This window comes from Astyanax mexicanus, chromosome 6, assembly GCF_023375975.1.
Source record: "Astyanax mexicanus isolate ESR-SI-001 chromosome 6, AstMex3_surface, whole genome shotgun sequence".
NCBI classification, from domain to species: Eukaryota; Metazoa; Chordata; class Actinopteri; order Characiformes; family Acestrorhamphidae; genus Astyanax; species Astyanax mexicanus.
In genome coordinates this window covers 36,803,092-36,875,180 of record NC_064413.1, presented here as the reverse complement: position 1 = coordinate 36,875,180, position 72,089 = coordinate 36,803,092, and the positions used below count along the sequence as shown (strand labels likewise).

General features: G+C 37.7%; 2 protein-coding genes across 3 annotated transcripts; both read right to left on the bottom strand.

Annotated features, from left to right (window-relative positions):
• Positions 1-36,373: 36,373 nt before the first annotated feature.
• LOC103025288 (holocytochrome c-type synthase) lies at positions 36,374-42,324 on the bottom strand. Its single transcript, XM_049480438.1, has 7 exons — positions 42,218-42,324; positions 40,032-40,166; positions 39,613-39,764; positions 39,367-39,515; positions 37,829-37,948; positions 37,584-37,670; positions 36,374-37,433 (listed from the first exon to the last, which is right to left on the bottom strand). Exons 2-7 carry the CDS (start codon positions 40,150-40,152, stop codon positions 37,235-37,237), a joined length of 828 nt encoding a protein of 275 aa, XP_049336395.1. The 5' UTR covers positions 40,153-40,166; positions 42,218-42,324; the 3' UTR covers positions 36,374-37,234.
• Positions 42,325-43,746: 1,422 nt separating this feature from the next.
• On the bottom strand, positions 43,747-69,815 carry tlcd4a (TLC domain containing 4a). 2 transcript variants are annotated; one of them, XM_007250391.4, is made up of 7 exons: positions 69,492-69,815; positions 58,461-58,630; positions 55,470-55,559; positions 55,250-55,308; positions 54,593-54,687; positions 47,892-47,965; positions 43,747-47,675 (listed from the first exon to the last, which is right to left on the bottom strand). In XM_007250391.4, the coding sequence occupies exons 2-7, from the start codon at positions 58,613-58,615 to the stop codon at positions 47,360-47,362; spliced, it is 789 nt and encodes a 262-aa protein (XP_007250453.1). In that variant the 5' UTR covers positions 58,616-58,630; positions 69,492-69,815; the 3' UTR covers positions 43,747-47,359. The 2 variants fall into 2 exon arrangements, with proteins under 2 accessions (XP_007250453.1, XP_022529361.1); XM_022673640.2 differs by lacking the exon at positions 69,492-69,815 and adding an exon at positions 69,311-69,406.
• Positions 69,816-72,089: the final 2,274 nt, after the last annotated feature.

The following is a 72,089-nucleotide window of genomic DNA, read 5'->3' as shown; positions in this document are numbered from 1 at the left end:
AAACGCACACACACATATATATATATAGAGCCTCTCTCTCGAAAAAAGACACACATTCACACCTCTCACACACAGAGCTATGCACAACTAAGAAAAGGATTATACTCAGATTTAATCCAGCCTCCCCAATTCCTCCTCCCCCCGATTGGTGGTTGAAGTCTCAAACTGTTTAGAGATCTCTGTGCCAGATGACCAGTTAGAGAGCGAGGGAAGGAAATTGCTTACTACCTCAGCTCAGGGACTAAACAGATCCATCTGTGTTCTTTCTTTACTCTTCTAATTCCTCTCTTGCTCTCTTTCTCTCTTTCTTTAGCCTCTTTTTACACACACTCCAGAAAATATCCAGACAGTCAGGTGTGGACTACACTACATTGGGAAATGTTCCACAGAATCTGAATTCTGCGTAACTGACGTTGATTTGTTTACAGAACAATGTAGATAGCAAACAACGCTACACATTCATCAGTAATTAGGGGTGGGTTTAAAAACAACTTTTTGATTAAAATCTATCTTCATTTAAATGACCAGATACAAATTTATATAAACCCAAAACTGATCTTTATTTTTTTCCCCATTATTCCTCTGTAGAGCCAGAGAGTCAGCTGCAGCTATAGGCCCAAAGTTTAGATCAGCAGTTCCAAGACTTGCCATCCAAGTTCATCTAAGACTTATCTTTAATGTTTCTAAAGCCAGCATCAAATTAACTAAAGCCTGCTAGACTAGCTAAACAAGATGTGTCTCATTTTTTGTACATTTATGTGTCACTTTTTTGCATTTGGTTAAAAAGTTACCATTTTTAAGGCCTTTCTGCTCCAACTTAAATTAAAGATGGTGCTGGTTACATTCAAAGTAAAAAATATATCCAAACTTTTTTTTTTATATACATGTGTGTTTATATGACATGTACCCTGTTGTTGTGTTATGAAATGTTTTAATAAAAATACAAAAGAAGTTATGTAACTGTCTTGGGTTTATTTTTCATGTCAACACTAATATATTTAGTAATGGTGTGTTGAGTGTTCCTTGTGCAAATACAACATTAGTTCTCTAAAAATATCAAACTCAAATATAATTGTAACTAAAATATTCCTAAATTGAATATTCCTAAATACAGAATTAAATAGATTCTGTAAATCAGTGGTGATATTTAGCCCTATTAGTAATCTCATCAGTAATTTCTTGCTGTCCAATGCATTTGTTTTACCATTTATTACTTGATCTGCCCTCAAGTAATAAACTAGCTCATGGATCTTCTTGTCTCTCAGTTATCCATTTCATTTTGTGTTTCTTTGTTGTTATAGTGATCTTCAGCCGACTGGCAGACTCAACCTCCCTATCTTGTACCCTCATGGTTACAAAAATGTTGCAAAAGTACCCTCTGAAGTGGCCAAAACAAGACAAAGTGCCCTATTTGCTTCCCTTTACATGGGTAAAGCAAACAAAGCAAAAAAGCTCGAGTGCCCTCCAGAGTGCCCTTTCTTGCAATAAATGATAATAGAACAAGAAAATTAAATAATGTGTCTTAATAAGCACCCTTAAATGGTTGCCTTTCCAACAGAAAGGGTATGATTATTAATGGTGTGATTATTACCAATAATTACTGGTACTTTTGTATCAGTGGCATCATTTTATCTTTTTGCTCTTTAAACAGACTGTTTCAGGACTGCAGGACTGACACGAACATCATCAACATGCTCCCTAGTGAGTTTTCTGGAATATTCCCTGCTGTATTCACATGAGCTCACTCAGATATTATCCACACTTCTAACTAGGGAGCTAACGGGAGGAAATCCGAGGGATGCCCTATGTAGTTTAAGTGGATTTTTAAAAGGGATTTAAAAGGGATTTTTAAAAACTTTTCTTTCTGTCTCCTTCTCTATCATTCTCATCTTCTTTCACTATTTCTCTATTTGTCCAGTCTGTATTTTTCTCCCTACCATCTCCTTTTTCTCACGTTCCCTTTATCTTGTCTCTCCCCTCCCCTCTCTGTTTGGTAGTCTTCATAATCAGGCGGTGGGAGGGCAGTGTCAGTTCCAGCTTTTAGACCTGGGGTGCTAGCTCTAACACTAATCCGTGTGGATGTACCTATTTAGCTGGAGCTCTGCCGTGAGCTCAGGCGGGACACCAGACCCCCTCCCCTCTCTAATTCTCCCCGCTCGCCATATTAAACGCTGACAAATTACATTTGTTAAGAATTCAAACAGCTCATTTCTCCACAGTATCAAGTTGGACTGGGGTACTGCATGCCTCATTCTAATGACACGAGCTTGTGCTTGCCTGTGAACTCGCTCCGTGTTTTTAATTAGAAAGCCACACAGAGCTAATCTGAATGCAGAGATATACAGTAGAGTTTACTATACTTTAATTTATGCGTCTTATAGATGTGGATGCCTAATAGTTCATACTTGGAATTCATGTGTATGAAATACAGTATATGTTGCTTTTGAGGATGTGTACAGAATGCACAAATTAGCTTTCATATGCAGGAGCATGCAAAATGCAATATACCAATTTTCTAAAAGAATACACTCCTGCACATAATTCAATTAATGTATATTTGCCCAATTTCACCTTTTGAACCTTTTTTTTATTCATTTTAATGCAGATACTACTATGAATTATTTGATAATAGTTATTAGATTTTGTGGAATCCCACAAGGTTCCATTTTAAGGTCTATAAAACTAATCTCTGGAATATAATCAAGAGGAAGATGAATGATCACAAACTATTAAACCAGGCTAAATTACTTGATTTTTTTGCACCAGGAGTGGCATAAAGTTATCCTAAAGCAGTGTGTAAGACTGGTGGAGGAGAACATGCCAAGATACATGGAAACTGTGAATAAAAACCAGGGTTTTTCCACCAAATATTGATCTCTGAACTCTTAAAACTCTATGAATATGAACTTATTTCTTTGCATTATTTGAGATCTGAAAGCTCTGCATTTTTTTGTTATTTCAGCCATTTCTCATTTTCTGCAAATAAATTATCTAAATGACAATATTTTTATTTGGAATTTGGGAGAAATACTATCTGTAGTTTATACAATAAAACAAAACATATATAAAAAAACATATAGAATAAAACATGTTCATTTAACTGATTCAGAAACTGAAGTGGTCTCTCAATTTTTTCCAGAGCTGTATGAATATTTTTCAATGGATTTGCTGACAAACTGGAGATCCTCTGGCCAACTTTTGCTTCTCAGAGTCAATTTATTTATTTATTTATTTTTTAATACAGCTTCATACATCATTTCAATTTAATTCATGATGGCAATCACTTGTTGACATGAAATTACATTATTATTTCGTTTTTTTACCTCATTTTCAGCCGTGGCTTGTGTCGTTTTGACCTTTTTCTAATGTGTTGCATGCCTGATTTTTTTTTTTATACAAATTGCATAATTGTAGTAGTGACAAATTAAACTGAAGCTGACCAGGCAAAACATGAAATATATTTTTTTATTCATGAATGCATCACACATCACATGCATACATCTACTACTAACATCTATCACAAACTACATATATCACAATGTTTTATCAATAATAATAATAATCTATTTTTAAACTAAAAAAAAATAGAAAATAGATTCCAGATGATAGTAGAAGCGTATTTTTCTCCCCCGCCACCAGCTCCAGCTCCACAGTGAGAAAAAAAAATTTATGCAAATAATTGCGCTTCATGGGAGACGCGTTTCCATGAATATTCAGTTCAATCTTGTGGCTTTTGTTTTGGGTGAGGGAATCCATCCATGCATATCCTAAAGTCATATAGCTGCCTTCCACAGCACATACATCTCCTGTCAGGGCTGAATGGGGAAGGTCAAGTTTTCATTTGTTAGATCAGTGAGGACTGCCGATCGGCCTCCTCTCACACATGTCACAGTGCGGTGAGAGAGCTTCATTCTGCACCAGTCTCACCCAATCATAATCAAAATCCATCATCTTTACATGCAGTGGAGGAGAGGAGGGGGAAATGGCTACGGTACTGCACAGCTGACACATCCTACTCTCTCTCTCTCTCTCTCTCTCTCTCTCTCTCTCTCTATCTCCCTCTCCCACTCTCCCTCCTCTACAGTACATTTTTTATTCATGTCTGCTGAACACAGACAGGAAGCATTTCTTTTTTTTTTGAGAAAAAAATGTAAAGGTGGAAAAAAAATAAAAAACAGAATACAGTGCATGGTGTGTGTACGGTAAACCCATTACACCATGTGCATCTGTGTGTGTGGTGTGTGTCTGTCTGTTACTGTGTCTGTATGTATTATAGAAGTGGCGTTCCTATTTAAATCAGGGCTGTATGTAGAAAGCAGCCTCTTGGCTCAACAAACGCTGAAAAGATGTATGAACAGAAAACACATAAATACATATGGTGAGTATTGAGCTCATCTCCGTGCTGGAATAGAGTGCATAATGAACCCGCCGTGCTGGACAGGCAGCAGTCCTGCACTTGAGGATGTGGAAAGTATTCGGCGGGCTTGGTTCTCTGGACTGTTGTCGTGAGGGGATTTCTTTTCCTCAATTCTCCAGAAGCTTCCTTTCACTGACTGGGTAAACCTGCAGTGTCTGTGCGGACCCCTGTTTAAGGGCCAGGACACTAAATAATGAGGCCCACCACCATCAGCTCTGGCAGTACATAGGCCTGTTGACAGGAAGAAGAGGAGCAGGCCACAGATGCACAGGACAGACATCCAGAAACAATGTATCTAAGGGCCATGCACCACATTTCACATTCACAGATCTACTCAGGTCCAGGTGTACCAGCACTCTATATCTCCAAAATTTAGCATATTTTTTCCTTCAATCATTGACTTTGAGCTAAAAAATTATTAAACCCTAATAAACAATTAATTTCAGTGTGTGTGTTATTTTTTATTTTTTATTTTTTTCTTACTTAAATCAGTTTTGGGCATAGAAAACACATCATCTGCCACTATAATCAAGAGATTTTCCAGCACACAACGAGGCAAACAGGACAGACGCCAGCATGCCATTAAGCAGGTGGGTGTAAAGTGCCATTATTTCTTTTTACGCCAATTAAACACGGCACATCTTGAAGAGCTCTGCCAAAAATAAGCACTCAGTAAATATGCTCAGGCAGAAAACTTTTGGTTTGGTGGCGTCTATCTGAGGTGGGGGATGAGTAATTAAGGAAATGAATAATAGCTTCCATCCAGAGCTTGCCTCATGAGTAAGCAAAGCTGCAAGCATGCCATATTTCAGGCTTTTGAGAACTCAACAAATGCTCAAAGGTACAAAAGAACACTGAGCAAGAAAAAGGAGTAAATCTTTTGCTCAATGTTTACAAATTATGAATGTAAGTATAGGAAGAACTATGACGAAACCCCCACAAATTTCTGAAAAAAGGGGACATAATTAAAAAAGTTTGGGATGAAAAAAAAACAATAGGCCTTATTTATCAACCATTTTATGAAGAAACCTATTTTCTTATTTTTCTTTTGTGCTACCATTTTTCACTGTCCAACAATGTGCAGTATATAATTATATCAATACAATACAACTGATTTACTGATTACTGCTTTACTGCACTACTATGTGCAGTATCCCTACTCACACTATCTGCTTAATGTCACTATGCACAACAAAAACTATATATTTTTTTTATAAATGAATATGTACAGTCACTTGCTGCTTACCACAACACATCCACAAAGAAGTTTCACTAATGCATTTTTAGATTTAACTTTTTTGTTTCTATTTTTTTGTATTTTTGTATATTTAGACAAATGTATACTTACTGTTTATAATACAGAAAAAATATATGATTAATACAAGATTATCTTATTGTATCTTAACTTTTCCTGATATTTTATTCTTCTTTCTTCTACACAGACCTGATGACAGGAAGAAAATGAACAACGTTTCCTATTTAGTATTTGTTAAATTTACGGTGACGATGTAATCGATAATTATGAAAGCTAAGAACAATTCTACTTAATTCGCCAAATTTAACCTCTTGAACCCTTTAAACTTTATATAAGCCTATAATACATTACTTTCACAATTTATATCAATTTCATAGGCCCTAACCTAGAACCCTGCGGGACTCCACAAAATCTTATTGGAAAAAACATAGATATATAGTAGTTTTTTACGTTGGGATTAAAAACTGGGTAGTTAATATAAGATTTAAGATGTCAAAAACACAACATGAATCTAATGTATTTTTACTTTGTAAACTGGGTTATTTCATGTGACTAGTATCACATATTGTTTCTGAACAGATTTTAAATGCATGAATTTACATTTTGTAATGAAATGTGATGTTGATAGTTCTTTATAGGTATCATTTTGTTTTTTCATTAATGTTGTGATGCTTTCTGGTATGAATGTCAGTTTTTGTGAAAAAGTGCTCCGGTGCTCCTGTTTCAGGCTGTTTTAGTTCAGTGTAGGAGTGGGCGAGGAAGAAGGACAGGATTTTGGCTTTAACTATTCTAATATTCATGAAATGACAACATCTTCTCTCTGATTGGCTAACAGAACTGGGACGCTCCCTCCACTATTTTCTTTTATTGGCTAATGCGGGTAATGGGGGTTTAAGAACAGTTTCATGTGAAATGTGCATAAGAAACTTAGAGTAATCTATTGTATTTTTAAATGAGCAAATACTAAATGCTTTATAGATTTTTTTTAAGAACATTTAAGAACTGTTTTTACAAATGACGTGTGAAAGGTGGCACAGTGGTACTTTAAGTTGTGTGCATCATACAGCTACAGGGGTCTAGAGATGTGGGGTCAATCCTCACTCCAGTCACTAAGTCTCTAAGATGTTTTGTGTTGGCTGCAGGGGCTTAATCTGGGTTTTGTCCCACCTACCAAAACATAGCATAACCAGTTCTTCTCCGATATGTTGCCCGTAGGGAGTGTTTATGAATTGCAATAGACTGACACTGTGTCTAGGTGGAATTCTTGCTTTGCGTCCAATGATTCTGTACAAAATTTCTGCTCACTCACCATGACCAAGATAAAGCCTTTAAGAAGACGGAAGTGGGATTTAAATCCCTTTTAAAAGTTTAAAGCACATACAGAAACCTTCATTCTTAACCTTCCTGTCGTGTTTGGATCAAATCTGACCAATTTACATAAATATTGTGTTTTATTATAAGGTCTTAAGATATCCTCCACTCTATGCATTTGAACATATAAAAGTGATGATCACCTCTTTTTTTAATCAACTTTGTTTTATACCTGTGGTGTTCCCAGTCAAAAGTGACCACAACAGAAAAAAAAAAACTATATTTACCCATCAGACAGAAAACATCCCCATAAACACCACCCCAACTCACCTAGTCATTCTTTAGACCAAACAATGTATTTTGAGAGTTCACATCTCTTACCCATGCTTATGTACCAATCCTCCTACGTGAATACACCTTTCAATGGTCCAGGTTTTTGGACATGATGAAGTAGGCACTGAAACTGAACCAGAGATTGAGGAGGCTGTAGTGGAAGTGGAAGACAACACAGATTTTGACCAGTCAACATACAGGAGACATTCCAATCCAGGAGAGGACACTTGCTCTGGTCTTAATCCCCCCAGGAAGGTGACAAAAAATATCAGAAAGATGACGCCAGGGCCAATACGGTATGCACCATCTCATGTGGATGACATCAAGTCTAGCTTCCAACTCCTCTTTTTACCAGCTTTACAATGAAGTCCATTAAGGGAATTATACTGGAGATGACACACCTGCAGGGGAAGTGTGTGTTTGGGGACACCTGAAAAGAAATCGACCTGGTAGACCTCCAAGCCTACATAGGTGTGCTGATTTTAGCAGGAGCATGTGACTTCATGTTGACTTTGGTCTTTGGTTTTTAATCTATTTTTCACATTATATGTTTAATTTGTAATACATGTTCAGTGCCTATTTGTATTTTCACTGCAGCTATTTAATGTCTAGTCCTTTAAATTCTTTAAAATGTTAAACACTACTTTGAGACAGTGTTCACAGCTAAAGAACGTTGAATTAAAAATTGGTGGGGAACCACCAAACTATTACTAGTCTTCTGGCAACACTTTATACTCTCTTGTTCCTTAAAACAGTGCCAGTTTCTCCCGCTCACCTCTTGGATTCCGTGGATTGGCCTTGCACAGTCGGAGTATGAACAGAGCCGAGGGCTAAACTGGTGAACCAAACACCAGCCTGAGGTGGCACCAGAGGTTGAAAACACAGAAAAAAGAAAAGAAAAAAACACACGCATGCACACACACATACAGAAAGTCGACAACGAGATGTGTTATTCATTCTGGAATTAACGATGTGCTATTCAGAATAAGCTTGTTAGCCAGATAATGTAGAGCCAAGGAAATAAAGCGGCGAGGTCTGGGAGGGTGCAGCCAGAGCAGAGCGGAGCGGCAGGATAATGGGAGCTCTTACAATCTGCTGGCTGATTAATCAAGCTCTGCGGTAGCGCTCCTGAAACGCAGCACACATACACATACACACACACACACACATATACACACGTTCGCACTTAGCACACACACTCTCTCACTTTGTTCAAGCAGCCACAGGCACGCTCCACTATAAACCACGCTGCCGGGGTTACAAAGCCGCACGCACCCTGCACTTTACCTCTATGCAGGGACAAGTAATGAATCTAGAGCTGAAAAATAAACAACTTGTATATCTGAAGGCTGTGGAAAGAAAAAGCAAGGGTGCGCAGACGGGAAAGGGTTTGGGCAAGTGTGCAATTCAGACAGAGCAATAATTCTTTGGAGGTCTCGCATTTGTTTGGGAGAACACACATCTTTGTTCTTGGAATAAATTTCTCACTGGTCAGACTGTCTTGGATAATGATATAAAGTTGGTAGACTCTTAAAACTAAAGACGCTTTGGAGCAAAGCCACAGAAACACTGCAAAAAAAATCCCTAAACAAGCCTGCAGTAAAATAAAAAACAAAAACAAGCAAATTAAACGTGAAAGTGAGAACGACTTTAAAAGTGTTAAACAACCTTCACATAATGGTTCTACACTAGTTTAACCAATTAACCTCTTATATCATATTAAAAATGGTGCTGAACTGAGCTTAACCTGATCGTACAATCTCTATCAATCAGCAGAGGTATGTTCGGCTTATAAAGTCCAAAATGGTATGCTTTTTCAGTTCTTGTCAATTAAAATCAATTTACACATGTTAAATAATTTGGGGAAAAATTCAGAGGTAAACATATTATATTGGTAACACTTCATATGAACCATGTATGTATTTATAATTCATTACAATTGCTTGTAAAATACATTATATAGCATTTAAAATGCCTTATAATGATTGACATATTATAATGATTGTCGGTTAGAACATCCCTATTTTTGTTGTCCAAGCTGCTTTTTTATTATTTATTATTTTTAATTATTGCACTTCTTCACCTGTCAGACCTCTAAAAACTAGTCCAATATTAAGCTGAGCTAAAGGAGTTGCCATGTACGTCAGCATCCTGTACCAGTTTTCTGTACAGTACCATGACATCATCACACTCTGGCTTATCTGTATTTTTTTTTTAAGAAAAGAGTTATCAGGTAATTGACATTTTCTTTAAATCCATTTCCAAAGCTCAGTTTATTTTCATTGCTACTTACTAGCTATACTCTCTTCAGCAATGAACTCCTTGCTAAAAAAAAACACTTCTTTAAATACTAAAATAATAACTTTCCAATTTAATTCATTAGCCCCTTGTTTCACTGCACAATTTTGTATAATGTATTTCATACCATTTACATTTACATTAAAGGTTATTTCTATTACAATGGTAGTCTTAGGAGTCTTACCCAAGGACTCTTATTGGTGTAGCGCAGCACCCATTCATCCAGACTGGAAATTAAACCAGCTCATTGGCAGGGGGTGGTGTTACCCACTGCGCCACACCAACAATTTCCAGTTACTGAATGGTACTGATTAAATGAAATTGGAAAAATAAAGCACAAGTATCTGATCTTATAAAGAGAGGTTTCATCATTATAATATATGGTCATAAAATACTGATATAAGGCATTTAAAACTTGTCTTTATGACATCACATATGTGCATGGTATACTGTGTTAAGCAGGTTCTCATAATTCTCAGGACATCATAGTTTTAGAGGTCTTGATGAATGGAATTACGTAGAATAATATTAGTATTATTCAGTATTTGTGGTTTATGTTCTGGTCTTACTAAAAAGTGTAATTTTGTATTTTCTATATACAGCTGTACATTTTAAACATTATGGTGACTATGACTCTATATATATGTATTTTTTATAATACTATGCCCTTTTTCTTGGTGAGAACATTAACCAGGTTAAAGCTTTTTCTAGAACTATACAGTCTAGACTCATTGAGAAAGCTTTATTGTGAGGAGTGTTTGGGAGGGGTTTGCCTGAGCCAGTGTAGAAAAGGCAAAATGCCAGTAAGATAGCCAAATGAAGCAGGCCTGATTGGATTGTCATTGATTATTTCAGCAGTCTGGTGGCTGATGCATGATGGGAAGGGTGCTGACCTCACAAGCTGGGACCATCAGTCTGGGCAGGCAGAAAAGGGCAAAATGCCTCGTTTAGACCTGTAAGTGTTTCAGTGAGCTGAACTGTTTTCAGACAAATCTCACAATGGAGATTTAGTATCCTCACTGTACTCCCCAGTCATCGAGTGTCACAATCTTATACACATTATTATAAATGAAGACTTCTGAAATACATGGTCTTAGAAACAGTATCTGATTGTTGCTTTCATTAATATAGAAACTTTATCATCACATGAAAAAAAAAAACATGGACACAAATAAAACAAGAAATGGGAAGGGTTCTTTATAGCATCTTAAAGGGTCACACGATTGCTTCAAGTCTGTTTTTGCTTTGACTGTATGGAAAATCAAGAACAATAATATTACAAGACATCTAGACGATCTTATATGAGCTTTACAGTACAATCAGACAGATGGCATACTATTGTTTCTTTTATAAGTTTTCTTTTTTTAAGTTTTTTTTTTTAGAATTTACTATAAAAAAAGTAATGAGGAAAAATGTAATTGTAACTGTAAATATCTTTAGAAACAGAAAATTCTATTTATTTACTGAATACTGTTGAATGTACATTTTAAAATATGCTACATTTTAGTTTTTGTCATTGTTGTTCTGTTATTTTCTATTTCGCATTTCCAGAAAAATACCACAAAAAATATATGTACAAGTAAATAAAGAGTCATTGTGCACTGACATGGGATAACAGAATCTAATAAATCCACATATGTCATATGTGTATTGGAAATACGTCATATGCAGGAGGCCACACACATATCCCACAGGTCAGTAAAGCATTCTTTAGCTTCTAAGAAACATGTACAAATCGTGGTATCCACTTACTAGTTACTAGTTAATCCAGTTATCCCATAACATTTAAGTGTGCACTGTAATGTGCAGAAATGTGTTGTATGTATGTCATTTACCCAGGGTTGCCAAAACCTTTCCATACAACTGGTGGAAATTTGGTGAAATTTGTGATGGCCTTAAAAAGGATAACTATTCTATGGTTCTTTTACTAAAAGAACTGGTTTTATTTAGAACCAGTCTCTTAAATCTCTTGTAGCTAGTTCCATAAACATCATGTACTACTGTGGCTACTTAGTCTAAGATAAATATAATAGTATTCTATAAATAGAATAGTTTTTACTTTTAAAGTGACAGTCCGCAAGAATGTGTAATTCTCAAAATAATTTTAATACATGCATTGTGGTACAATCTCTTTTTAGAATGAATAAATGTGGTGAAAATTAGCAGCACCATAGTTGCTCAGGTAATCAGCTAATGCTGTCATAGCCAGAAAAAGTTCCCAGGACCTACCAGACACCCTGTTTTTTTTTTTTCCAATAAATGTGGCTTTGCAGGAATGGTAGCAGAAGCACACTGATGCTATTTATTAAAATATTTTCCATCTCCCCATTTAAGAAATCTACCACTTTCAATTTAAGAGAAAAAATCTTCAGCACTGATGCTTTAAAATATAATGTAAGTTTTAATACTACTACTAACATCACTTGTAGATGGCTTTCACATGTATTTAAAAATATATATATATATTTATTATAAATAAACAGATATTATAGAATTATTAATTGTACACTCTAGTCTCTGCATTATCCGGTGATCTCCAAATGTACAAACAAACTAATGTTAGACACACCAATTATCTACAAATCATCCAATGTGTACTATACATACAGTATACAGTGTCACTGAAATATATTACAGGCTATTACAGAAAGTAAAGCAGTACCATAGATCAGTTCTGTATAGCAGAACTTTAAAAAGGTTAGGTTCAGAATCCCACATCTCATTTACTAAAATGGTTCTTTAAAGAACCAATCCACTGATACTGTTTGTTCAGTTTGTTCTATTACGGCACCTCTCTAAAGAACACTATCTTTACTTTTCCCAGATTTAAAATATCAGTTTGAGTTTTTTTACGGAAAAATAATCTCATATTAGCTGCTGTTAGTGCTGGACACATTTGGAGCCTGTTTCTCAGTGTTCTGCATTCTGTTGAATATAAATCAGAACAATGATGTGATTATGCATCTCCCTTTTCCCCTGTAGTGATTTCCAAAAGCCTCTCTCTAGCTTCTGCACCCTCACACACAGACCCCCCTCCTCACACAAACACACACACACACACACACAGCTACAGAGGCCCAGATGAACTAAAGCAGCACCCGTCTGCCCATCCGCCCAGAGATGAACCAGGCTGACGCAGAAGCAGCAGCAGCAGCAGCAGCAGATGCAGCAGCAGGAAGAAAAGCTTTAGGACAGGCTGGCTTTTTACTGGGAGAGCCGCTCCAGTCATGCCTGCAGGCTATGGGCTTTCACAGGCCGCCTCGAATGCAACAGAGCCAGATCCAGTCCAGAGCAGGAGAGAGGGCACTGTGCCAACCAACCAGAGGCCATCACCCATATAAGCCAAGAGAGGGTAGAAAGAAAGGAGGAGTGAGATTGAAAAGCACAGGGAGGGAGGGAGGGTGTATATACTGGTCATGTAAATGAGGGGTGCTGGAAGTCCATTACAACACCAGGAGGGTGAAGACCAGGACATGTGAAGTCAGACACCTCTTTTTTCATAATGCCACTGATGCAGCATCACCGGGTAGCCACGACGCCCGGAGGAAAGAGCAGTGACTCAGCTCTGATACATCAGCTAACAGACACCTGCGCTGACCAACATCACACTAGAAGTAGTAAATTCAATGTTTTTTCATTATTTTTATATTTTCTGCATTTTATTTTAATAATAAAGTCAAGCAAACAATGAAGAAAAATGTATGAATAAATAATTTACTAAACATACCAGAATATATATCATATTTTAGATTATTCAAAGTGGCATCTCTTGCTTTGGTTGGATTTTCTGTGCTGAACTTCTCAAGAGTTAATTACTTGAATTTCTTGTTCTCTTAATGAGTTTAAGAGCGTCATTTGTAAGCAAGTTGTAAAGAGGTAGAGTTTTTTACAGTGAATAGAGCTATTTGAGTAATGTTATAATTTATATTATGGCTACTCAATTAAGTAAAGAAAAAAAATACTTAAAAAAAATGAAGGTCGGACAATCCGAAAAATTTTAAGAACTTTGAAAGTGTCCTCGAGTGCAGTCGCAAACGAGGTTGTGATGAAACTGGCTCTAATCAGGACCACCCCAGGAAAAGAAACCAAGAGTTACCTCTGTTGCACAGGATAAGTTCATCAGAGTTACCAGCGTCAGAAACCACAAGATTACAGCTTAACCCCAGATAAGAGCCACCTAAATGCTGAACAGCATTCATTTTTATTTTTCTAAGAATAGCAAGCATCATCCTTCAAACTGACAAGCAGCTTTCATCCTGAACTACAGTGCAGGCCAAACGTTTAGACACACCTTCTCTTTTTCAATGCGTTTTCTTTATTTTCATGACTATTTACATTGTAGATTCTCACTGAAGGCATCAAAACTATGAATGAACACATGTGGAGTTAGGTCTCTTCACAGAAACACAAACCTATTGAAATATCCTCCAGCAGGTTAAATATGTAAATATGAACAATTTTGATTATTCCATATTCCAAAATTGCATTAAAACAGTGATTCACTTTAATGAATCCTACGCTTAAATTCTGGGTGGGCAGGAAATGTAGATCTAGATCTGATCTGATCTCAGACTAAACTAGTGAAAAACCAAACAAATGAAGCATGAAGCGAATCCCCTGGGCTTTAGGAAAGAAAGTTGTGAAAGCTAATACATCTCAGAAAAAGTGGTAAGTTGTAAGCAGTAATGTGTCAGCATGGTTAGCACCCTGTGGTGAAGTTATGGTTTGATGCAAGGGCAAAAAATAAAGTACAAGCTTTCTCTCTTTCACTATTTCTCTTTCACTCTCTCTCCTTCCTTACTTCCCTAGTGCTCACTCTCTTTAAATACACTCTGACAGTAAGTGTTATTTAAAGAAGTCCAATTATGATAATTCTCAACATAATCTGTCTATCTACTTTCATTAACGCGAGTTTATATTTAAAGGAACTTGGGATGAGGAGTGACAACACTTCTGCTGCACGCACCGCCGCGTGTTTTTGAGCAGGGCAACAGCGCTCTCTGGTGTCTGACCGCTCTGCCCACAGAAAGATAAAAAAAACAGAAAAAAGAAAAGAGTGCCAGCACTGCTTCTTCCATTCAAGGTGGTGAATAAATGCTTTGTAGTGGCAAAATTGCTTTGTGTCGCCTTTCTTCCACACAGCTAAACAGATGAACGAAATCCAGCCCACATGCAAATTGCATTTTCCTGGCCTTTTAAAAAAATGCCTGTTGCTGTGAAGCGCTCGCCTCTGGCAGAGCTGAGAAGAGAGGACATGTTTGTTTTGGTAAACGGGGTGTATCTATAGAAAGCCTGCTCTTTCTCTCTCTTTCTGCGTCTCTTTTAAGCAGATATCAGACAGGATTTCAAACATGAGAAAAAGGGCAATGGTGGTTTCAGTAGGCATAAGCACTATGTGTGCTGATTAGCAACTGGAGGATGTACCTGGTAGATAATGGGCAGGGATTCAAATACCAGAACAGACTGTTTTTTTTTTTTTCCAAGACTGCTGACTGGGAGAATGCAGGCTTTTACAGAACAGAACATTTATTTTAGAAATGGCCTTTATCTTTAGCTCTGTAATGCCATTCCAGGGACATAAATGGGTTATGACAGAGACTGATGAGCCACATGTCATGGGACTGGAACTAGTATTGTGTTCCATGACTTCCAGCACATGGAAGTTAAGGAACTTCACTGCACGTCACTTGTCTGATTGCCCAGACCATTTCAGACAGATACTGCAGTGGCTGGTAAAGCCTTTTATGGCATAACTCTGGCAAACACATGAAACTATTGATCAAGGAGTGCGAAAAATGCCTAAAAAACTTCGGACAAAGAACATTAGCTGGTTGGTCTTCAAACAACTCATGACATGCATCTGCTTGGCTGGAATAAAAACAGACACACTGGCCCAGTGGCAACAGGTTTGACACCCCTGGGCTAGTGGGCCAACAAATGTATTTCTGATATTTGGACAGGAAATTTTAGATTATATTCCTGGTGCACACATGACACTGTGGATCGAGGAGTGCAGAAATGCCTGCAAAACTTCATGGAAACTAAACGTCTCATCTGTCTAACTTTGCTCAAACTCTGATAATTGACGTTGCCTTGCCATCAGCATGCTGGTCAGTGTTCCAACTCACAATCTATACAGTTGTAAGGGTTCCCAAGTTAATGCTACTTTATGATGAACTTACATACTGCTATCCCATGACTTCTGGCATGGCAGTGCATATAAGCGAATGACAAATTTAAGCTTGAGTTAAGCTTGAGGCACAACTAAAGGACACTCATGTCTGGACATGCTCAGAGATACAGAGCCATCACTGAAAGTGAAAGAAGCACATGGACTGATGTAGTAGATTAATATAATAACAAGATTTTACAAATATAAGTGCTATCAAATAACTGCTATCAAACATTCTCTGAGTGTTGTGGGGGTTCTTTTAAAATACACTTCAGATGTTTTAATATTTTGAAAAACTTTGTCAAGGATTTGCTTTGTTTTAGGTGTTTTACCTGGAGATTCTAACTTGTTTAAGGAGATTATCTCTCGTGTTTGAGTGAGGGTTAGTTTGGGTAATTTATCAGTACACTCTAAACCTTAGTTTTACAGGAGATTGTCTCTTTATTCAGAATAAGTTTAATGAGTCGTGTGATCTGCAGTGATTGCATAGTAAGTGGGTTTTTTTCAGGGATAGTAGTAAATGAAACATACGATTAAAAAATATCTGTTTCTGTATAATGTATAAATCATTATACCACAGTGACGTATATTGGCCAATGTTTTTCTTATAGAACACTTAAAGAAGTGTATTTTCTGTGTAGTGATATGAAACATTAAATGATTTGCAAAAACAAAGAAATGGTTTGATTTTAAAACTACAAAAAAAACTTTTGTGAGAGTGTGGCAATGTTATTCACTATGTTGACAACATTCACAGTCAGCATTCCGGAATATACTTTTTAAACTGTCATTTAGAAGATTTTTTAAAGCCAAAATATTTGTTAACTTTGGCCAAATGTACCAAAATGCAGAAAATATATATTTTTAATTAAACTTTTTTCATTTTGATACTGACTTTGAAACAATGGGTTTAAAACTTTGAGTTAAAAAAAAACTGTTGAGTTTCAAACTTTGCTTTGAAGATTTTAATATTTGGCCAGGATATTTTAGAGTAATTTAATTTATTTGACTTATTTCTCCAGCTAAGTACATGTAGATTCAGTGTATGGAAGTGTGGTTTTGTTCTTTTCTTTGGTGCCTCTAATACTTATATAATGTCTGTTTTGTTGATAGAAGTGTTTTCTGTTGACTTGTTTTTTTCAGGTGTGGTGGTTGTTTAACATAGTCTATATTGGTAAGCTAGTTGGTTACCCAGCTCTTTCTTATATATCTTTATAGTGCTACTATTTCCAATCCAGTAATCAGATTAAAGTTACTTATCTAAGTCACTGGGCGTTACTTTTTTGTCATCTTCAGATATAACTTCAGATATATTTTTGCATTCTTGCTGCATCTTGGTGAGTGACATCTAAAGTCATGTTTTCAGCATAATAACAACAAGCTGGAAATAAAGTCACTATTTTGAGTTTTGAGTTTCAGCTAAAAATAACTTAGTTACTTTTAAAATCAAGTAAACCATACATTAACTAAGTTACTGTTTAAAGGAGTAATCAGTAATCAGATTACATTTTCAAAGTAACTATGCCATCACTGTTCCAGCTTGGTCATGCTTGTCAACTACTGTGGTTGGTCAACCAGATTAGCCAACTGGATTGGTTCCTTTGGTGGTTTATCTTGGTTTGGTTGATCATGCTTGTACATCAGATAAAACTACAACAAAAACATGCCCTATGTTATACAGAAGACTCAACCAGCTTGAGTTGACCATGTTGTTTTTTTTTCAGCAGGGATAATTTGAAGAATTAAGTGCAACTCAAAATAAAACAGTCCTATGAAGTTCCATTTCTATATCAAACTATATAATCAGTGTTATTTAAAGATTTTTATTCATATACTTAAAGGTATCAATGCTCCACTGAGGACTGAGAAATAAGTGATTATGACATGACATCCTTCTAGCCAGACTTTTCCACTGTCAAACTGGGTATTTAACCAGCTGCTTCTGTCATCTGTTAGGCAAGTGTAGTTAAAATAACCCATGATAACACAAGTTGGGACGTTTTCTTTCCTGCTGCATAATTGGATCCGGCAGCTGCAGGTGTTTGCGTGTTTATCTCAGTAAGAATGACACTGGAGAGAACAGAACGCTCTATGGCCTGGCAACTGTCTTTATTTGGCCCTTCCAAATTCAGACATATCTCTCGCATTAAAACCTGCTATTCCTGTGCAATTAAAGTACAAACTGCATACTTCTAATACATAATTCAACAGCATGTGAGCACGCATGCTAATGAGTTAATGCATTATTGCTGCTGTTGCAATTAAGAGAGTACACTCAGTAATGGAGGACAGAGTGTGAATGCCAGGCTGTTTCCAAAGGGGTGGTTGGAACTGTCACTCCACAAAACCACCCCTCATCACCACTATTTAGATTTTAGAGAGAAAACGCAATGCTGGAAGCATTTGTGAAAATAACAGGCTTGGTGGTTCAGAAGAACATTTTCTGGTAATGCTTTATTTATAATAACACTGAGACTGGCTTGCTGATGTGGTTTAGGGTGAGCATTAAGTGCATTATGCGTAAGTCATTTAAATAAGTATGATGACACTAGAAGTTGTACTACAACTTGCTGTGATGTGGTAAAATCATTCACTGTAATATTTTATATATTCATGTCATGTTAGATACGTCTCTTTGTATTAACTTATCTGAGTGTTCCTTTTTAATCAGATTATCTAACATTGTGGCTATAATAAACTTTGTATCTTTGTATTTTATTGTGGTTATCTGTTCCTCATTCATTTCTCCTGACTTAATGGTTCCAAACATTTGAAGCAACCTTACATAGTATTTTTTTCTATTTATACTATACACTATAATGTTTGTATCTAGGTATCAGCACTGACTCTGAATGAACCAATAGAAAGGTCAGAAGGAACTTTAATAAGATCTTAAAGCAATTACAAGCATGTCTTTGAAATTCTATTTATCAAACTCATACAAGTTAATAATCAGCAAAGTAAAATCTTATTTTTGTGGCTGCCAAAATTCTATTTAAAAGCCTTGGACATATATATGGCATTTGGCCGATACTCTTATCAAGAGTGCCTTTTTTTTTAATCTTCTCTCATATGTAGGTGAATATAGCATTAGGAGTTTTTTTGCGTATAGGCTTTTAGGCTTTGTTCACACAGCAGATAATAGTGGCTTAAATCTGATATTTAGTTTGTTCACACTATCGTTTTTATGTGACCCGTCTTTCATGTGATCGGTCTGAATGGTGCATGCATTATATTTCCTTGTGAGAATCTAAACAGCTATAAAGGAGTTCAGGCTGGAGCTGGGCTTATCACAGAGAAAAAGATCACGCTATTCAAACATGGCGTTTTTTTTTTTTTTTTGGATAATTCATTAGAAACGCTGCATGGCTGCAACCTTCTTATATTATAGGAAGAGATGCATCAGATCAAATATTTATCAGGTCTGTTATCTCTTTATTGTGCTGTCCATTTCTCTGTCTACCCACAGTCATTTTTTCGTTCTTTTTTCTTACTGCCTTTTTTTCCTCTTTGAGCTGCCATTCCGACAGATGAGCATTGCCTCAAATCAGATATCGGGTTTCAGTACCACACATTGCAGTGTCCCAAATCAGAAATTTTCTGTTCAGAGACTCACACAAATGACACACTTGGGTCAGAAATGATGTTAAAGGTCGTTTGGGTCTCATTTACCTGCTGTGTTAACGTAGCCTTATTAATGTTGTGTGGTTCTGGTGTCCAGCCCAGGAATGGAAGCCTAATCTTCCACAAGCAGGGCAGTGTTACCCAATGCACTACACAAAGTCTCACAGCACATTGGATTGCACATGGCTGTCAGTTTATCTGAGAACTGAAGCTTCAGCAAAAATGTTTGGGTTTGAAACCTCCTGGCACACAGCATCCATTTTGCATGCCACAAGCTCACATGCCGGCCTGCCGCAAGGAGTCCATTTATCTACTGTATCTTGTGATTACTATCATTTATACCCAGCCTTCCTCACACACTCACACACACACACACACAAACTGTTATTATTAGAAACTTGCTGTGATGATCACAGGCATGCTAAGAAATCACTGTCTGTGCATTGGTTTTCCCTCTGGGAAACAGCGATTCCTCACTCGGGGAAAGAAATGGGCGACAGGGGATCAGTAGACGGACGAGAGGGAGTGTCTCTGCTCACGTTTGTTTGGTGTTTGTATGTTAGTGGCTTAGAATCAATCTGTCCCTGTGGTTTATTCCCCATCAGATCAGTGCATGGCCTCCTTCACCTGCCACCATCTATCACAAGCCCCCAGCAGCTAACACGTGTGGGGTCAATCTCACGTTCTCCTGGCTGTCATCGCAGTGAGCCAACACCTTCATGCCCCAAATCCAGCCCAATCCAAAAGGCCAGGAGAGGGTTTAGCCCACTAATGAATCCAGGCTGAGCTCACAGACACAGGTAGGCCTCCCAGGTCACCCGCCCATAATTGGATAAAAGATAATCCTCAAAAGCCATTACCACACATGGCCTGATATGAAAAATCACGGCCAAGTCATCACCATGAGATGTGCATAATTAAGCTGCGGCACTCTTCAGATGCCCAAAAGAGCTCATTTTAATTCAACATTAAGAATTAATTTCCACTAAAACACTTGTGGAGCAGGAAAGCAAAGCTCACTGTGATTAGATTTATGGCCAGGCATGGAGACAAATGGAAGGGAAACTTTTATAGGCATTTTCCCTCTGCGCTCTATACTGAAACTACCCCCTCCTCCTCTCAGTTTAATCAGAACACTAAATGTTAGCGGTAAAATTCCTGATTACACACAGCATCACAGTGTTCTTATCAAACATAAATTTGTATTAGAGAAAGCCAAGGCTGACTGAGCTCATTATCAGGATTATGTTGGAACATACACTGCGGTGCCAAAAGTCACGGAATAGCAATATGTAAAAAAAAAAAAAAGGTTTATTAGGTTTACTGTTATGTAAGTCTTGTGAGTAAGTCTGAGCACTGGCCAATGTGCTCACTGCCAGGCGGTACCCCTTTTGTTACATTGCTTTACTTTTTTTTAATTATTTTGTTAAGTGCCCTCATATACAAAGAAATAATAGTCTATAATAAACAAAAATTTCAAAAATAGAAAGAATAAATGATTCATTTCAAAATGGAGAAATGGTTGATAGGTGGTGTTATTTGTTGGAAGGACCTGATGGGGGCACCAGACAAACGGACCCTGCAGGCACTTAACAGTGCTAGACGTTTTCCTGACGCAAACTGAAATGAACGTCTATTGACGTTGGTGGCCAGCTGAGGAACATTTAGTTTCTAAAGTTATGCGGGCATTTAATATTCCTTGATTCACAGTGTCACATGTGCACCAGGAAAACAAGTGAAATTATCTACTTTCAAAGAAATTACTTTTATTTTTCCTCTGATAAGGTTTTTTGTCTTATTAAGCATTGTGACTGTAATATTATTTTGCTTATGCTAGGAATAACGCCACCTCATTTTAAGTCGTTTAAACTCAAAATAAGCCCAAAAAGTCTTCAAGTTAGTCTGATTCTTGTGGACAAATGCAAAAAGTAAAAAAAAAAAAAAAACAACAGTGATTTTTGCTTGATTTAAATCCTAATTCCCTTGTTTTAAACTTTTGAGATTATTTATTTGAAGAGATCTTACTAAGAAAAATGTTTTTGCTTAATATAAGCACATACGTTTCAATTTATATATATTTTGTGGAGTTTTTATCACCCACCATGGATGTCTCGGTTAGTGGGATTGATTATGACCAGCGGCATCTGACTAGAGTTGCCCGTGCAAACAGATAAGTGACCCTAAAAGAAATCACAGAAATCACACTCACATTTAATATAGAAGAACTCCTACACAGCACAGCATTCTTTAGTTACCAAAAAGGGGACAGTACTAGTCCTGTCCCATGACTTTTGGCATGACTATGTATAGACTGAATTGTGTTTTTTTTTTTTTTTTAGGTGACAACCATAAAGAAACACATCAGCTGGCCAGCTCTCCGCTCCACTCAGCTCTGGCAGGACCGCCTGTCATACAGGTTAATTGACACACACACACGCCAAGGACCTGAAAGCAAACGTTGATTACGATGAAGTTGGGAGGGCTGCACGTCTCAGCAGCACTCGAGGAAATCAGATGTTTATGATGCAAGTTCATTTCAATCCGCATTAGTCTCAAACGCGTAGTCACATGGACAAGAGGTTCAACAGTTGCAGAGGAGCCGGTGGAGGTGGGGAAGGTTCACAGCCCATATTCCAAACATTCCTTAATTGCTTCAGCAACTAATCTGGAAAACAATTAGTGTGTGCAAGGCAAGAGCTTTCCAGTTCAGCAGGAACAATGAGTAACAATGATGTGGAAGGACATGTGCACACAAATATTTCATAAAGCACACAAAGAAAGCAAATGAGCTGGCCATGGCCGCGAGTAATTGGAGATTTTTAAAAATGCTGGTGTTAAGGTACAGCTGTCATAAGAAGACATGCAGCCCACGCAGATACATGTCTTCACCTACACAATCATATAGGCTACTGTATATGTACACTCACCAAACTATTATTAGGAAGACCTGTCCACCTACTCATTCACGCAATTATCTATTCTGCCAATCGTGTGACAGCAGAACAATGCATACAATTATTCTGATACAGAGCAGCAGCTTCAGGTAATGTTCATATCAACCCTCAGAATGCAGGAATATCAGTGGTTTTGAGCGTAACATGATTGTCCGTGTCAGATTTGAGTATTTTTAGAGCTACAACAGTCTCTGAAGTTTACTCAGAATGGTTCAATAAAGAAAACACATCCAGTGAGCAGCAGACAGGTCGACGGAGAATAGCCAGACAGGTTCAAGCTGACAGAAAGGCGACAGTAACTCAGACAACTACTCTGTCCAACTGTGGTGAACAAAAAATGTCACAGATTTGAGGAACCTTGAGGAAGAGGAGCTACAACAGCAGAAGACTATGTTGGATTCTACTTCGTTCAGTACAAGAACAGAAAGCTAAAGCTGCCGTGGACACTTAAAAACATAGTTTAGTCTACTGAATCTTAATTTCTGCTAAGGCTTACTAAGATAGTAGGGTCAGATTTTGGTGCCAACAACATAAAACCATATATATCCAACCTTTTATGTGGCAACAGTGCAGACTGGTGTAAGTGGGATAATGGTGTGTTGTTTTTTTGGCACACCTTGGGCCAGTTAACAGCAGTTAACATATGCATTTCTTCATGTTTGAACAATGTACTATATTCTAGCATGATAAAACAGCAAGAGACTTTTTTCTATTCTCTTTAAATAGCATTTAAAAGCACTTATGAAAATATCTACACCAATGGGTGTGGTGATCTGGAGGTAAGGAGTGTTCAGGTAAATTTCTGACATACTGCTATCTTGGCAATTAAAAACACAGGTGTGTCACTGATTGATTAAAACCTAGGCAACAGTCAACAGTCAGATGTTAACTGCTATCTTGGCAACACAGGTGCACTGCGTGTGCTCAGCGCACGTTACAAACACAAGGACATAGGACATGCAGCAGTGCAAACACAACTTTTACAACAACAATAAACAGAATACTAAATAAAATTGCATTGCTGTTTCCGTAAATTAAATGTTAAATTCACCAAACTTAGAGTGCACCTGGCTCTTAAAAGGAATGGCAAGTGACAAGCTGATGGTTTATTTCACGTTACGACCAAAAACACACGCATGATTAATTAAGAAAATTAGTACATGACTTTGCTTATTTGGAGCCACGCAAGACTCACTTTTTGTGTCCTCACTTTGTTGTGGTAAAACAAGAAATATACAGCATGAAAGTGCTCATGGAAAATCAGCAGGAATTAACAATATGGACCAGAATCTCAAAAGGAATATTTACAACACGGAGTGGAATCCATGCAATGAAGTACTAAGGCTCGAAGATTTTGTGCAAAGGTGCTTTATAGTATTATAAATAGAGAGAGAACAAGAATAAACAGCAAACCCTAGTTTTGCCAGAGCACCATTGGTTGCATAGGATCGTCAATAGCATGTCAACCAAACAGTTGCACTTAATTTAAAAAAAAATTGTGGAATGAGATTTTACATGATTTGTTGTTTCCTGTGCCATTACACGTGGCCTTGTATCTGACAAAAGACAATGCTAGTGACGATAACACCACTTTAAGAAACCCTCTCTTTCACAAAAGCTAGGCCTTGCACTTGTGCATGTTAACAAAGTTCATCAGTCTATTATAGTCACTATTTATCCAGATTTCTTTTCCATTGCACACCAGCATACCTCCTGCTCCACCAGTACAACACAATGTAAAACATCTACCAAAGTGACACAATAAAAACTGGCCATGTCAGTGTTGTGATTTTGGTTAATATAGAGCATACAGAGCTAATAATAATACTGTTTTCCTTCTTGAGTACCATGTTGCCATGTAGGATTTGAGGTTTTGTTCATATGGTAGTAATATACAGTATAGAGTTGCTATCCATTGAAAAACAAGTATCTCCATTTTTGTAGGTTTTTTGTTAACTACATCATTTGAACACAAAAACTGTTCTCTTTGGTTCTGAGTGGTCCAGCGGGCTAAGCACTGCTACTATGATCAGGAGATCGCTGGTTCGAATCCTGTTAATGTAGCTTGCCATCGGCTACCAGAGTCCTGAGAGAGCACAATTGGCCTTGCACTTTCTGGGTGGGTAGATGGTGCTCTTTCCCCACATCATTTCAAAGGGTGATATGGATCAAAGCATCTGTGGGATGATGTGGATCAAGGCATCTGTGAGCTGATGTATCGGAGCCGAGTCGCTGCGCTTTCTTCCGACCACGACGTGATGCTACTTGACAATGATGCATCAGCAGCAGTTTGAAAGTAGTGGCTGACTTCACATGTGTTGGAGGAGGCATGTGCTAGTCTTCACCCTCCTGGTGTTGGGGCATCACTAGTGATAGGGAGAGTCCTAATGAGTGGGTTGGGTAATTGGCCGTGTAAATTGGGGAGAAAAAAAAAAAAAAAACTTAAAATAAAATTATTTAAAAAAATTATTTTCGATTGCACCAAAAGAAATTCTCCAAAATGACCTGAAATAAACTCTTGACTTCCATTTAAAAAAGTTAAGAAGCTTTTATCTGTCTCCTTTAAAGTTGTTGTTTTGGAGATACATGTTTTTATTGGATAGCAACAATATGCACATTTGCCTTTGTCTAGCTTCTCATTAGGTAACCTTACTGAACAATTCAAATGAGAACGGAGTGCCTCGGTGAGTCAGAGGGGGGTTGGCTCCAGTATCGATTTCTGCTAGGGCAGGCAGGGATAGCGCGATCATTGCCCTAGTGATTATGCGCAGACTGATATCCCCCCTCACTTAGCAGCTTCATGTTTTCATCAGGCCTCATTAAAAAACAATGCTGGAGTGAGCCTATCTTGCTGTTTGCTGGTTGACTGCACCATAAAAGTCAGGACCTCATCACTCCCAATTGAGTGATAAGCCCACACACAAATTGGAACTGGTTCGATTATCCCTTGCTGAAGAAACAGAAAAGTCTGCCTTTCTCAGACTCCCCACTCCTCCCTCCCCTTTCTTCAGCACTCGCTGGTCGTACACGCTTTCCTCCTGCGGGACTTACTGCTGGCACCTCACCAAAAGCTGCAGCCAGGGCCCGGAGAGGCCTTCTCAGAAAACATGAACCGGTGAGGGGTTCTCACACACACACACACACACACACACACACACACACACACACACATACACATGAATATGCAGGTGTCCATGACAAACTGACAGTGTGAGGTCCACGCACAAATCCTGAAGTATTTAAAAGCCCCCAGGCAGTGTGGTGTGTGCATAAATTAAGCTGGGCTTTGTTGTTGAATGCTAACATCAGTGTGTTACTCCAGAACACTGAACATTTAACCGGAAAACAGCTGTACTTTCACAACGAGACAACAACATGGGTTCTGAGTAGGTAAATTATACCAATATTTCCCATTATTGTATGTTGTAAACAACAGTAACCTTTCAAGTCGATGATTTTGTATAAAATTATAATAATGCAACATATGTAACACAAAAACATAGAACATTTTAACGTATCAAAAAGCCCACCACAACACTAGTGTAGAATATTTAGTGCACACATATAACCTGCGAATATAAACAATTATACACAAGTTATCCCTAAAGCTCCAAAGTACATATATCAAAACGGACTGCTTTTAAGACCAAAAACTGGTATTATCACACTATGAATTATTTTCATTATTAATTATCAATGGCACTCTGCTAATCACCACAATTTCCGTATCTATGCAGTGTTAGTGCAGCATTTTCCCATCCCAATCTATTATCTCTACAAATTTGTGATTATATTCTTTTTTTTTTAATCTGTGTTTGAAACCAGCACAGATCTTAGCGCAACCATAATGCCTACACTATCCAGATTTCTGACAAGCATTAATCTCTCTTTAAATTTCATAACTCACATTGTTGCCATATGTATAATATCTTAATTTTACACGAATTAGTAAAAAACTTTATCCTACAATGTAAGATAAATTAACTATGTTTATTTTCTCATGTTACGTTTTGGACCATTTCTGTCCTCTGGTACTTCACCACAAACACACCACCCCCACTGTGAAGCATGGGGGTGGCTGCATTATGTGTGCGGATGCTCCACGACAGTGGCCCCTAGAATGCTATTGACTATAGAGGGTAAAATTAATGCAGGAAAAAATATGGAGAAATCCTGGACAATCTGATTCTGTCTTCTAGAGAATTATGACTTGGGGAAAATATAGATTTAGTTCCCAAAAGGCCATTTATGCCAAATCCCCACGCAACCTGGCAGAGCTTGAGCAGTTTTACAGAGATAAATGGAGTAAAATTCTGTGTTCATATGTCCAAAACTATCCACAGAAGCCACACAGCCCAATCACATTTAGGATTACAAATCATTTTATTAAACTGACATTATTGTGGATAAATCTGTTTGGGAGCGTGAGACTGGCTTTAATTTACTAAAAAGTGAAATTTAAACTTTCTGGAAAATATACCGGACACCCCAAGTGCCCCTTTTTAATTTATTTATTTTAAATATTTTTTTAAAAATTAGCATTAACAGTTTTTCATCCAAGTGTCCAATACTGCATATAAATATGTATGTGTCTCTACTTAACCTTTCTTTCCTTCTTCTGAAAAGCCTCCTGTCCAGGCTGGGTAAGCGTGTGCAGGTTACAGCAGGGTGAGCAGGGGTGGGTCTGGGTGATTCAGGCTGGGACGAGGTGGACCAGGCTGTGTCGAGGTGGATGACGATGGGCTGGATCTGTCATGTAGGAATATATGCAAAGAGAATAAAAAATTAAAATGTACTATTTAGGTATCTTCTTATTTTTCTTTAAGCCTTTAATTGCTGCAAGAGTAAGCATATGCAAAGAAAGACACTAAAATGGTAATGGCAATAGTAGAAATTATGCATATTTTAGAAAAAATATTTTCTTTTTTTTGTGGAAATTATATGTGTTTTTGTGCCATAAGTGAATTTCCACACTGTGAACAATAAACTTAATTTATTCTATTCAAAAACTATTGAACATAGTTTCCTGAAAAATCATTTACTCCAAATAAGGAAGAAAACTGAGTGAAAAACAGTGAGATTTTCTTCTCCCTGTAGTATTATTGTTTGTTTATCGATCAGGTCAGATGAAGGCAAGTACGACTTTGTGCTGCAGAAACTGGGGCAATCAATGCCAGACGATAAGACCAAATAAAGTCTGGGCAGGTAGGGTCACCCAGAGTTGTCTCTGGCAGATAATGGAAAATTCATCTGTCATCTTTCCTTGGGTGAGGGTCAGACTAAATGTTATACATACTCATTTATTATTCACTCATGTGCAGACCTGCCTACAAACTGGGTAGAGATGAGCTCTCAGGGGTCCAGACATTAGGAAAAAGCACACAAAGAGACTAAGTGTTGCACTCAGCAAGCAAAACTGATGTCTTTCCCCACATGTTCATAATACATGATGCAAAATATCATGCTTCATACTACAATTATTAGCAAGTGGGCATGTAAACAGCATACTCCATTTTTTAAGATGGGAGTTCAGATTACTAAAATTTAATTGATAAAAAGAGCTGGATTTTAGTCCGTTGACTAGAGGTGGGATATTATATAGATAATGCGAAAGATCATATTATTTTATTCTTATCACATTGCATTGTTATGCGGCATCAAATATGAATATTCTTTTACTGAAACATAGGTACTTTAAATGCTCCAAAGGCATGTCTCGCAATTTGACTTTGACTATATTTATTGCTAGTGTTTTTCTTAAGACTCTACAACATGGGGAAAAAAATACCATATTGCAATTAAACATATTGTAAATGCAATATACAGCTCCGGAAAAAAAAAAAAATTATGAGACCACTTCAGGTTCTGAATCAGTTTCTCAGATATTGCTATTTATGTTTGAGTAAAATGAATATTGTTGTTTCTAAAAACTACGTACACCATGTCTCCCAAATCACAAATTAAAATATTGTCATTTAGAGCATTTTTTTTGCAGAAAATGAGAAATTGCTGAAATAACAAAAAGATGCAGAGCTTTCAGACCTCAAATAATGCAAAAATAATGCAAAGAAAACAAGTTCATATTCATAAAGTTTAAAGAGTTTAGAAATCAATATTTAGTGAAATGCACTGCTTTTGGGTAACCTTATGCCACTCCCGGTACAAAAATTGAAGCAGTCTAGCTTGATTTGATGGCTTGTGATCATCCATCTTCCTCTTGATTATATTCTAGAGATTTTCAATTTGGTAAAATCAAAGAAACTCATCTTTTTTAAGTGGTCTCTTATTTTTTCCAGAGCTGTATATCCCAATATTTTCTGTAGGGATGCTCGATAATAGCATCGAGCTATTATATCGTTACTGGTTGATTTTTTTTTTTTAATCATCGGCATCATCTGACATGGCCAATGTTTTAAACTGATATTTGCTAATGTATTAATTGTATGCCAGAAAAGGATTAAGTGACGCTGGCCACACTAGCAAAAGGTATCTTGATAACATTGTATAATAATAAGATGCCCTTTGATTGTGAAAACAAGACAATGAGTTCGAAATAAGCAAGCAGTAGTTTTAGAGCAATGCTGAGACTGAAAGATTTACATTATCTTCATCTTCTAGTTGATATATATTCATATTGCATCTCGACTTGTTAAAAAAAACCTGTGGCATGAAGTTTTGGATTTTTGCATAACATATTATTCTGTGAGTTTATTAGCTGGTTGCAAAGCAAAAATCTAAAGATTGCCTGACTGAATTTTCCCCATTATCTGATTACCCAAATTTGTAAAACAAGTTAACCAAGATACTGACAAACTCATACTTTCCACAGTAATTGGATTATGAAGCGTGTGTAAATGGCCTTACTGCTAGAGCTTTATCACACCACAATAAAAATGCCAATTTAATAATAAAAAAAGAAAATATTAAGAAGATGGCACATGCCCTAGATTACAGAGATTCAGAGCTGCCATGACTTTTGGTCAAAGTGTTTGCAGTTCAGTCCTGCAGTTGTCAGGTAGTGTGTCAAGCTGGAGACAAGCCCTTTCCTAAGCGGGCATGGCCACTGCTGTAGAAATAAAAGTGTGACTCAATTCCACAAACAACTCAGACGGCAGCTTTCAGAGCTTCCCGCAGGGCTTTCCTCTCCCCTGGAGCTCACTGTAGAGTGACAGGCCTTTAAGAGCTGTCTGCCTCCATTAACTTAATGGAAGTTTTTTTTTTTTTTTTTAATAATGGTAATTTTCCTTTATTGTTTACATGCAGCTGGGAAGCAGAAAGCACATTTACGCACTTCCATTGTGTCAAGTTGTTTTTTAAACATGTATTTACAGCTGATGTAAGAGGAACCAATTGCAATCAACGATTTAAGGCATTTTCTGATAAACATGCAATTACTCTAAAACCTGTCATAAGACACAGCCGTACGGCCATGCGGCTTCACGCTGCTACAGGAGGCTGTGTAGTTATTCCCCCAGGGAACAGCTAAAGCTCACTGCAGGTCATGTACACATGCTCTCCATTACTGAACAAGATGGTGGTGTGAAAATGTTAATTGCACAACAACCTGATGCTTCAACTGCTTGTTCAAAATGGGCAACCGGAAAGCAGATTTCATTTTATAGCTATTCTTAATGAATGCATCGTATTTAAATTTCAGCTTACAGTGTCACCTGAGTATTTGTAAAACTTAATTATCTAAAAACTTAACAACATTAGGGATGGATATGGGAGGATAGGGTATGAAGACAGTTGAGTGCTTTGGTTCAGAAAATATATTGCAATTAAACATATTGTGAATGCAATATACTGTATATCCCAGCAGTCCCTGTAGGGATGCACAGCGGTATCAAAGGACTTTTTTTTTTCTTTTAAATCTCCGGCATCAGCTGACGTGGTCAGTATTTCAAACTAATAGTTGCTGATATATTTATTGTATGCTGAAAAAAGATGAAGCAAAATTGATCACAGTACTACAAGTGGCCAACACTGTCACACTATTTCAAAAAATAAATAAATAAATAAGATTTTTTTTTTTTTTTTTTTTTGTTATTAGTAACATAACACTATACTGAGGTGTCTAGTCCATAGACTGTATATAAAGATGGACGCCGTGTCTCTGTTCCCATTCATTCAATGAAAATGAAGCCAAAATCTTCCGCCATTTTGGTGATTCAGAGACCAGAGTCTGCGCAGTAGAGACCAGAGGAGGGAGAAAGGCTGTGGAGAGACCGCCTACTCATTTAAATAACCCCGCCCCTGAGGGCTGCCTCGCAGTCACAGACTGCAGAGCGGGGCGGAGCGGAGCTGACGGTCTGTTATTGGTCCCGCCCATAACCAGCCCTTTTACCATAACCACACCTTTTTTGAATAGAGCCGAATAAAGTTTTAAAAACCGAATTCTGTGGGGATATAAAAATTTGACAATATAAGCAGAGGTTACACTAGCTGTTGCATTTAAATAATGGAGCTAGAATTACAGTATATTAGAAAAAAACGTGATCGAAAGTTGTCTGTTTTGCCATTGAAACCTATGGGGATGGGTGGAGTTACACAGCTTTCTGCAGCCGAACAGCAGGGGGCGCCCGACCTGTGGTGGCTTCACTTTTAAGAGAGGATGCTCTGTCCAGCTATATATAGTCTATGGTCTAGTCTCTCTGTAAATGTGTATATCGCCACTGGCATCAACATCGACAGATACGACAGATACGAAAGTGTGGACACACCTTCTCATTTAATGTTTTTCGTTATTTATTAATTTTATTATTTCCTACATTGTAGATTAACATTAAGGACATGGAAACAATTAAGGAACACGTAGTAAACACATGGAATTACGTAGTAAACAAAAAAGTGTTTCTCCACCACAATCATCTGACCTATACCTGATAAACTGAGATGGTGATTTGGGATGAGCTGGAGCTTCACAGCATGAATGAAAAGCAGTAACTATTGTTCAGCACCTCCAGGAACTCCTTCAAGACGCTGAGATTACTATTCCCATGTAACTCTACGTCATGAAGACACTGAGATTAAAATACCAAGTGTGTGCAGATTTGTCCTCAAAGATAAATGTGATACTTAGAAGAATCTAAAATATAAAACATACTTTGTTTAACACTTTGTGTTTAAAAACAAAATCTGCATATGTTTCTGTATAGCTTTAATGTCTTCAATATTAAATTTACAGTGTAAAAAAAATCATAGAAATAGAATAAATATAAAGTTTATTGGCATCAGGCTGAAATTCCCACATCGGCGAATACCTAATTCCCTGGTATATATTTTTTAGGATACATCTGTACTATTTTATTTTTTATTTATTAGTGTTTGAGCCAAGAATTCACATAATGCTACAAAAAACACCAAAGAACATTTGTGATTGACCGAGATGCTCACAGTACATCATAAAACATTCAGTATCAGATCAAGAGGAGCTTAAGTTAAGTTTGTGAACCCTTTAGAAGGTTTTGACCAAAAACTCCACCCAATTTTCAGAAAAGTCCTAAAAAAGACCAATAAAAAGTGATTGTTAAGTAACCTTGGCACCAATATTTCTCACCACCTTGAAAACATTGTTGTGTGGTGTGTTTGCTTATTGGTAGCAATTAAGGGCTTTTTTTCGGGAACCTGCCCGGATTCACGACTCCTGAGGCGATTCTTCTTTAAAAGTTTAAACCCATCTCACCCACTTTTCCACAGAGATCTGTGTTCTGTTTCTGTCTGATTTGATTTTTTTAGTGTTTGTTTATTGAGAGCCTACCATAAACATAGGGAATATATAGAGCACATTTCTGTAGCAGGCTTTGAATACAGAGCAGTGTACGTTAAATGCAGACGTGCCTGTAACAAGTGTTGGGATAATGTCAAATAATTAAACAAACCTGAGATGTTCAGGAGAGACTACGGAAATGAAAACAAATTTGCAGGCCGGTGTTACGTCAAATTGTGCTACCCATCGATATTTGCTTCTTACCACCAGTGCGCATGCGCTTTTTTTAAAATATATATTTTCCTGTGTTTTTTAATGACAATTCTACTTAGTTGTCTGAGTGTTTCAAATGTGTAAATGACAACTAAGTAGACGTTATAATAAGTTAAATACAATAAAGAAAAACACTAGCACCACTCTTCTCTTAACTGTACCCTGATATTTATTCAGACTTTCCCAATATCCTACCCAGACTTCAGTAGGGAACATTTTAATATGGGGATTTTCTGTTATTTTTACATTTAAATATACACTAAGGTAGCACGAGTTGACAGGGTAGCACAACTCGTCAGAACACCGGAAAATTAAAGCTGGAACTGGAAAGGGAGCGGGGATTGGGGAGCGGGGATTGGGGGGCGGGACCCTGTCAGTCATTTTTGCCATCAACAAATCAAATAAGCCCTCTTGGGCGTCCATCACAATTTGTATTTGCCTTCGAAAGATCACGTGACCCGCTTACGTGAAAGATAGCCTTTCAGGTGTAAATGATTAGGAATCTACTACAAAGTATATAAGGGAGTTAAATCTGTTAACTGTTAGTTGATGAATGAGATGTGACATTTTGTGTAGTTTGTGTTCCGGTGGTTTGTTTTAATTTATCTTGTATTTTGTTGTTTTTGGAAATTCATTTTAAAAATCAATAAATCTACGCTGTCTGGCCAAAATAAAAGTCACCACCTGGATTTAAGTGAGTAAATGATGTGGGGTTGATGCTGCAGTTGGTCTGCAGGTCTGGGTTCAGCAACATTATGTGCTGAAAGTATGAGGTCAGCTGACTACCTGAATATACTGAATATAGACCAGATTATTCCAGCAATGGATTTTTTCTTCCCTGATGAGACGAGCATATTCCAAGATGACAATGGCAGGATTATGAACTGTAGTAAAAGTAGGACTTACCTGAGGTGGTCTGCCTCCTTTGCTGGGAGAGGTTTAGCTTGCTTTCTGCCTTAGCTAGTTAACTTGACTGACTGACTGACTGAATGAATGAATGAATGAATGAAATCATTCATTGATAGAAAGAGAGCAGGTACTGCTCCCCACGCCTAGTAGAACTGTCATGAGTGTCCAGAGTGTCATGAATTTCTTATACTTTTCCAAATTTAGAACATGATTATGGTTTTAGTTAATCTAACACTTGTTTGAAATCTTAATATAATTCTATAATACTAAAGTTATATGAAGCATGTGGTACTGCTTGCCTTTCTCATCTCAATATTATTCACAATAATGATTTGTTTTTGGCTTTTTATTCAGGCCATGTGTATTAGCAACTGCACATACTTGTTTTACTAAGATGTCATGTATCTTTTTTTCTTCTTTGTGTATGATTATTTAAGTTTAATTTGCCACAGTTATTAAAAAATGTACAATTAACAAGCATCATGAAACAGCCTGTTCAGTTTCTTATGTGGAGATGTTCTGTTTGGAGGGAAAAGGATAGGTGGTATGTTAATATTTCAATATTGACCTCTTTTGTCATGTATTGTAATATATAATGATTTTTAAAGTAGTTATGAACTGTAGTAAAAGTAGAACTTACTTGAGGTGGTCTGCCTCCTGTGCTGGGAGGGGTTTAGCTTCAGCAGTGGTAAAGTAATATATTACTCAAATATCATGAATTGCATATTATTTTATTTTGGGTTGATGTCATGGTTCACTCATCAAGGCGCAATGTGCTGTGCATATTAAAATGCCATTTTTTAAAACTCAGAACTGTACAGAATGGGCTATCTGACTAACAGTAGCCTTTCTGTCGGCTTCAACAAGTCTGGTTATTCTCTGAATGTAAAGAACAAATGTTGTGATTACCATTAGCTGATAATGGCCTTTTGTTTTTCAGCTTTTCAGTTTAACAATCATACTTCTGCAACAAACAGCAAGAGCAGGTCAGAGCACTACACCAGTAAAAGTGGGAAAGTGGAAAAGCTTCAGTAGCTCAATTTGCATTGCTTTAGGTGCAGGTTGAGATCAATACAGCTTTTGAATGACATGCAATTGTCAATAGACTACAGAAACACAGATTACCTGCCACTGACCACTAGTAACTTTCTCACACACAAGCAAATTATTTATCTAATTGTACAGAGTCTTCTAAAGTTAATTATTAGTACAGTACAAGCCTTGTTATTGTACTTGGCACTGTGCAGCATCTTTTGGCATGTAAATAAGGCCAGACCGGAGAGCTGCGGTTAAGGTGGTGAGAGTGTAGGAGATCAGCCAGCCAGACTGAACTGCCACAGGCTGTTTGTACATCCACTCTGTGCTTTACAACAATGGGTACTTGGCTCTCTGCCAAGCAGCGGTCCTGGTGGAAATGTAACATGCACATATCTGAGCTAGCGCATGCATCTCCTCGGCCTTCAGAAAGGCTGTGCGAGGGAACCGATCCAGAACATCCTTTGGTATAATCAGAAACAATGCAGCTGCAGTGGCCAATCAAAAAGAGGTCTCCAGGAAGCTTCTGTGAGTGGGAGATGTCAGGCTTGCACCAAACCCCACATCCTAAGTGGGCTGGAAGACAGGAACTGGAGGCTTAATCTTGCTGTGAGAAAAGCTCTTTCCCACACCCACTCAGCAGAAGTACACAAGCACCTGATACCCTAACCCCCCACTCCACACACTCTCCTGCTTTGTCCTTAAGCTCATTTCAGAGCTTTCTGCCTTCTGACATCATTCTACAAAATCAAGCATGCATGTTTCTGCAGTTCACGACTGTTTCTACTTCTTATTTGTACTTAACAATTCTTCACAAGTCATGTACCAGACCTGTTTCACATTAAAAGTGTGATGAGTTTCTAAACTTTTCCTACAGATGCACAGCCTCTCAGTATCCAGTGCTGTTCAAAGGAAAACGGGTTGAAAGACACAGCAAAAATATAACAATACTTTGTAAAGTATCATTACTATTTACTAAGCACACAGAAGCTGACATGCCTTTATTCCTGTCAGCAATATTTGCTGCCACTCTCAATAATTATAAACTCTCTACCTCAGTAACAGCTGTGATTATATATGTTCTATATGTTACAGTATGTTACACATCTCTGCACCTTTTCCTCACTATACACTTTATTATACCGTATCTGTACTGCACTGTCCTGTCTTTTAAATTGTCTTGTCTTTTGTATTTATTGTTATTTAGTGTTATAGTTTTATGTTGCACTGCTGTCACTCCTGCACTTTATGTTGTCTATTGCTTGTTGTTCTATGTTGCACCATGGTTCCGGAGGAACGCAATTTCACTACACTGTGTACCTGTACTCAGTTGTACTGACAATGAAAGCCTCTTGACTTGACTTGACTATATGTTTAAGTAAAATGAACATTGTTGTTTTATTCTATGAACTACAGACAACATTTCTCCCAAATTAAAAATGAAAATATTGTCGTTTAGAGCATTTATTTGCAGAAAATAAGAAATGGCTGAAATACCAAAAAAGATGCAGAGCTTTCAGACCTCAAATAATGCAAAAAACAAGTTCATATTCATAACCTTTAAGAGTTCAAAAATCAATATTTGGTGGAATAACCCTGGTTTTCAAATCAGTTTGTTTGCTAAATTTGCTAAACTGCAAATTCAGACTTCTTCAGGTGTTCTTTAAGTAACTCCTGGTCATCGGTCCACATCATCTGAAATTTCTGTGTAAAACAAGCTAAAAATTCACATATGCCTTTATGAAGTCTAGCTCAGTAAAGGCTTATCTGAAAAAACAAGGAAAATATCTGTAGAAAGGCTGCCATCAGGTGGTAGCCTAAACAAATTACAGCCAAGGTTTTTTTTTGGAGGTGGGGTGGTGGAATACATGAGTGGCAGGAGATATTGATCTCCCATATGTGTCCAGTTTTCCCAACATAATATTTGAATAGATGTTTATTTTGTGTGCATGTTTGACTTGGAAAAAAAAGCTGAGTAAAATAAGCTAAAAAGGCACAAGTCTCTATGTGAAGTTCTGAATGATGGTGGGGTTCTTTAATTTTGAACAACCTTAAATGTGCTAAAAAGGCAAATATACTGCGATCAGAGTCAGAATCTGTTTATTAGGTTAAGGGATATAAGTGTCCCAGGAAGCAACACACTCATGTGGGCACCATATTATTATATACAAAAGGTTTTTATGATCTGGTCATCAGTAATAAGTTAAATTAACTTGAACATGTCATTCAGTTAAAACCAAATTAAAGTAATTTGGTAAAGAGACACATTAGAGATGATCTGTGGGAGAGATAAATAGCTTTATACCTCGCTTAAAAAGATAAGAAGCAAAAATCGATGTGAATATTTGTTTCTTAAAAGAGCCAACACGGATTTATAATTACCACTGAACCGTTCCAGGAAGCTGCAGCGTAACCGTTTTTTGTAATTCTATAAAAAGACAAAAAAGTACCACACAAACTGGCTGTTTTTTAAACAAAAAGCCAAGATCTTAAAACAGAAATTGCAGTCTTTCCTTACCAACAGTATATTTTAAGGGTCGTAACCTCCAAAAACTTGAGTAAACTGAGCGGCAGTGATATTGATCCCTCATATATGCTCAGTTATGTCTTCCCAACATAATAATTGAGCAGATAATTATTTTTTTTGTATGTAGGTTTTGTTATTACAGTTTTATCTTTTAAAAATTGGGATAATTTAAAGAACTGCATGCTGTTGAACTACAAATTTGGAATGGAATATTTCCGCATCATAAACGCAAACCATTTGAAAAAAAAGAGTTTTCAAAGAACATATCCATATACGTGTCTGCTTCAGAAAAATCTCATTACACACAAGTTAAAACAAACTCCCTATGTGCAATGAGCCATTTTACTTTACTACAATCAGCTTCTTATTTACAACCTTGTAACATGATATGATCACTTCCAGCTCAGAGGGGGTGGCTTAAGATGTCCAGCGCCACCAGGCCACCCTTGCTCTATCCCATACTGCTCCAATAGAGTCCAAAGCTGGACGCACATCCAAGATAGAGAACTGATAAGAGTCTTTGTTGATGTCTCCTTCATAGTAGTCGATCACGTATCGAACTTCTTTTCCACAACGATCCACGATCCAGTCATGCCGGTCAAATGGCAATTCATACCTACACAAATTAAATAAATAAAAACAGATGTTAGCTGAAATGTTAACTAAAATATATCAAAAACAAGGCATACACTCTTAGGGTAAAAGAATATTGAGGAATATTTCAGGAATTAATTATTTATGGCCCAGGTTTAGAACTACTTCATACCCCATCCAATGACGCATCCTGGCCCTGGGTGAAAATTCCTTTGCTTTACCGCCAAACCTCTTCAAAGATGGACCACACGGACATTCACTACAAACCAGAAACAAAGCAGATGATTAAAAAGAAAAGAAAATATAAAAGCAGCTTAATATACAATTTGAAAACAGTGTCTGAAAAAATGAACAGGATTAGCTTTTCAATTCAGAACTGGCAGAGTAATGGAAAACTCTAAATGGAGCCTTGCTCACCCAGCATGCAATGCCTCCCACTTCAGAATCTCCTCCCAAGCCTGATCGTTGTTGCGATTGTGGATCTTGATAATATTCGTCATGTCGTCTGGGGAAAGATCGTCATCTTTCCAACGCCATCTGCACAAAAAAAACAAGCTATTATTTCTATGGTTCATACAGTACAATCGGTTTCATCATATGCAATTTTTTTTAGTGCAGCAGAAGCTGGGCATCAGCCACCTGCTAAAGTATTCTAATTACTCAATACTACTAGATATATTCAGTTTTTATCACTTCACATTCTCCACAAACACAATACATTTAAATTACCATTCCTTATGCCATTAAGAACACAGGAAAAAAAGAATTATGGCATTTATTTTGTTACCATGTCATTCATGCATTTCCTAGATTGGCCCTTTAAACAATCCCTAGCATTTCAGAGCACAGCTCAGATGCATTTTCTTTAATAAAGTTCATCTCACAGGAGCCTTATAGATAACGTAATGGGCAACTGATAAAACCCAATCTCCAAAGTAAATGCACTTCCTCTCTAGAGCCTTCAACTTTAACCAGAGCTCATGAGGATAATCGGGGGCTAGAACAATACGCTACAATAACAGCAAAACTGGAACCATTAAGTCTATAGACTTTTATGATATAGAAAGTCAATTTTCTCCCCAATTTAGCAGAGCCAATTAACCCACCCATCCGCTTGTCCACAGCCACAGCCTTTCGTGCGTTTAAAGTAAAGGTGCTGCTCAATCAGTGTGCCAGACACTTTATGGGGGGGCTCTTCATTAATCTTAGTTTTCTCCCAGTTAACGTAACTAACTTGCCGCTAAAGATAATATGTTAGATAGCTCACCGCTAACGTTAGCTAGCTCTCCGTTAACCTTAGTTCTCTCCCCGGTAATGTTAGCTACCTCGCCGCTAATGTTAGCTAGCTCTCTGTTAACCTTAGTTCTCTCCCCGGTAATGTCAGCTACCTTTAAGAAATGTAACACATTTTATTTTATGTCTGTTATTTCCACTTCTAGATTGTCACTCGTTTGTGTTTATTTTGTGTTTTACCATCTTATTGTAGATTATTTGTATATTTCTTTGTTAAATATGAAAACGGACAATTCCTGTATAAGTATTTTTTCTGTATGCTGGTCTATTTTTCCTTGATGTTGAGTAATCAATAAAAATCATCTGGGGGAAAAAAGACAATATAAAACCTTAATTACTCTGATTTTAACTTAATGCATTTTAAGTCTTTTTAAGAACCCATGGGAACCCTGTATCTCTCACTGTACTCTCTCAGGCTCCGACTGTTGTCATTGCTCATCTTTAACTGGATGCTGAATGTTAAAGCAATAAATACAGTCTGAAGAAGCTTATTAAACAAAATGTAAATAACTGATCTGCCTTCTAAACAGAAAACAGTTTATTTGGGTTCAAATTTGAACCCAGCAAGACAAATGCCATCAATCATGGTTGAATACCCAAAATGTAATTAATTAAAGTCATCAACCCATCTTTGAAACATAACAAAAATGTACCATATTTACCCTTTTCTGAGCATGGCATTCCAGAACATTTGTTCTGAGGGATAAACCCAGTTTTTATCTGTTCCAGCTCTGGGAATTTTGGATTCCTCTCTATTAATTGGCAATGTAAAAGGCTGGTCGGGAGCTGGCTGCTGGTTAGGGGGTGGCATCTATAAAAGAACAAACACACAAACGGATCAGACTGACAATTTCACATTTTAAGCAAATATATAAGTTTTAGAATCATTACAGGGATGTGTTGGGTACCATATTTGTTGGATCGATGTCAGATGTGCCTTCTCGTGCAGCTTTCATTGGGCACTCCACAAACTCATAGGCCCTGTCCTGGTGCACTGGTCCAGCGGGAGCGGGAGCAGGAGACTCCGCTTTATGCATGGGGCACTCCGATGGATAGGAACCTTGATATTCAGATTATGTGTTACAACAGATGACATCCTATTTATTTCATAGATGATAACACAAGCAACATGTGAGGGGGTCTTAAAACCAGAGGTCTTCAACCCTGGTCCATCAGAGCTACATTTCTGCAGACTTTCAACTAATTACTGCATTTAGTAGTCTTTGATTGGCTAAATGTGGGATATTAAATTTGTGTTGGGTTGGAATTGATCTGCATGAATGAAGATCTCAGGGACAAGTGTTGGAGACCCTTGACTTCAACTTACTCTTCTTGGTTTCCTGATGCATAGGGCAACCTGATGGTGGCGAGAGGTTACCAAACTGAGCTGGCACTGTTGCAGCCTCAGCTTTCACAGTGGAAGCCGGAGTAGACACTGAGGCACCCATTCTGAATCCTCCTCCTTTTGTGATGAGATTAAAATAATCAAATTATGAAATGCATTAGATGGCCAAACAAAATGACATAAAAACAAAGTCCAAACTTGATTACAATGGTGGAGAATGGACAAAGAAACATTCACATGTTTTTGCAAAGACTGAAGTGAATAATTTCACAGATTGAATGCTCACTAATTTAAATATTTTAAATAATTTGCTGCAGTCAGGACTACAGCATGAAATGAAGACAGATTCTATTTATGTCATTCTATAGATATACTGTGTAATGCTTTGCTTTCTTTATTAAAGACTGGCAGAGAAATTATATTTGGCAATATTTGGCAATATTATATGGTCCTATATGGATGCCTCAAAGATGCTCACTTAACATTTAACTAAATGGCTATTAAATGCAACTTAAATGACTCTCAGTAAAATCTAGCCTCACACCTACACCTAAAATTTTAATCAACCCTAAAACCTCACCCTAAGCCTACCATTAGCCTAAAATGTAGATATAACCCTTAACATAACTCTTCAAGTTTAGGGTATAGGGTTAGAGTTAGGTGTAGGAATACATTTAATAGATATATATATTTTTTCTATTCAACCAAGAAATCCATTAATTCCATTAAATCTACAATTAGTTACATGTTAGTTGAGCATCTACAAGGCATCAACAATGTCCCATCCAAGTAAAGTCTTACCATATTTTCTCATGCAAAAATGCGAATATCTCAGAGTTGTATACACACATACACACACGCGCACACACACACAAACTAGTCAACACAGTAAGATGGCTCCAAGATGAAGAAAATGTTCATTAGGGCCAAACTACAAGGCCAAACCTAAGTATCTTTTTTGTGGTGGTGCTTCTGGTCAGCAGTGGTGTGGAATTACATACAGTAATCCAAGGAGGGACCAATCAAAAAACAACAACAGGGTGTTAGGTGCCCAAAACTCATTAATGCCAGGGAAACAATATATAATTTGGGCAGAACCAAATAGAATGGTGAATGATTATATAATTATAAGATATCTACACACAACAGTGCTCATGCTAATCACAGTGCACTGTCAGAAGCAGCTGCCTTGGGCACACAGGAATCTTGGCCTGACCTTAAATTAGTGGATGAAGGTCATCCTGTCTGAAGAGTCAATCAGCTGGATGCAGTGGAGGCTCTACTTTACAACTGACAGCAGTTTTTACAACTGTCTTTGACATCTTGGTGTCAGATATGACAGAACACCCTCAGAAGTCTTGTTTAGTGTGAGGATTTGGTGGCAGGAATATTATATTAGGAACCATACCATTTATAAAGGTTTATTAAATAAAACGTTAATTATATTAAGGGGTTAATTAAATAATATGGCATAATAAAGAAAGGGGTTAAATGTCACACAGCTTGTTAGGCAAAATATTTATATAACATTTTGGCTTATCTAAGTTTTACACACTTCATCTACTAATTCTCAATTTAAATATTACTGCTCTTTGATGACTGATTTAATTATGATTCTTTTGTAGATTTCCTCTCAGGGGCGTAATGAGAAAATTGAGGGAAAAATAAAATTATAAAAAAAAAAAAACTACTGCTTAACCGATGAATAAATAACCATAAACTGAACACTTAAACAGCCACTCACTCCTCAATTCTAAATCAGTATCGTAAGCTAACGTTAGCTACAACCAGTGACATAATGATTAGCTTTAGCCACATTTGCTACACTAGTTAGTCTTGCGTAACAAGTTAACTAAAGGAGAATTAGGAAGACTGATACTGTAACAGTGATTACGGTTTAATTCCCCAGATAAAAATAAACATATTTACTTCACATTGAACTCTAAACCAGCTCCAGCTAACGTTAGTTAACGACACTCAGCAATGACACTCAGCCCAAAACAGGCTAGCTAACCTAAACTAACTTATCACATTCAGAACACTCAGACTGCTGTGTGTCCCCGTGTTAAAACGAGGGAAAGTTATTCTATTAATAATAATGACATAACAGCTATCCTATCTATCCTATCCAATCTAACAGCTCCTCTAACAGTATACAGGAGTCTTACCTCAGCCCCTCGCTCACACACTGCAGTCTGATCCCCCCAATGTCAACGTGCTGCTCTCTCTCTTTGCTTCTTCCTCTCTCACACTGTAACACAGCGCGCCGCACTACCGCCCACTACAGGCTGAACACAGCGGTCTCCAGCTCACAGAGACCACTTCAGTTTCTGAATCAGATTCTCTAAAGTTTGCTATTTATAGGTGAAATTCCAAATAAAAAATGTTGTAATTTAGAGCATTTATATATAGAAAATGAGAAATGGCTAAAATAACAAAAAAAGAGCTTTCAGACCTCAAATAATGCGAACAAATAAAGAAAACGTCATATTCAAGTTCATATTATAAAGTATTAAGAGTTCAGAAATCAATATTTGGTGGAATAACCCTGGATTTTAATCAGAATTTTCATGCATCTTGTCACGTTCTCCGCCACCAGTCTTATACACTGCTTTTGGATAACTTTATGCCACTCTTGGTGCAAGAATTCAAGCAGTTTATTATATATAACCTCTTTATTATATTCCAGAGGTTTTCATTTTGGCAAAATCAGAGAAACTCGTAATTTTTAAGTGGTCATATATATATATATATATATATATATATATATATATATATATATATATATATATATATATATATATATATATGCAAAATTAAATATCATTAAAAAGTTACTTCAGTTCAAAATGTGAAGCTCCTATATGTACTAGATACAGAATGGCAGATTTTAAGGGTTTACTGTACAATTATTTGAGGTGATTTAATAATTTACAGTGAAAACCAACCTGCAATTAATGACCTACCTATTTGTGAACATAACAAGAAAGTTAATATGCAACCAATTTTATATGACTTGCTTTAAGAAACTGGATTAACCACTGCACTCAATGCCTAACTAGCACATTTACAGGTCACTGCCTGATGACAGCACACTCACCGTCCTGTAGAGCTGCAAAATAAGATTTTATCTACCAAATGCAGAAGAATAGGAGTTATCAAACATAGGCCTTCCTAGAAAAGTGGAAGCTACATTTTCATTATCACCAGAAGAGGGAGCTACAGGAGGTTATTTTCAAAAGTTGCACTGATCAGCCATAACATTAACACCATCACCTGGTTTCTGCAATCATTGTCTTATCTTTTCTGCAACCATTGTCTGATCTACTCATACTAACACAATACACTAAAAGGAAGTGTCACTGCAGTGAGAATGACCCATTAACCAAATACTGATAATACCAACTCTGTGGTGGTCCTGACCATTAAAGAACAGGATGACAGAAGGATAACAGGTTGAGTACACACAGAAACAAATAGACTACACTCTGTAATCAAATAATAATAAAAATAATTGTAGAAACCAAGAGGTGGAGCTATTGTTATGGCTGATCCATGTATATTGTATTATATATCAGTGGTGGTCGTAAGGTTCTGCATTCAGTTCAAATCCACTGTACCTAAAGCATAGAGTACCTCACAAACCACACAACTTAAAATTGAAAGATATGTCCACTGAAGGCAAACTAGTACTGAATCAATATGAATGTATTGCTTTATTGAGGCAGATGGCATCATGACAGAAAAAATTAAGACAGATGTGAAGATTTAAAAAATAAATACATTTGACGCTCATAAATAAAATTCCTGGTCCTTCTTCATAAATTCCTGATCTGTGAGTGTGTGAACATTAAACCCCATCTACATGCTTTGGTTAATATTTGAAAACTTCTTTTGTGAAATATGAAGAGAAGAGGAGTGAACATGAGAGAAATGTGATCCAGAGGTAGCCGGACACACCCGACACCTGACATGGTGAGGCCATTCACTCTATAGGACTGCAGAACAGCATCATTAGCCAGGTCTACACAGATAAACATGCTTAAAGGTGTTTTTCCATTGAGTTCTTGCACTTCCTTTCAAGCATCCAGAAGTATATAAATGTCCAGAATTTACCAGTAATATTTCCAGAGCATGAAAATAAAGTTACAATCCATTTCTACCATTTTTAAATGACTTAGGGATGTGGGTAACTCTCAGAGTAATTAAAGACTCACTCACGTAAAGTCACCTCAAGAAGAGAGCTGTGTCTGAAACTGTTCCATATCCACCATAATCCCTACACATGAAAATACAGATCACGATATAAAGCAGCACTATTATAGAAAATAGAATTTAACATGGTAGTGAATGATTTTAGACACCTTGCTGCACGTGTGAGCTCACTGCTCGGCCAAACCAAACAATGTGATGGATTATCATCATACTGATAAAATCCATTGTGTGTACACTATAGCTTTGTTCCAAAGCTTGGGCTACATTTCTCGGCTGCTACAGCATAGAACACTGTTACAAATTGAAGGAGCCTTCTTTTAAAGAAGCCTTTTGTTTAAAGAAAATGCAGCCAACGTTTGTTGCAATTTTAAGGATGCAACTGATGAATCCTTTCCCTGTCCCTCGGTTACCTGCAATTACATGTGCATATACAATGCAAGGGAAAAAATAGCTACATGAACATTGATCAAAAAGGGCAGAAAACAATAAGTTCCAGAGTTTTTTCTGGTGATGTCACCACAAAGCCTTGTTAGACTATTCCATACGTGTGACCAATAGGCAACTGAGAGAGTCGTCACATCTCGCCTGCAGCCTAGACTTTTGGAACACAGCTTAAGCAATTATAGTGGATCGTGAAATTTGGCCATGGACTTCAATTGAACTTTAAAACAACTCAACTCTTGCTAAGCTCATTATAAATGAACATGAAGAAATTAAAGTGAAAAGAACATAATTAGATGTCCGTTCTATAATGCTACCAACATGTTGTGTTTCTAATCAGAAGGAAAAGACCAACCTGTGGTAATTTGGTGAGGCTTTAAAATCAAAGTTAAGACTTGCCTTATGCTGGTGTAATATGCAGTTTTCAACAAAACCACAAACAAAACAAACAAAAATAAAAAGGCAATCTTTCAGGGTCAACGTTCGGCCTATGGCAAGTCAGTTACAAAAGCAAGGAACAAAGACATGCAAACATAATGCATTCAAACAGACATGATAATCTTACACGGATGGAAAGTGGTAAAAATCTTAAAGAAACATTTCTAGAAAAGGCATCTGGAACAAAATTCTGCACAACACGTGAAGGCAAAACATTACGGCTGGAATCATCTTGCACGTACCGTAATTAAAAGAATTCAAATTTCTGTGCCTGCCTTTCGCAACAAGGTATAGCAAGGATTCAAGTAGTACATTTGTTTAAAAATAGAAATTCTGGCAATTTTTTTAAAAGAGCAAACAATTCCCGGAAATCTCACATGGTCCTACTCATACATCCACACATAATAAATACTCTTTCCCAATAACGAAACCGACAACAACGTGTAGCATCCTCTACTTCAGTTATCAGTGAAGGCGAGTTGCCTTTAAATGCAAGAGTGCGCATAGTACAAACATTCTATTCTAAAATGTCTTACAAAGTGACACATGATGCAGTTTAAACTGATTGTAATATATGTCCTTCTTGCTTCTGTATATCTGTATACGTCTATGTAGATAAACAAGCACTGTTTATCCGTACATTTCATACATTTCAGTTCAAAAGAATAAATATGCAGGTACATGCTGACCCAGTACTGGACTGGACTGGTTCAAATAAATACGGTATGATGCAGGAAAAAGTTCCCAGTCCCTGCTTTTTTTCTGTGTGTGTGTGTGCGTGTGTGTCTGTGTGTGGGTACAGGACAAATGTACCTATCCCTAAGCGAAACACCCTGGACATCCTGTTTTAACCCCCTTTTCCAAAAGCATTTATGTTCTATATTGACTCGATACACTGTACATAAAATTAATTCAAATGAGTATTTTGAGCATGTCCAATAACATTTCTATCTACAATGCAAACATTCAGAGAACCACACTGCAGCATGCACTTATCGACTGTACAAAGAGGACACAGATGAAGCTGTGTTGTGGAAAGACTTGCAAATGTGAGTTTGTATGTGCATGTTTGTGTGTGTGTGTGTGTGTGTGTGTGTGTGTGAGACTGTGTGGGTTTGTGTAAACTGCTTCCTAATCCCACTCTAAAAACCAAGACCTGTCTTGTAATCATGGCAGAGTGGAGTGAGAACATGTCCGATTCCCTTCCAATTACAATTAACACGTACAAATCAAATCTGAGGTGAAAACATCTTGGCTACTCAACAAACATTGCAGAAATGTCCCTTTTTTTGACGTGGTTTTTCGTTGGCTGCAATAAATCTTCAGTGTGTCCTCCAGCACACCAGCAAAGTGCACTTCTCTTCTTGATCAACTACAATCTCACGTATAAAATACTCTGTGTAAATTTAAAATGTGCGTGCAGGTTCACAGTTAATTGTCCTTAACCTCTTTCGGCACGTACACGGCGTCTGGGGTGGTGTTCAGGCCCGGCCTGTGATCTGAACGAGTCCCGCTGTAGTGCAGTGCAGGTGAGAGGAAAGAGTCTCTCTCAGTCAGTGGACGGAGATTTAACCAAGGTGGGGGCAGTGATTTTGAGGAATAAATCAGAAGCATGTGGCACATGTCGTTTTTGTGTTCTTTTTGTCCCAGAGAGTCTATAGTTTGTTTTTACCAAGGACTAAACAAAGTTTAGATCAAAGCCTCAGGCTTTCCAAAAAATAAAAATATAGAATAAATCAATAAAATCAAAATAAAAGTCCCAATGCTTCAGCTGCTGTGCAGCTCCAACAGCACTGGGTCCCGACCTCTCTGTCTTTACCAGCAGTGCTCAGCTCAATGTGACATCAGTGCTCCTGCTACAGAGAGAAACCTGCTTAAAAAAAAATGTTGGCCATTTACTATATAAGTAAGTATTGCTCTGGGGTCATTCATTCTCCTGTGCGGTCACATGATGTCCAGCTTCATTTCCCTGCTTGGCCTCCAAAGGATAGAGACAGAGACATAGATAGAGAGACAGATAAGAAGAGAAATAGTCCAAATGTCCGGTGGCAGCAGCACGCTTCTGCTGGCTGACTGACTCACAAACTGTCAGCAGGGATAAAAAAAAAAAGAAAAAAGAAATAAATAATCATAAAAAAGAAACATCAGAGTGCACTGAGAAGGAAAGAGACTTCCTAGAATTCCCCCCGCTGCAGAGAGCAAATGTTTCGTCATGCTTAGTCAGTTTTTCCGTTCTCCTGAGTCTGGGCTTTGAGCTGTCGGCTGGACTGCAAGACCTTGTAGCAGCCGCGAGCGATCTTGTGCATCCACATGACGTTCATAATGTCCAAGCAGATGCTGGAGAAGATCCAGGCACTGCGGCCGCCGAAGGGGACCCGGTAGAAGGCCTCCGTGCCAATGACAGAGTACATACGGCTATAGTAAACAGGCATGACGGCGATCCGCACCATGAAAAACACGGCCGCCATCAGGACCCCGTTGGCAAGGTTGGGCCTGGAGGTTCTAGGGTAACCTAACACTTCAAAGAACCAGCTGCAAAACACAGGCAAACACAATGACGTGACAAATAGCACAGGAAAAGCCTTTAAGCTACACAGTTTTGAAAATAAAAAGGTGCAAACTTAATTTATAGAAGTTTTATAAGTAATACGATTAATAAATATACAGTATATTGTGTTAAACTGGTTTAATATTGAGTTATTCATGCTTAAAAAACTATTTCTTAAGCAAAAGCATAATAACACCTACCGCTGGTTTACACATGGGGTGGAAAATTCTGCAAGTAGGCGGAAGTTAGCAAAATAAGGCAACATTCCTTGGCCCTGGAACAGCAAAAGTGAAGAACAAACAGACAATGACAGACAAAATAAAATGACACATCTGCAGATTCCCATCATCAATAGTTCTGAACAGTTCACAACATCCTGAATTCTAAAATCCTGCTTCTACAAAAAAATGAGGAAGGACGTTTTGATAGGATTTAGTCTATATTTAGTTTAGTTTTAATTGTCTGTATTTAAGACCAAACCGTCTAGACTAGACTGCAGTCCTTCAGTTTCTCAGGATACTTTATTATCCTCCTTTTATCCTTTTATTTAATTGACAGGACCCAAAAGAACCACCACAGAGCAGGTATTATTTGGGTGGTGGGTCATTCTCAGAACTGCAGCAACACTGACCGACACTGTGGGGGTAGTGCTGGGTTAGTGTATTTTACACTGGTGGATGAGTGGATCAGACACAGCAGTGCTGCTGGGGTTTTTAAACACCTCAGTGTCACGATGAGTCCTGTGTGCAGCACCCTTTGATTACTGATGAAGGACTAGAGAATGACCAACTCATCTAATACCTCGGACAGTGAGTGGACTCTCCAGCAGCCCTGCTGTGTCTAATCCACTCGTACCAATGGAATAGACACAAGCACAACACCACCATGTCAGTCAGTGTCACCGCAGTGCTGAGTATAATCCACAACCCAAATAATACATGTGGTATCTGTGTTTGTTCTGTTTGGTCCTGAAGATTGAAGAACAGGGTGAAAAGAGGATAATACAGTATTATATATATTTAGACTACACCACAAGCAGTACATATCATCCTTACACACTTGGGACATTCAATGGTGTTACCATCAAACAGCCTTTCAACAGAATGATTGATATTCACACAAAAAAATGAGAGATAAGAAACTAATAGCTCTGCAGGACACACCTGAAGATAGTGTGTTACACACCTCTAGAACAATCCCTGCTGAAGTCTAGGTACTACACTCATTCAATCCCTTATAAAACAATAGTAATGTCCAACTACACCCCTCAGCCATAAGAATAAAACCACCTTTGTCACAATACACCTCTGACCTGTTAAGGCATGGGCTCGCCATGACACAGCCATAACTTACTTTATCTGTTATTATAAGTAATCAATGTAATTCATGTCACGTCAGAAGTTTTAATGTAAAGACCAGTGTGTCTAGGTTAAACTTTTTTTTTTTTGCTAAAATTTACAGCAAGTCTTTCAGTTGGCAGATACTGTACCAACAGTCATACCCACATGTATTGCACAAGAATGCTATTTTAGTACCGCTTGTGTGGCATACTGCTGTTTCCTCACATTCTTTCCTCATACCACAAATGTAGTAAAGTCTGTTCTATTCACTAAAAGGTTTCAAAACACACAGACTGTGTGTCTTGCAACAGCCTACAAATGGAAATTAACATACCTTTTAATGAAAAAATCCCAAAAAGAGAATCACCAGTTAAAGCTTCGAGTTCCACTTTTGGCAAATTTTTATTCAAACACTAATCGAATGTTGCAACAAGAATAATATGTGCCAGAAAAACACAGTTGTGTTGTATTTACAGGAGCCAATTTCTAGTACTTTCTATCAGCCAAGAAAGCGACATGCTGCTGCTGACAGTTTTTAAAAGGTATTGAAATACAACTCAAATATTTATGTTAATTCTAACTGACCAAATGTTTGAATACTGATAACACAAGCCAGCTTAAACATGTGTGTTGCATTTAAATACCTTTTAAAATGTCAGTAGTAGCCCTTTGTTACTTATACAAAGCTAATACGAAGTACTAGAAATGTGCTTGTCACAAGAACGATGTACCACCATATAAATCAGTATAAACTGAAAGACTTTTGCTGTGCTTCCAATTAAATTAAGCAGAGTACAATGATCTTAACTTTAAATAAAACAGAATAACTTCTTTGGCAGGAGGCTTTTGATTAAGAGCAATTAGAAATTTGAGACTAGTTGCTTTCCCGCATTTTCGATCAGCGGTTGGTCATTTTTGGCTACTTATGTGCATGTTCACCTTTTTAATTCTTGGCCAAAAAAATAAAAATCTAAATCTAGCAAATATGAACAGCATACTTACCTCGATGCTAAAAGGAAATGCAGAGGTTAGAATACTTACTGAAGAATAGATACAGACAGAAAATAAGAGTAGAAATAGAAACACACCAGCATATGCATGCTAGTACCCCTAGGCACTGGTAAGTCCATACTGTAACTGGGCTTCATAGCTGCTCAGTGTTCTGCAACAGCACAACAGCAGACAAGACAGGAAGGAGTCCATCTACATTTAAGCCCGGCCCCCTTTTATACTTAAAAATATACCCAAATAACTTTAAGTTCTGGTAGTTTTTGCATGAAGACTTTGTTGGTCAGAAGAAGTGGGACTGCATTATTCAAGAAGTCATGTTAGGTGAGGACAGAGACAGACAGACAGATTCTCAGAAAAAAAGGTGCAGACTGAAAAGCAAAAAACAACAGAAAAGCTGCAACACCAACATTAAAGTTTAGTTGAACATGCACGACTTGATTCAAAAATCACACAACAAACAGATATATCTAAGCTCGAAATGTTTAGGAGCTAACAGGACTCATCTATAGTCCTTTATAGTCCGTGATGCGCCTGGAATTTAACTTGTACTAAGATGAACTACAAAAAAATCAATTTACAAAACTATAAAATGACCAAATATGCTGGAGATGTTCTCATTATATACAAATATTTAACAACATTTGACAATAAAAGCATTGGATACATTGAAATAACTATTTATACAAATGCATTTGAAATAAAATTATGCATTATGCCAATTTGTAATCTATTGGGAACACAAACTCTCATAAATAACACAGAAAACAGTAACAACGGATAACGGTTATGACTTTTCGAACAACAAATCGACTCATACCAACAGGAATGGAACAAAGTCGAGAGACTAGAAGCAGAAAGTCGAGTCCATTTTAATCTCATTCCTCATTTTGGAAAACGTCATGTTCGACTTGGCTGGAGTTGGCAGTCATGAAAGTGTCCAGTGACAGTATGGCCCTACAACAACATTCACTTAGTGTTTCTGGAGGATTTTTTCGTGTTTATTGTTTTGGGGGGGATTTTCAGAATGAATTTGGAGACAGATAGAGATTCACCACATCATAATTCAATCCTTTTTTCTTCGTTTTTACTTGTTTATTTACTTTTATTTATTTAACAGAACTTTTAATCCTCCCTAGGAACAACTGATGAAAAGCAAAACCATTATGCCACAGAGCTGAGCACTCCTTCTGTTAGCACATCCTCATTTTTGATTAATTATTTTTTTCACTAGGCAATTCCTTTCATGCTGTTTACTGCATGTCGGATTAGAATTCGGGACAGCTGTTTAGCATTTTCGATCAGGTGACCTGACAGTTTAGTAACATCAAATGTCAGCTGTTTTTTTTTTTTTTTTTTTTTTTTTAGTAACATCATGCATATTTGGATCCAATTAGGAACGTGGGCAGATAGCAAAACGCAAGGCAGTCAAATTCAAGCTCATACTGTAAGTGCTGATCAAACGGCATCCAAATACAGCCTGGCAGTACGTTCTCTACAGAACGACAAAACAAAAAAGCTGTGAGTCTCTTTTTCAAAAATAGCAAATAAGCAAATAATCTGAGCTTATTTCAGGTTATGCTGCACTACTGTCAGCCCTGCCTGGCAGGATGTGGCCATTAGGTTTTAAAAGAGTTGCAGAAGAAGGTGTGAAAGACAGAGAAAGTGTGTGCAAGAGAGATAGAAAGAAAAACATCAAAAAGAGAAAGGAAAGATTAAAAAAGAGAGAGAGAGAGAGAGAGAGAGAGAGAGCTCAGCTCTGGCACAAAGGAGTGTAAGGTAATCAGAGCATGCAGACAGCAGCCCCTCCACCAGCGGCAGCACTGGAGCTGCGAGCTGGTTCTGCATGCACCCAGCCCCGGCCTGGCCCAGCACAGAGCAGGACCACTTACTGAGGGCGCTGTGAGAGAGAAGCAGGGTGGAGGAAGGGAAGGGGACGGGGGGGAGGGCTTCTGCCATTACCATCAATGAGCATTCCATGCAAAAAATACCATAGTCATCATAGCCATAGTCAGCTAAGAGAACCTGGCCTTCTACAGAGTTACAGACCAACAGAGCCAAAGGTGAACAGCAGTGGCCTCCAGAGTGCTTGGCCTCGCAAAAATCAGCTAAATGTTATAACGCAAGTATGAAAGTAAGTAAAGGTAAATATAAGTAAGCTTTGGAAGCGAAAGCTATTCCCCCTCTATCCTTCATTCCCGATCCTGGAAAGCTGGTGTCCAGCAGTTTGGAAAGTTCCATGCTCAAACACACCTGGATCAACCAAGCAGGGCACAGTTTCCCAAATGCATCCCAACACTAAGATTATGCTAACTGGCAGAGACAGTGAGAGTGTGTCATCTCTATCATTTAAGAATCATCTTTGTATCACTATGTTTTTGGGAAACTCAACCCTGTTGATTGGCAACTTCAGCAGATGTGTTTGAACAGGAAACAGAAAAACACCAAACTGTGCTGGACACCAGCCTTCCAAGACCAGTGTTTAAACATTACAGCTTTTCTTGACCTGCTCTACACTCAGGCAGCATTTAATGCAGCAAGCCTGCAAAGCATAGAAATGTGTTCGTTGAAAAGTGGCTATATGAATCTAAATAAAATAACTTAAACCAAGTTACTATATTAAAGTATTTACTATATTAAAGTATCATAATTCTTTAACTTTAGCCTAACATTTCAGACTAAATCCACGGCCACACTGAACGGGAGTAAACTCTGTCAAGCCAGAAAACTCATTCAAGGAAAGAGCATATGAGAAAGACAAAACAAAATTTGTTTCTGATAGTGAGGAACTGTTCTTTTCTTCAGTAAAGATAAAGTTGATTGTTTCTCACATACTAGCTGATCCTTTACATTTCCTGGCTGTTCAGTTAAAGTTTGGGCACCATATTCAAATCTATTTTCTTTACTTTACTGCTTTACTAAGAGAGGAAAGTAAACTAAATTCTCTACAGAAACACTTTAAAATCTAATAAATGTCTGCACACTTTAGAGCACAATTTGTTGAATTGAATATATAAAAAAATAAGACCATATTTAAATGTGCCATCAATTTTGCACATGCAACAATTGTTTTGTTTGTGTCGCAATACGTTAATTAAATTACCTAATAAAAAGCAATCATGCCTTATAGTGTGCAAAATTTGAACTATTTTTTACTTAATATGTTCCTATAAATAAGTCATATAATAAACACATGTAATTTACTGTGGTTGCCTAAAAGAATTGGATGGAGCACCATCATTCCAGAGAACACAGTTCCACTGCTCAGTGCCTCTAGCCCATGATTAACATTAGGCATGCTTAAAATATTTTCATATTTGTCTTCTCCAGAGAGTCATGTTCTTTTGGCAGTACTTCTCTACAGAGACTAGATAAGCTGTGTGTCTGTGTATTTGCACATCTGTGTCAGCAGTGGGTGCCATATACAAGGTGCTGAATGTGTTCATTTGGACATGTATGTATTTTGGATATGGATATGTTGGATATATTGGATATGTAGTGTATTTTTATCAATCATTTTATTATATTGAATTGTAGGCCCTAATTTTGGAGACCTGCCAACCGAGAACAAATTTTATGAATATAGATTTTATGAGTAAAACTGACAATTTGGAGGACAATCTAGAGTGGATAAAAGTAGTAGATTGCCTGAGGGGTAGCTTGCTGGATAAGTGTCCTTGCTAACCAGCCAGGCCAACAGTGCAAGTGGCTGCAAACACACTCACAACAGACAAACTTTTGATGACATGGTGAAATGCGAGATTAAACATTATGCACAAATGCTGGCAGGTCTGATTTTGGTATATTTTATTTATGCTTAATTTACACTGTGTGTACATAAAGATGTGTGGCAGTAGTATAAGGTATAAATAATTTATATGTTCTATATGAACATATAAATTAACATTTGCTTGTATTTGTACGGCTGAGGACAGGAGTGTGATATTTTAAGGTTTCATATTTGTGGCCTTTGTTAGGCCATGGCCTCTTGTTTTTATCAGTTTGAATCACTATATTCCGAGAACGGATTTGGGGATCAATCCTTCTGTATTTGAACTTTGGAATGTTTTGAAAGAGTGATGACATAATCCATCTACTCAGATCATGTGACTTGGCCACTTTTAACACACAGGCTGAAATTTCGAGAATGTCCATCATTAGGAACATCAGGACCACCCACACACATCGGAGTAACGCTCCTACCCCCACAAAGAAAACAGTGAGGCAGCAGTTCTGTGTGACCGCAATTTCATTCTGAAATCGAGCTGCACTCTCCCCTCTTTCTCACTCTTTGTTAAGAGTAGCAGATCGCTAAGAGATAACAGGCTGATTCTGACGCACTATGCTAAATTAGCGCCGCATTAATAATCAAACACACTCCAGCTGGCAGCGCCTTGAAGTGTTAGCGGAGAACAGAGAGCTTTTAGCAGCAGCTTCCCACCTCTCGCACTTCTCACACCACAGCTTCCCATTGAGCAGCACGGCTGTTCACCCTTGATCGTCTCTTTCCCATCTTGCCTGCACATTCTGCTATTGGACAATAGGGAACTCACCAGTACATAGTAGTAAGCATACAATGCTGCCAGGTGATGAATTACAAAAAACTTGTCCCCTATCGCCCTCCAATAGTAAAATATGAGCAGCAGATCTGAAAAACACAGAGAGAAGAAGAGAGAAGGATGTAAAGGTCAAACAACTCAGCACACAGTCATTCTGTCAAGACCGTCATTTTTACATGAAGTACATCAGAGAGCAGAATCTCACGCACAGCTGCGCCCTGACTCACAAATGCTTACAGAAAACACTCAACCAACCCTGATCTTTGAGATATACACCCCGGGACAGATCACATCGTACATATCTGGCTCTAATATTGAACACATTTTATACTCTTTAGGCATTTTACTTATTCATTTTTTACCTTACCTATATTTTTAGACCTACTAGGTAAAGCATATATTTTAAACCGGAAGCATTTTTATTTTTTTATCAACTATGCATTTTTGTTCTTTTACTTGATAAATTATATGCATAGTCTCTCATGTGTACGCTCTTATGGTCACTTGTTTTTGTAACCACTATTAAAAAAAGGTCTAAAACTATTTGAAAGGAGCAACCAAGATTTGGTTAATTAACATGCTTTCACACTGCGCTGACTATCCCCGTCACTTTCCTGCATCTAATCAGGCAGCATATGAACAAACTCTCACCAGATATGAGGTAGCCTGTTGTTATTCCCACGTTTATCTTCACCAGTGTAGGATCTCCCCTGTAGGGTTAAACACATGAGTAAATGAGTTATTACAATGGCTCTGTTGGGAGAGAGACTGAGAGTACACTGCAGCTACGTCCATTCCTGCAGAGCAGCCTCCTCCCAGCAATCTCTGCATGCACTGTGACAGTCCAGGCCTGACAGCTGAGAGCTCTCACCACACAGGGTCCTGATTGACAGCCTCATCGAAGAAAAGGATGTAGAGGCAGAAGAGTCCGACCAGTATCGCATGGAGTGTGGACACCGTTCTAGGAACATAAATGAAACACAAAGCAAATTAAAAAAACATTTTCATCTATTTCATTCTCATTAGACATTTCAGAGTAATAAAAGCTGATTTCATTGTTGTCACACAGAGCAGTTGTATCCCCATTTTTGCTGTTGTATCACGTTTTGACATACATTGAATTTGGATGTATAAATCTGGCTTGTGTTCTTTTCATTGTGTCCAATTTCATGATGAATGAACTAATAGAAATGTATCACAATTTTTGGAATATAATCTTTCATTGTGAACATTTATATTTATAATAATAAGTCTATACTGGCCTTTATATTTTTAAATTAAAGCAGCATTTTTTTGTTTTAAACTTAAAAATTTGTTTAAAAAAATACACCAAATAAATGGCATTAATGTGCTTCTAAACCATCCCAGCAAAGCCAAATATATTTATTCTAAAATCATGCTGTCTTGTAGGTTTCCTCTGGCCATTAAAGATTATGTTGGATACTTGAGCAACTGCAGCACTGCTAATGGCACTGATACAAGAAATACTGCGAACACAGGGGTATTAGAACAGCAACCACAATTGTCATCTGCTCATTCACTCATCATAATATAAAAAAATAAATAAAAATAAAAATACAGATTTAGACAGAAGAGAGCTGGCCCTTCTTAAAATCACCAGATTCCCCTGCACCACAATGCATGTTTAAAAAGAAAATCCACATGCTCAATGCACCTACTTATTGGCTGTCGCTTTAAGTTTTTGCACAACAGCAACTTTATTTACACAGTGGTCACGTCCCTAGGACTCTTGCCCTGTATTACAGTTTACAATCCGACCAGCCAGGTGAGATTTCTGCTCTGTTTTTTGTACACACTGCCCTGATTTTCTCATCCGTCTCCCACAGACATCTACAGTTGTCTCTCTTTCTCTTTCAAAAGTACACACACACACACGCGCACACGCGCACACACACACACACACACACACACACACACACACACACACACACACACACACACACACACACACACACACACACACACACACACACACAAACACACACACACACACGTCATTTTGAGTGGCAGTCTACAGCCTGCTCTCTCTGTGTAATCTGGACGTCTTGAGACAGCTGGGAGAAAGAGCATTGCTCAGTCGTATTACCACATTTGGCAGGATAGCACTTAAAGCACCAGAAAGACGACAGCCTCCGTTCAATATTTTGACAACTTTGATCTGTCGTAACAGCATGAATTAGAATTGCAATTACACAAGGTGCAGACAGTTAAAGCATGTGATAAAAGCACGTTCCTGGCACATCACTATCAGACGACAGACAGAATGAAGGTTTCAAAATGGTTTCTACACCACTGCACACTTGTTTTTAGCACAAACCATGTAAACAGCTTGTGACAATAGCCTTAACTCACTGTAAAAGCCACAAAAAAGCTCATTCTAAAATAGTAGTACGAAGACGCAGGTTCTAACATAATGAAACATTGAAATGTGCATTACTGTTCACTACACTAATGTAACAATTATTCTGTTAACTACTGCTGAATAATTTCTTGACCCAGTGACACATAGTCTGGATTCTCTCTGCCAGAATATTTGGGTAGAATGTTAAGGGCTTATCCACAGCAGTGGCTGATGAGATGACAAATGGACAAACACATATAATAGGACGAAAAAAAGCACAAAAAAGTAAAAATCTAATGTGACTTTGGGTGTATATTTGATATTTATAATAAATTGCTCATCTTACAGTGCATTATATCAACACAAGAGTAATCATTTTCACAGTAGCAATCTGATGAAATTATTCAGATTCCTGTATGTTACAATTTATTAGGGAGGCACCAAAATTATATATATTTTTGGGGCCAAATTTGGTTTCACCAAACAAAATTAGCCATTTATTCAAAAGCTGAATGCAGAACACATAATCTAAATTTTTTAGGGTTTACATTAATCTCATCACTTTTTACTACTCCAAAAATTAGATGACGTTAAAGTATTTTCGTCTTTCTTTCCACTAATAGTTTTGGTTGACAAATATTCTCTCCATTCCTACATTTAATACAAACAACTTCATGTGTGGAGAATAGTGTTGTTAATAAAGAGAGCATTTTCCCATAATGATTTGCAGCTTTGCAATAAATTATTTTCATAATCCAAACTCCCAATCTTTTAACTGATTGAAAATACTGTAGGTAATGAGTAGACTAAATGCTGGACCAGTCTGGAAGGTTGGTTTCACAGCTTAATAGAAAGGGGTGATTCTTGACAACACTGTAAATCCTACCCTGGATATTTTAGCAGGTGGTTCGCCAAGACCAGGCTTGGGAGTCATTGGTTCCCACTGTGCAAAAGGACACTGGGCCAGATCCGTTTTGAATTGTGCCGGATCCGGGCCAGATCACTTTTGCTATCTGGGTTTAATATATATATATTTTTGTAACTAAGAGTAAGGTTTTTATGGGTTTAAATGTATGAGTTACTACACAGACAAAGTATGTTTAAAACACCACTTTCCATCACTTAAGCAACTTAAGTACATCTAGCATGATAATCTAGACCTGGGTTCTAAAAAAGTTTCCCTTAATATTTAGGAAACTGTCCCAAGATGTTTGGTTTGGAGATTTAACAGACAATTTAACAGTGTTTCATCAATGCAGTCTTGATTCACAGTCTTCATTATTTAAATTAGAGTAATGTATCCACTTGCAAATAATATGTGGGTGGCTCTATTTGTGTTACCAGCTATTGGTGCAAATTAGCATGTGGCTTTAAACTCAAGTCATTTTCATACCCTGGCACTAGGAACCATTAAATTCAAAACTTGACATTCAAGTATAAACAGAAAAACGGAGACAGACCAGACAGAGTTAGAACATCACACATGACCGAGTGTCTTACCTGGAGTTCCACTCAATCTGCTGTTTGTGGCCGAGTTTCAGAAAGCCAGGGCTGATCCTGGACGACACCCAGGGACTCACAGTGTGAAAGAGCCACTGGAAGAAGAAGAAACTCACCACAGCGATGAGCAGGATTAGCTGGGTGAAGGTGTCCATGGCCACCCGAGCCCACTGATGGAGAGAGCAGAGCAGAGGAGAGAGAGAAAGAGGGAAAATGAGAGAGAAGTGAGGAGAGACTCCATGTAGTGATGTAAACAGACGTACAAGCAACTTGTGCCCCATTTCTAACCACACTGGGGGCTCTTCCCAAAGACATGAAAACGAGAACAGTAAATGTTTAATAGGCTTAACCTTTGGATTGTACAACTCCGACAGTAGCGAAAAAAATAGGCCATGACATTTAGCCTCAGGTTCCAGAGTGAGTACACTCAAGCAGATACCATTCAAACACCAAAGGAGAAATGTTCAGTTCTGTACACAGCACAAACAGCTCTGACATGCCGTGATGCTTCACATTATTTAAAGCACTGTTCTGATTTGTGCCACAGATAACTACTGCCAAGAATGACACAAGATATGCTGTAGGCATCTGGACAACTGCTTAAATCCTTGGAAATATATAAGTAGACATCCAGCACAGCTCAGCACAGCACAGGACACCATGCTCTTACACCATGTGTGCTGCAAGTACATTCAAATAAAATGTATCCTTCAAAAGAGTCAAAGTGAACGGATACTGTATTCCAATGAAGAGGCAGTCTGTCCAGTTAATGTGTTCAGCTACTCTGAAATTTCAAAGACAAATTATGAACCCGATTTCAACAGATCCACTGGTCATTCCTCCCTGTCTCCTGAGAGACTCCAATTTATCATTGGTGATAAAATGAGGTCATCCCACAGAGGCCAATGGAGCACGAGATCAGTGATCCACACATGATATGATTTCAGAAATAGAGGGAAAAAGGTACCAGCAACATTTAATGCAAATGTAATATAAAATATTGTGCCTTTATTGTCATTAAACTTGCAAAGTACAATAACAATCTTTTCTGTGCATGTGTCTTAGCTTACCAAGCCAGGGTCAGATATGCTACAGCACGTCGGAGCAGAGAGAGTTAATGGCCTTGCTTAAGGGCCTTGTAATCAATAGCCCACCCCTGTAACAATGAGCCACCACTGCTACTTTTGCATTTTACACAATAAAAAATACTAATCTCCACACGTGTTGAAAAGACACAGTTATGGTAAAAAAAATGTTTAAGTGATGGTGCACTACTGCACTAAAATAGTTGTCTGGTTATGTCTGCACAATGCTAATCTGGTAGATTTAGTCCCAGTTCCAACATATTACAACATATCAAACAATTAATACATGTTTTTGTATCAGCATGTACACATATGTATGTGAATAATAATCAAATATTGGCACCGGGCCAGATCAGTGTTTATACTATTCATTTTTTAGTTTGAAATAGTACGAATAGTATAAAAATTGATAGATTACTTTATATTAGGGATGTAACCGTACACAAAATTCACAGTTCAGTTCGAGTTAGATACAAGCAAATTACCGTTTGTTCCATCTAGTGCCATGTATTCTCCCCTGGGGTAGTTCATTTAGCCTGCTGGGGTAGTTAATTTATTCTGATAATTAGGCAGTAAACATAAGTATGTTCAAAGTTTCCAAACACACACACACACGCACTAAAACATTGTCCAATCCACCATGATTTCCTGAGTCAAAAAAAGTGTCTGGATGGCATGTACGCTTGCTAAGTTACGATATTTACCATAACAACAAGTACTGTGTATTTGAGTGATGCACCGATATAGGAATTCTGGGCTGATATTGATATCAAATATTACACCTGTACGTATGTTCTGATGTCAATATGCACATTTATAACTTAAAGAGAGACTAGACACCTATTATAACTTTAGAAACAAGTGTAACAGTTTTATGCCGTTCATTTTAGCTTTCAACCAACTGTATGCAAACTATAATATATATGAAAGGTTTCTCCTGAGAAACTAGTTTTCTGGTCAATGTTGGCCAATTGTAGTAGAGTGCCCAGTGTCTCTTGGTCCTTTTCCAGTATACAATAAATATTACAGCAAGTATCGCCTTATCCCAATGTTTCTTTAAAAAAACAGATACCAGAACACTAGAATGTTACTCTTGTACCGTCTGGTATGAAAAACACTCAGTACATCCCTACACCCCTTCACTCAAATGCTACTTTAGTTGCTATTAGCTTAAAGCTTCAGGCAATGTGAAATCTGGTTCTGCATTCTGATCATCATTACTGGTACTTTTTTTTTTGCCACAAGAATGCTTCATCTGCAACTTACTTCTGACACTCATTACTCGCATACTTCAGAAACTAAATCTCACTGTTACTAAAAACAAAAAAGAAAATCGAATCTGTTTTGGAATTGCAATATGATACAAATATATAAATCACACACAGTTACTGTTACAAAAAAAAGAACTAAATGCCAAAACCACTGAAAAAGCTATGCTTGTCTTTAGTCTATTACAATAAATTTGCTGGAATAATATTATATCCAAGAAATAATAGAGAAAAGTTGTTGTCTTTTTAGGATAAATTGTATTTCACACATATAATGATAATATAACAGCCTAATAATGCAATTAACTTTTCAATAATTTGAAAAACAAAAACACTGACAAACAAAACAAATACAACTTAAAAACAGGAGTTTTCGTTTTCTCGAGTTCAGTCAAAATGATGTAGGTCATGGCTACATACTGTACAATAAGTAAGATAATTATCGTGACCGGTCTAGCTTGTCTGATGAAAGGAGGTGTAGGAGAATGAATAAGTGCTCTCACTTGTCTGACTGTAAGTCAGTGACAGCTTTCACTAGGCCGACGCATGTCCTTGGCAATAGGGCAGCCCTTTTTGTTGGACACTGTTTCCGCCATATGGCTTTATTAATTAAAAGCTAGCCTTCAACATTCCATCATTTATGAACAGAGGCACTGATAATTACATTGGTCCACACAAGGTTAAGTACAGCACTGTATATGGTCCCTTACCTTTAATAATGAGAATGATTAAGCTGGTGTGTAAAGCTGCTCTGTAGGCTAAATGCTTGGGCAAGCATTAATTGCCCTGCGTCTTTAGAAAGTTGCAGCAGAACTGACATACACTGGCTTAACCTGTTACCTTGTCTGATTAAAGTATAACTGAACATCAACACAGCACCACTAGGATCTGATTATATCAGGAGACAACCATGAACTAGACTACAAACAATGGTCTCTGTAAACTGATATGACATTTATTTATAATTATTTATAGTCCTCCCTTCATTCCTCTGTAATAGAGAGCTTAAGTTATTAAAATTCTTATACAATTTTTCTTGTTCCAAACTGCTGAAACGTTTAAGGTGGAAAAGGGAACAGCTAGCTAGCTACCAAGACAGATTAGGCTTGTTATAAAAAAAACAGCTGTAGTACATAGACCTGCACAATATATAGTTTAGCATAGTCATTGCAATGTGTACATATGAAGTTTTAATATCATATAAAATTAATCTAAAATGAAACTTTTTGACTACTTAAGAGGAAAGAAAACTTAACACTCTTGACATTTTACATGATGATTATACAGTATATCTGCCCAGTATTATTTATTTTACTGATATCTGATTACTTTATCATGACCTATTGCATCACTAACTTCTGGCACTTTCTGGTCAATATGTCAGCAAATATTGTTTTGAAATATTGGCCAAATCGGTAAAGGTAAAATGGGATAGGCCCCAAGTACTCCAATTTCTTTACACTATAGGTGAATTAGCTATGCCATTTCTCCAAGATGCGAATGCCTGTGCCCAATAACACTAAATAGGCTCTGGGCCCACCACAAACCGGACCAGGAAGAAGCAAGAAAAGATAGGCCGATGGGATGCTGGGGACAAATCATCTAACCCCCTGGCACGATACTTTTTCCAAACCAATTACACAACTGCTGGAAAATCTCAAGCTTCAAGCTGAGTGTCTGTCTCTGCGATGTGATTGCAATTAGCTGAAAGCATACATTTCAGCAGTCAAAGAACAATCAACATGAGCATCTGTGATTCATCACAACAGGAACAGAACTGTCTGAGGGAATAACAGATGTGAACGCTGAACTTATACCAGTCCTTTACTGAACAGGTCTGTACACTAACAATCCTACAAACATTTTTAGGTTGCTTATGGACTCTGATGATCATACTAATGTCAGAGGCTAAATGACAACATTACATCTTAAACTGTACCAATCAACTTTTATTTTATGAAATACAAATCACTAGGACCACAACTGTGTCCAACACATTGCATTTTGTACATATAAATAGAAGCCAGCAGTTATTATTGGAGCTATTCAAGTAAAAAGAGGAAGAGGAAGGTCAGAAACAAGATGATATACTGAATAAGTAATTAAGAAGCCTAAAGACCCAAATAGAAAATTAAAGGTGTCCTAGAAAGGAAAGCCATAATTTCCGTGGCATAGTTAAATAATACGATCTTGGTAGACGGTAGTGACCTCAGAATCAAATTTTAGATACTGCTGGTTTTACTCCTTTTTTAATCTAGTGTAAAATACCAAAACACCACAAATGTCAGTTTTTTCCCCCTCATATCTAAGAGAACAGTGAAACTGTCCTGTAAAAATAAATACAGGGTTATTGTTATGGTGCTAAAACCTATGCTACGCTACTGCACAGTGTCATAAAGGAGCCAATAAACAAATTGAGAGCTCATTTATGATTAGGATTATTTAGGATCTTCCAAGCCCTCTGTAAATGTAAAATCATCACCTTGTATTCTGGGACCAAAAAGAAATCTGGGGTTTTAATGTTCATCTACATTTGAATCAGGGCATTTTTTGACCCATATAAAGTCCCATATTAATGACAAATAATATCTATTGAAATATATTGACATCTTGACAAGATTAAATGCAGATTTAGAAGTCAGATATATTTAATTGCTACAGTACATCAAATTAAACAGGATTAATGATACATGCAGAAGGTCATATCCAGTATGTACTCAGAAAAGCCTATTTATTCAAATCACAATTATGATTATGAAACAAAATCAAATTGCCCTGCTATATGTCTAACTGTTTGTGGACACCCATTCATTCAGCTACTTTAAACTGCACCACGTACTATAAGGTACTATAGGGTGCTATATGCAAAACTAGTAAGGAACAGATGTCATGATGTTTTATTTCTAATTTGGCAGGTCTCGCTGCTGAGTGGTGGTGAGGGGGGGTTAAGTTAAGTAAAGCTAAGCTAAGTAAACAAAACTGTAATTCCTAAAAAAAAAAATATATATATTCTTTAAAAGGGAAACAAGCAATGGATGTTAATCTACACAAATTTCTGTTTATTTGGGTGAGTTAAGCGCTTCCGTTTATTTACAGTAAGCTTTGATTTGCAGATTTCCACTAAGGTTAGCCGCAGTTAGTGGCTAATGCAGCCTGACAGCCCTAGACTGAGAAAACCCTAAGTGTTCTGGTGAGCAAGGGCGATATTAACTAGCGGTTTGTCCCACGTAGCTTGTTTTAACATGGTAAGCGTGTAGACTACAGGACAAAAATACTCAACTCTGAGCAGCGAAAGAGCTAGCACTGCTGCTTTTTTAAATCAGGACAAACTCCTTTTTTTAATTGATATCAGAAAAAAGAATAATTGATGAGCAGAAGTCCCAATACTTGTGTCCATATAGTGCATCTTCCAAGGGACTTGCTTTGAAGTCCTCAGCCCTTACATACATACACTCTTCCAACTGACCTAGTTCATAAACCTATGCTTCACAACCACATGCAGCTAATGGAAAACATTAAGAGTGTTTTTACCTAAGGCTATAAGGGCTCAAAAGACAGAGCGGAAACTGCACAGTGCACAAAGGCCTGCTATTGGAGCAAACATTGGCAATATGACACCTAAAGTTGTAGTTATGTTATCACATAACAACAGGTCTGATATTATTAAACTCATAACAAAACAAAAGCATGACTAGTTAGGGCATGTTATTGCTGATTTGGTTAAACCTATAATTATAGTGTTTATATAGGCCCAGACATGGCTGAACTGAGCTTCAGTACACAGGAAGACCGTAAAGTCATGCTGTGTTTTCAGTATGACGCTGAACTGAACATGTCACAGCACTGCAGTGTGTGCAGTCAGTACATGCTACAGCAATCTGTCGCACCAGGAGATCTGCACAGACTTTGATGTGACTTCGCTGGTGTATAGTGGGTGGGCCGGCCAAACTGGCCTTGCTGCATGCCTCTCACTTCTCACAGGTTTGACAGGCAGTCTGTTAGACAGCCCTGTCTCTACGCCTGCATGTGTGTTGCTGCATGGTACAGGAAGTTAATCACACTTTCCCCGTTCCCACCCCCACATGCTACAGCATGTTAAAGGTTGTTCTGTTGTGAAAAAGCTACGCACACGTTTACAAGTTTTTACTACAGAGCCAAAGGCTGTATAAAATAAAAATGTGGACATAAGATTTCAACAATATGCTCCATTTTAAAATATGGTTGTTTAATCAGCATTATGAAACTACAGAAGCACAGACGCACACAAACCCACCTGTCTAACCTTCTAACACTTAGGCCTAGCTGGCAGGCTAAAGTACACAGTTCAGTGTATTTAAAGTTGCCCCTTATATAGAAAGCATACAAGACTGCCAGTTGTCAAGGGCAACCCCCCACGGAGGTCAAATAGCAACATATGGAGGTGTACATATGGTATACTCTGCTGTGCTGCCGGCCAGAAAAACGTGATTTACAACCAGCCAGGCAATCAGGACTCAAGTTAAAGTAACCTCTGAACTGTAAATTTTATCACACCACTGTACCTTAAGCACACAGGCTGACGTGAGAGAACACGCATGAGCAAACATTAGCTGAAATCAGTGTCAGATACCAGCATTTCTGAGCCCAGAGGCCTTGAATCACAATGTCTAAATGACTACGATTCTAATGAGCACGGCCCTCGTTTTTATCTTTAAATTCCTACCTAGATTTTAGATTGGAATCTGGGCCTAAGCATGACATGATGTCTAGCATCAAACGAATTGAACACAAACAGGCTGTGACACAAGGCGGCCTGAGCAAATATGGTGTCGGATTCAGTTATTATGACTGAATGTCACTGAATGAAATTGTCAGAGAAAACAGAACTGAGATCATTGGAAGCACAGACACGGCCTCCCACCACAGTGTCAGATAAAAAAAATATTTAATCTAGATGCTGCATTCAAACAAACTGCATTTTGTCTAAACATATACAATCACAGCTTTAACTAGTAACTATATAATCAGCCCTGCAAATACTAACTTCACAGAAGAGTTAACTAGTTGCTAGTTTAGCCAGGTCTTTAGCAAAATATTTATGGTCAAGAAGAATTATATCCATATCATAATGCCTATATAACAAAATAATGGTGTTTTTTTAGTCCCACTATTTACATTTGGTGCACCACACTGTTGGGGTCCAGCCTACAGTTAACTGCAATGTATTTCAATGCTTTGCTATGCTTTAGACCATTTGGAACTATTTTTTTTACCTTGATGTGAATGACAATTCACATTAGCATGTTTTAGCCTAACTGCTTTAGCCAGCACTACACACTTTACCTATCCATCCAATATGTGATGCCTGGAAAACTGGATGCATGTGGACCACTGAGTATAAATGCAAACACTTGAAATTTACAACAACTTAAAATGTCTTACTAGTGGTTGTGCTATATTACCTAGCCAGAGGCTAACAATAAGTGTCCACTTCCCATTCTACACCAGTGCATCCTATTCATTTCGATGGAGAGCGCATCCACTTTCATTGACAGTTTATTGCATTGAAAGCAGTCTTCCTCATAGTTCAACTTGATAAAAATGAGTATGGCCAACACGCTGTGGATGGACAATTAGCGAAGAGTAGGCTGGCATGTACAAACATCACACAATAAACTTTGTTTGATACCTTTCAAATAGGTTAGAGAAGCTGATAACAGCAGCATTTGGATTTCCTTTAACTATAGTTTAGAAAGAGATTCCTTAAAAAATGGAAGCATGCTGTCTAAAGATGCCAGTGCTAAACTTAGCTGTTTCCTTAATAACTAATGACACACTCTAATCATTTTAGAAGTTAATTTATAAAATGTAATACATATTTGTCCTTTATTAATAATAATAATAATAAATATAGCCGCAAGCGGCAATCATCGGGTTCAAGCACCAACTTGCACAATGGTGCCTACTGGAGCATTGAATGGTGATGTGTAAGAAGGTCTAATATGATTGGAGATGCCCTGTCACATTTAGAAATTATCAAGTTTTTCACCTGTTATTAATTCAGCCTGCCAAAATGTCTGCTGAATGCTGATTGGCTGATGGTGTTCAGCCATGTTGATTGATTAAGTTGCCCTTTGAACATCCTTTAGAGGCTGTATGATAGATTCTGCATGCAAAGTTTCAACTTGCTAGGTTGCACGGTTGCTGAGAAACAGTGCTCCAAATTTACCTCTTGAAGTGAATGGGGCATATATCCGGAAGGACTAATTTGCATATGGCGGCCATATTGTTTACATATTTCAACTTTTTCTTAATGAATATTGAAGCGCATGCTCTCACGAGTGTTTTGATACCAAACATGCCAGGATTGGTCAACATTCCTAGGACTAGTTTGCAAAAGTAGGTTTTGCATATTATGCAAATTAGCAAAAAATCTATATAGACGGAAGTGCATGGTCCAAATTGGAAAGTTGTTGGTATTGACCCAAGGAATCCATCAAAAAAAGAATTTTGAATGTAGGTCTTATGGTTTTTGAGTTATTGAGAAAATTGTGAAAAACTGAATTTCCTTGTTTATAGCGCCACCACTTGACCAATCGGTGCCATTTTTGTTGTCCACCGAGATGCACTGATCCTACATCTACCTACCAAGTTTCATTTCTCTATGACTTACGGTTTAGGCTGCACAACTGTTTTTTCAGGAGAAAAAGAATAATAATAATAAGAAGAAGAAGAAGAAGAAGAAGAAGAAGAAGAAAAATCTTAGCAAAAACAATAGGGTTCTACGCACCTTCGGTGCTTGAACCCTAATAATGTCAAACCATAGCTAATAATCTTCCTGGAGGTGTTAAATATACTAAAAAACACTCAACAGTGATATATTATCTTCGTTAAATATGCTCTTTAGGCCTGCATTTCTTGTTGCACTCAACACTGCTGACAAGAGATGCCAGTGCAAGAACTTTTATATGTCAGTACAGAAAATGTACCACATACTGGTTCTTTATGCATGAACCATAAGCATTTGAGGATACACCCGACACTATAACGAAAATGTGCTCTTCATTAATGTTACCAACATATTTGACACGTTTTTCACTGCTGTCAAAAGATGCCAGTGCTTGCATATTTATTTTTTCAATATTGCTTATAGTGATTACAACATTGCATGTTTTTCTCACGTCCTGATCATTTTTGGAGTTATTATAGAAAACGTAATACATATTGGTACTTTAACCTTCTAAGACCCAAACTCTTGCATGCGTTTTTTTATTTCTCTTTGCTATTTGGGCAAATTGGCACTTGATTAGTGTAAAAACGAAGAATGATCTTTTTATATGACGCAGTTTCTGAGAAAAATATGTCCACATGTGAGGACTTTACTTTTATATTTCGCCAGAACACAATGAAGTCACAGTTAGTAGTGATGTGCAAAAAAAAAAATTGTGCCTGAAAACAACAGCATTTTTTGCCTGAGTGCAAAACAAAAGTAGAAAAAACAACTGTGCCTCTTTAAGCAATATGGCTCATTTGAAGTGATGCTTCAACACAAAGACTTAACAAAGTAAAAAACATAAACCTTTACTGTTTATTTAAATTTCTAGACAAAATTAAAACTGTAAAGTTTTAAATTCTTCGGCTACTACTAGGTGACAGTATAATGGCCGCATAAGAGGACTCCAGGCTCTTATAGAGCAAAATTTAGTGTTGTTGTCTAGATAAGCCAATAGGCCACTAGAAAGTTAAGCATTACCCATAAACTTTCTAGAATACCATGAGATTATCGCGATATTTAATTTGTTCAGGCGAGGCTGCATGCTCCTCCAATGACAGCCAGTCAAAAGTCAACACTTCATCATTTGGAAGTTTCTGGAGTTGTGTGAGTCTAATAAGCAATAATAATGAGTCAGACATAACTAATGATCTTCCTCAAGTCGAAAATGTGCTCTATTTAGCACTGCTGTCCAGCGATGCCAAACGTAGCATGTTTTATAAGTATCTAATGACACGTCCTGATCATTTCAAAAGCTGGTATAGAAAATGTAACACATATTGGTACTTTAAGCATTAACTATGCACATCCCAGAATACCGTAAGAGAGTATTGCAATATTTAATTTGTTTAATATCGCCAAGCACTGAAAACGCCAATGGTTAAACACTACATGTTGTTCTTACGCCCTGATCATTTTAGGAGCTAGTATAGAACATATAATTCATATTAGTACTTTAAGCATTAACCATACGCATTCCAAAATACCATTAATATATTATTGCGATATTTAATTTGTTCAATATCGCACAGAAATTAAAAGGCTACAGAGCGAGGCTGCATGCTCCTCCAATCACAGCCAGTGAACAGTAAACACTTCATCATTTGGAAGTTTCTGGAGTTGTGTGAGTCTAATGTAAGACCAGCAGCAATAATAATGAATCACAACATAACTAATGATCTTCCTCGAGGCGTTAAATATAATAAAAACACTGGATAAGGGAAATGTACTGCATGTTAACATTACCAACGTGTTGAGGGTCCTTTAGGCCAGCAGCTGTTGTCGCATTTCCCACAGCATGTAAAGAAAGCTTTAGCGCGATATAAAGACGTAGGTACTAAACATGTCACTGGCTGTAAAAAAAATGTCAGCCATATAAACTAAACAGCCATAACAGCCGCTCACACGAACACGGGGCTTAACTCACCTCTCGTCAATCATCAACCGAGCGGGTGGGTGAGTGAGTTAGCTCCGCCGCTGTGCTCGTTAGCTAGTTGGGCATGATGATGATGGATGAAAACATCGCGGGCTGCTGAAGAGTGTGCACGGCCGGTGCATCTAGCGCCTCCTCCTCCTCCATCCACACCGCGGAGCACACGCCGTCACCCGACCGCCGCGGTCCGGGGGCCCCGACACGGCTATGCAGAGCGCGGTGGAGCGGTGAGTTAGCAGGCGGGCGGTCGAGCGGCGGGCAGGCGGGCGCTAGCGGGATGCTGCAGCAGCAGCAGCGACAGGGCTGGAGGAGGTTACTGCAGGGCAAGGCGCCGCCTCCTCCTCCTCCTCCTCCTCCTTCTCTCTCCCAGCCTCGGATTTCACTTTCACTGTTAAAGCTACAACGCGCTCTCTCTCTCCTATCACTGCACACCCAGCACACACACACACACAGCCTGCTTCTGCGTCTGTGTGTGTGTGTGTGTGTGTGTGTGTGTGTGGAGGGGGAGGGGGATATGCATGTAAACATATTGACATGAAATCTCATCCCTGCTGAAAAATCCAGCTAAAGACCAGCTTTTACTGGTAACTTAGCTGGTTTCAGATGGTATAAGCTGGTCTTTAATGTAGGGTAAATGTGGTTTTGTGATATGATGATATTTATATCAATATATCGTCTCATACATTATTGCAATACATTATCAATATTACTGTCATTTTAAGACTAAAGACTAAATATTTTAAACTGGCATACTGATAATAAAACAGCACGACAAAGCAACTATACCCTATTAAAGACAACAACAAATGTAACTAATCATGGTTTGGGAAATGTTTAGAGTCACAGTTGTTGATGCATTAGTCTGGTATTGCATGACTGGCTAAAATACTGTTCACTCTTATATACAAGTGAAATAACATACAAATAAACACAATCTCCAACATCATCTCTGCTGAAAAATCCAGCTTAAGACCAGCTTTTACGGGTAGCTGGTTTCAGATGGTCTAAGCTGGCGTTTGATGGGTGGTAAAGGTGATTGAAAGCTGGGGTAAATCATACCTTACACTGGTAGGCCTGTCAATAAGATTTTTTTTGTGGACGATATATCAATATATCGTCCCAGAAATTATTGCAATTAACTATATTATTGTAATTTTTAGAAGATTAAACGCTATGGATCTGACAAACTGATAATAGAACAGCATAACAAAGCTTTTATATCCTATTATTGAAGTTATGCAACAACAAGTTATTAGGAGAAAGACCACACTCTAACTCCACCCCATTATTAACTAACTGCTCTATAAAAAACAGATCTAACTACCTACCTTTTGTGACGAAAGTTTGCAACCCCCCTTATTTTCTTTCTATTAATTCTCTATTATATATAGATATATATGGACGATATCACCATATCACCATTATTAAAAATAATTGAGGTTATATCCATTTATTGTACAGTATACATGAAAGCCATATGATTACCTGCTCTTCACCAACATTGCAGTGGCAGACTCATGCTGTTTGAAGGGCAGAGGCTAAAATATAAAAAGCTAACCCTGGGCCTGTACACTCTAGAGAGGGTGTTGCTAAAACTGAAAAGGCAAGGCAAGTTTGGGAATTTAGTTGTGTTTTTTTGTGCCATCACTGACAAGTCTTTACTTTGTCTGCTACTGTCAGAGTTTATCATAATATGAAGGCAGTAAAAGGGCACATCACTTTGCATTTAATCCACTAGTGTGGCACCTAACTGTGCACTTGTTTTCCAGGCATGTTAGTACAACATTGACCAGGTTTGTCCCACATCACTAAGGTGGCATTTTTAGAATCACATTGCTCTGTATTGCCTCACACTTGCACTTGTAGTCTTGTGTCACAATCATAGCATGGGTTTCTGCTCCAGCAGTTTGGCCCCCTCCTGAGGAAACACTTGATTACTGGTCATCCTGCGGCAATAGCTGTGGCTTTCACAACCCTTGCTGTCCACAAGAGGGCAGACAGTGTACGTTTTAAAAAGCCTGCAACCCTGACTTGGGGCCCTTGTCCCCAAGACATGTCTGGAGCAATGTAGACAGTTTACTTATTTTTAAAGAAGTATGAACCATTTATCAATGTGATTCAATTTGATTTGAAAAAGGATCATTAGCAAGCATGCTTTTTACTTACAAGTACCCAATATAGAACCTATAAGACCCTCACCAACCATAACAACAAGGGGAGGATCCCAATTGCATACCAACTGCTAACTAGTTTTGAGTAGAAAGTATGCTTACTATGTAGTTTAGATGAAGGTATTTATTGACAATGCATACATAGACCTGGTAAATTTTTGAGTATGGTTATGAGAGAAACTATTAATCCACAGTGCAATTCGAAACAGAACAGAAGAAGTTACTAATATCTGGAACAACATTCTAAAAATAATGGCGGATATCTGTGATGTATGTTGGCATAGCAAGACTACATCACTTACATTTAGAACACTTTTATTTGCTAATCCATTTACTTAGTGTGTGTACTAACCTGTCAAACCCACACTATTAAAATTAGAATATAGTATCTTATGTAAGAGAGGTCTATATGCATTGTTCT

What these genes read in the sequence shown, in the direction of transcription:
- LOC103025288 (XM_049480438.1), bottom strand. Translation starts at nt 40,152, where the DNA reads ATGGGTGCCTCAGTGTCTACTCCGGCTTCCACTGTGAAAGCTGAGGCT. An exon ending in ACATCGATCCAACAAATATG is followed by an intron (nt 39,516 to 39,612) that starts GTACCCAACACA and finishes GTTCTTTTATAG; the next exon opens with ATGCCACCCCCTAACCAGCA. An exon ending in TGGGAGGCATTGCATGCTGG is followed by an intron (nt 37,671 to 37,828) that starts GTGAGCAAGGCT and finishes TCTGGTTTGTAG; the next exon opens with TGAATGTCCGTGTGGTCCAT.
- tlcd4a (XM_007250391.4), bottom strand. Translation starts at nt 58,615, where the DNA reads ATGGACACCTTCACCCAGCTAATCCTGCTCATCGCTGTGGTGAGTTTC. An exon ending in CAGATTGAGTGGAACTCCAG is followed by an intron (nt 55,560 to 58,460) that starts GTAAGACACTCG and finishes TTATGTTCCTAG; the next exon opens with AACGGTGTCCACACTCCATG. An exon ending in ATGCTTACTACTATGTACTG is followed by an intron (nt 47,966 to 54,592) that starts GTGAGTTCCCTA and finishes TTGCTGTTCCAG; the next exon opens with GGCCAAGGAATGTTGCCTTA.